We start from the raw sequence: 72,089 nt of genomic DNA, 5'->3' as shown, positions 1-72,089 counted from the left end.
CACACACACACACACACACACACACACACACACATAGTTCCCCTTCCCGCAAAATACAACTAGGTAAAATATACACACACACATGTGTATATATATATATATATATTATATATATATACATATATATATACATACATATATATATATATATATATATATATATGTATATATATATTTGTACAACACTGAATGGGTCCCAGTGATTAGAGATACATTTTTATCAACCACAATGCACTTTAATTCTAAGCCATATAGGCGCATGCAGAAATTGTAACATGGTACGCCCGAGTACTCGAACCTATGCGGCGAGAACGTTACCAGTGCCGAGTGACTTAGACCGGGGGTCGGCAACCCGCGGCTCTTTAGCGCTGCCCTAGTGGCTCCCTGGAGCTTTTTCAAAAATGTTTGAAAATGGAAAAAGATGGGGGAGGGAAATATATTTTTTGTTTTAATATGGTTTCTGTAGGAGGACAAACATGACACAAACATTCTTAACGTTTTCCAATGCTGTAAAAATGTGTAGAATAAATATTAAATTTCAACAATTCTGTCAACGAAGATTTGCGTCATAGCCTTATATAAGGCTTATATAAGGCTTTTAATTTTTTGCGGCTGCAGACATATTTGTTTTTTTGTTGTTTTTTGTCCAATATGGCTCTTTCAACATTTTGGGTTGCCGATCCCTGACTTAGACCAATACACCATCAAGAGAGATATAAGTTCAGCGCAAGCTTTCTCATATATCTGTATGCTCGAGTTCATACACATACACGAAAGTTTGCGTTCAACCCACCTCCACTATGACAGTACATTGTTAAGTATACGAACGCGGGAGAGTATTTGTACAACACTGAATGGGACCCATTGACTAGAATTCACCCCAACTCAAATATATATATATATATATATATATATATATATATATATATATGTATGTATATATATATATGTATATAATGTATGTATATATTTATATATGTATATATATATATATATAATATGTGTGTGTGTGTGTGTGTGTGTGTATGTGTGTACATATATATATATACATATATATATATATATATATATATATATGTGTGTGTGTGTGTGTGTGTGTATGTATGTATATATAGGCCTCCTTCATAGCATTCCAGGATTTGCACGACCGCGCCAACCTCTGCCACATCACTTCTGCCAACTTCTCAGTCTCATCTCTCAACCTATCTGGTCTCCCTTTTTCACGCTTGCCATCTCGTGGCGTACACTCAGTAACACACTTGCTCCATCGCTCAGCAGTCGTTCGTACTATCTTATTTGCCCAATCCCACTTCCTCTCTTTTACCGCCTCCACAATATCTTTCACTCTAGTCTGCTCTCTCACCCAACCTGCTTTTTCGGTTTCTCAGCGTTATTCCCACCATTGATCTCTGCATTCTCCATTGTGTAGTCCTTAGTTTTGTTTCCATCGCCTTTGTCAGTTTCCAAGTCTCACTGCAGTAGATTATTGCTGGCAGAGTGCATTGATTGTAAACTTTACGTTTCAAACATAAAGGTAGAGAACCTCTCAGGATTTTATTATACTTACCAAACACTTTCCAACCAATTGTAATTGTGTCTTTATTTCATTATCATGATTTTTTGTCACTTTCACCATCTGGCCTAAATAATTATACTCTTAAACTTCTTCAAGACTGTATTGATTGTAATCTCTTTATTTTCAACTGACGTGTTGAACATTACTTTGGTTGTACTCTTATTCATTTTTAAACCTACTTTGAGACTTGCCCTGTTCAGATCACTCAGAATATCTTGAAGTCTTCTGCTCTTTCTGAAATAAGAATAATGTCATCCGCAAATCTTAGGTGGTTCAAATATTCGCCATTATTTTTTCAAACATTTTTCTTCCCTACTCAACTTTCTGAAAATCTCTTCCAAACAAGCTGTAAATAGTTTGGGTGAAATGCTATCGCCTTTCCGTACTCATTTCTCGATCTTGATCTTTTCTGTATCTTTATGTAGTCGAACTATAGCAGTACCTTTCGAATAAATCTTCTCTAAAACCCGTATGATCTGTTCGTTTGTACCCTGCTTGCGTAGCGAGTTTAGTATTGCTATTTGTTCTACCGAGTCAAATGCCTTCTCATAATCTACAAAAGCTAAACACAGAGGTATATTATATTCTGTCATTTTCTCGATTAGTTGGTTCATCGCCTGCAGATGGTCTAGAGAAGAATATCCGCTCCTAAAAACTTCCTGTTCTCTCGGTTGGTTTCCATCTAAAACTTGACTTAGTCTATTTGTAAGGATCTTGGAGAATATTTTATATACATTTGATAGCAAGCTAATCGGTTGATAGTCTAAGGTCCTTCTGGTCTCCTTTCTTATGAAGCAAAGTCACTATAGCATTGCACCACGATTCAGGAACGCTTTCCTGATGTAAGCACTGGGTGTACAACTGAAATAACTTAATTTGAACTTTTTTCCCTGCGTCTTTCAACAGATCTATCGATATACTATCTTCCCCAGGTGCTTTTCCTAGTTTCATATTTTTAGAACAAATTCTACTTCTTCCTTTGTAATCTCTGCTACACTACTAACGTCTACACATGGATTTACTGACTCAACTACAATCTTCTGCTCTTTTTACCATTCTGTCTCTACATTTAATGTTTTCTCCATTTCTATCTTTCAAACATATCATTTGCTGTCTTCCTAAAGCATGTCTCCGCTCGATTTCTTTGATATTTTTACTGTTCCGAATAGTTTCCTCTTTTTCATCTATGTTTCTCTTTCTTTTCTCTGATCTCTGCCTTTTATTGATAAGCTTGTTTAGTTCTACTCTTTCTACTTCGTCTCTCCTTCTTTTAATCTGCATGGTCCTTCTTTTAATTAGGTCATTTGTAGCTTCGAAATATTTTTCTCTAATGTTTTTTGTACATCCTACTTTCTCTGCCGATTTCCTAATGATATTCACTAAATTGAAATTCCTATCTTCGACGTTGTCCTCGTTAGTTCTTAGAGCTTCGAATCTATTTTTAATTTCTAAATGAAATTCCTTCTTATTATCCTTAACTTTTGCAAGGGTTGTCTTTTATCTAACTAGTTTATTTCTCTCGACTCTGAAATTGAATTTAGCTGTACAACCTACCATTCTATGGTCACTACCCTACCTATGTTGACTTTATCTATGACCGTAACATTGCTAACGCTCTTGCTCTCATCTCCTAATATGAATTCTACTTCGTTCTTTGTTGTCCCATTTGGACTTCTCCAGGTCCATTTAAGGCCTACACGTTTTTGGAAGAAAGTGTTCATTATCCTCATATTGTAGTTCTCTGCAAAATTGACTAACACCTCGACTCTGCCATTTCTTTCACCTACTCCAAAGTTCCCAGTGCACGATTCATCTCCCATCTTCTTCCCAACTTAAGCATTAAAGTCGCCTATTACCAATATGTGCTTGTTTTTTTTTCTTTATCCATTACCTGACTTAAAAATCATAGAAGGACTCAATTTTATCGTCTGAACTCTGTGAAGTTGGTGCATAAACCTGAACTATTTTTAGAGTGTACCTTTCACATAATCACAATCCAAGTTACCCTGTCTGATAAACTATTGAACTTGACTACATTACCAGCAACCTCTCGGTTTATCAAGAATCCTACTCCACTCGATCTTTCTTTGTCCTTACCTCTATAGTAGAACAGGTGGTGACCATCTTGTAGTTGTATCAACTTTTCTTCCGCTCTTCAGACTTCGTTTAGTCTTACGATGTCCCACTTGATGTTGTCTAGTTCTTCCATTAAACTCTCCAGCCTGTGGTGTTCTGAGAGAGTTCTTACGTTGTATGATTTTCATTTTCTTTATGCTGTTTAATGCTTGGACAGTGCTTACGCACATTCGCTGGTACACTGCCCGTAAGCACACAAGGCAATGCGATTGGACCTTTATGAGACAATGATCCAACAGGAACGCCCGGTTTTGTTTTGGATGTACTATTCATGTTTGTTATGAAGAGGTTTTTGGCAGTAATCTCACCACCCTGCCAACAGGTTTCTGGTGAGATATTTCTCTGGTGTCACATTCATTATTTTCGGTGATGCCCTATATATTTATAGGGTTCCCAATGGTCCATGCCGTCATTATGACGGTACCCCATATATCTATGAAGAATTTCCCTGTTTGCCATCAGGGACGTGTCAGTTAGCAGTGGGTCCTGCGACTGCGTGAGCTGCTCTTTCTCTGATCTTTCTTACAGAACCTGTTCGATATGGGTGACCCTGCAGAAATTTCCTCTCTATCGACATAGTTTTTGTAATCAAATATTCTCAAGCCTATCCACCACGTCAAGGTGTCAACTCTCGGATAGGATATATATGTATATATATATATATATATATATATATATGTATACATATATATATATATGTATATATATATATACATATATATGTATGTATGTATGTATGTATTTATGTATATACATATGTATAAATATATATATGCATATATATGTATGTATATACATATATATTATATATATATATATATGTATATATATATATATATATGTGTGTGTGTGTGTGTGTGTGTGTGTGTGTGTGTGTGTGTGTGTGTGTGTGTAAGTGTTTACTTAGTTGTATTTACCTAGTTGTATTTTACGGGAAGGGGATCTATGCTCGTGGTGTCCCGTCTTCATATCTCATTTTATCTAAACTATTTTTCAATTCATGAATTGTTTTTGCACACACCCCTTTTTCGTCCAACTTGTTCCAGATGTCTATTACTCTGTGGGGAAAGCTGTTCTTTTTCAGGTCCCTTCTACAACTGTCTTGATTTTCTTTCCGTGTCCTCTTGTATTTCCACTATCCCATTTTTATTAGATCCTCTCTATCAATAGTTTCTATGCCTTTCATGATTCTATAAATAGTTATCTAATCTCCTCTCTCTCTTCTTTGTTCTAATATCTGTAATTCAAGTTTTGTTAGTCTCTCTTCATATGATAGTTCTGAGAGTGTTGGTGCCAATTTCGTAATTGCTCTTTGTATTCTTTCAAGTTTTGTTATACATTTTTTTTTGTACTTGGTGACCACATCGTTGCTACATATTGCAATCTTAGTCTTATCAAAGTGATTAGTATTTGCTTCACCATTTCTTCATCCAGGTATGTAAATGCCACTTTGATTGTTCTTATTAAATTATAAGTTTCTCCAAAAATTTTGTTTATATGCTTCTCAGGGGACATATTATTCATAATAATGACTCCCAGGTCCTTCTCATTTTCTATATATATATTTTTTTTAATTCTTCTTCTCCCAATTTATATGATCCCACTATTATTTTTTTGCTTCTTCCAAATTCTATTATACTACACTTCTTGATATTGAATTCCATCTCCCACTTCCTACTCCATTCCCATACTTTATTGAGGTCACTCTGTAGCGACTCACAATCTTCTTCAGTGTTCACTCTTTTCAACAATTTTGCATCATCCGCAAAGAAGCTCATATAATTTTCAATTCCTTCATCCATATCACTAATATATATAGCAAACATTATTGGGGCCAAAACTGTTCCTTGGGGAACACCACTTATCACTCCATCCCAATTAGAGTGTTTGTCTCTTATCACAACTCTCATTTTTCTTTCATGCAAGAAGTCTTCCATCCACTTCAGTAGTTTGTCCTGTATTCCTCCTGCAGTTTCAAATTTCTTAAGCAACTTCTTATGCGACACCTTATCAAAAGCTTTTTTCAAGTCTAGAAATGCACAATCAGCCCATCCATCTCTTTCTTGTATTACATCTATTAGCCTTGAATAGAAACACATTAAGTTTGTGACGCTTGATCGTCCTTGTCTAAATCCAAATTGTCTTGGATTTAGTACGTGTGTGTGTGTGTGTGTGTGTGTGTGTGTGTGTGTGTGTGTGTATGTATGTGTGTGTGTGTGTGTGTGTGTGTGTGTGTGTGTGTGTGTGTGTGTGTGTGTGTGTATGTTCGTGTGTGTGTGTGTGTGTGTGTGTGTGTGTGTGTGTGTGTGTGTGTGTGTGTGTGTGTGTGTGTGTGTGTGTGTGTGTGTGTGTGTGTGTGTGTGTGTGTGTGTGTGTGTGTGTGTGTGCGTGCGTGTATGTTCGTGTATGTTCGTGTATGTGTGTGTGTGTGTGTGTGTGTGTGTGTGTGTGTGTGTGTGTGTGTGTGTGTGTGTGTGTGTGTGTGTGTGTGTGTGTGTGTGTGTGTGTGTGTGTGTGTGTGTGTGTGTGTTTATGAGTCGAACTTGTTCTTGTTATAATATGAAGTTATACTGTCGGCATCTTATATCAGTGTAATATTGTCTCATGTAGGATTGTTTTCACTTAGAGGGGATTTTTCTATCCAAACATATGTTCAAATTCCCTTCCTTGGAGAATTTCAGACCCCACTGAATGATTAAGATTTACACTGGGATGTGACTCCACAGAGGTACGGATGGGTGAATGTTGGTGTAGGCGGATATGGAAGGTTGGGGAGAAGTACGGCGCGAGGGTTAGGGAATGATGGATGGGTGGCCGCGAGGTCAGTAACCTTAGCACAAGAAATTTTAACCTTGTGAAGGGTACGAGGTAGACACAAAGACATCTGTTCACTCGTGCTTTTCAAAAGATTGTTTTGAGGGGAAACAGCAAACTGCTAGAGGTGTTTCTTCCTTCATAATGAAAGTGAAGTGGACAAAAATTGTCTGTAGACGTGACCTTCCACTGTTACATGCATGTGATTTTAATTCACAGCAGTGCTATTGTTCATCCATTATAACTTTTTAGCAAATATAATAAGTTAATTGTGCGTGTATTACGTATGCAAATCTCCTTCAAAACTACCAAAATTGAAGTAGCAAAAACTTCAAGAAATATCGTACGCTTTTGACCATTAATATGTTTTTAGAGATTTCCCTTAGTTTTTCGTTTTGTTTGCAGCTTCGACTGTAGAGCCAAAAGTTGTTGTGAAGTAAATATCTACGTATTTTTCATTTCATAATGCGGCTTGAATCTAAAAATTCGCTTGTTGCTATTAGTATATTCAAGAATAAGAAAGATTCATTATACTGATATCACTGTTGCTCCGATAGGCGACCGATGCTTTAAGAAAAATTTCGTTTACCCTTTATTGTTGCGAAGAGCGTTGTTGCAGAGGTGCCTCGTGCAAGATCACGTCTTTATAGTATGGCAACCATATGAGGAGGGCAACTTACCTGCTCATTTCCAAGATTTTAGATGTGGTTAAAACTTACAAAACGACTCGCTCTTCCTCTCTGCGTGTATCTCCCCAGGCTGTGCACGGAACTAGTAACTTGGCCTGTTGCGGAGATCTCTTGATGTTAATAGAAAACAAAGGCGAATGTAGAAATAATGTAGCACACCCATATGTATTAACTGTAGATATCCCGACAAAAGTAAGTGTAAAATGACCTAGTATTATCAACTTATCAGAGGCTAATTCAAATGAATTGGCTTGCATGGAATGGGTGCTGCCTGTGTTTTCTTTCTCAAGGTCTTGCTGTTGAGGTTCCGCCTAGCATGTATTTGTGTAAGTTGCTTTGCTGGGAGCACGGAAGATATGAATGAAAAACGCAGGAAGTAGTTACGTTATGTAAAAGTAAGTGCGTACGCATGTGTATGTTTCAGTGAACGGGTGGTGGAGAGTTGCTTTTAAATCTAAAACATTAGACAAAAGTATGTCTTCACAAGACTGGTGTGCACTGTGAACACATTCATCCCTCCTGACCTCTCGTAGGGAGCCGACTGATCTGCTACGTGTTTGGTTGTTTATTGCGTGTCGTCATAGACTCCGCAAAGGCACGGGCAAGTGTATGAAGCTAGTAAGAGTGACCAAAAGCAGTACTGAACAAGTTTATCAAAGTGAGACCCTTGTTTCAAATATGCAGACGCTAACCACCCCATAAATAATCTCCCCATGTAGTGCTGGAGGGTGTATTTCTATCCAGATTTTATAGTCTTGCTCCTTCACTACGTACTTATAATATGAAATTAATCATTACTAGGATAAATACTACCACGGACAGGCTATTCTATTCAGTTTTAAGTCTAAATCGTCCAGTCGTTCCCCAGCTTTCTCATAGTATTTCATAGTATATCGCATTATATTTCTGTTGTGGAAAAGTATTATAAACGAAACGTAAAATATATTCCGGCAACTTTACAAAGTAGATAAATAGATAAACAATTGGCAAAATCCTAGCATTAATCCCTTCCATAGTGTGTAACACTTTCCCTTTTGATTGCAGTCGCCATGCTATTTCGTTCATTTCTGTGGTGTCTACCCATCCCCCCCCCCCCGCCCAGTTTTACAGGTTTGCGTGTTTGGATCAAGATCCAGGAGTGAAAGAAGACCCCCTAAGGCCATGCAAATTCTCACACTGCGCACTCCTTTTTTTCAATACTTTCGCTTCGTTTAACGAGTTACCTATTTATATAACCTGCCGTCAGGCGACTTTCTTTGGTTGGGGGAAATACCTTCCACCACCTCCGCAACGACAGGGACAACCTCATGCCTTTCGCTAAGTTTTGCGACTTTGTTATTAAGTCTACCTGCCGTCAAGCGATCCCGTTCTTCACAACGAAAGGGGAATGTGTCACTAAATTTGTTTTAAGGGGCCCATACACGTTCAAAAAAAGCGTCAAAATTTTGCATAAAAACTTTAATATCAAATTTTTGATGCAAAATTTGAGTGTGTGTATGACGTTTTGATGTCAAACAAAGATTTGAAGCAAAATTTTGATTGATCAAATCCGTTTGATATTTTTTGACGAGTCGTCAAATTTTTGATGCGTGTGTGGGCTCCTGTCAAAATTTTGATCAAACTGTTTAGTTCGCAGGTGACTGACGAGGAGACAGGATCGCCATGTCTGCGAAGGAGGCCGAAAATAATTGTTTTTATTGAAGTTTTAGGAGTGTATCGGACCTTGCCAGCCTTGCGGAGAATTAAGTCGGATGATTATAGCAATCGTGCTAAGAAAGCCGAGGCCTATGATATTCTACTGCAGAAATATCGTGAGCATTTTACTTCCGCCACATTAGAAGATCTGAAGAAAAAAAAAAAAATCGAACAAATTTTCGCAAAGAACTTCGAAAAATGGACAAAAGTGCCAAATCAGGTGCCGGAACTGAAGACCTGTACGAGTCACGGGCGTGGTTCATGTTACGGAAGTCCTCTGGTTCGTTAGCACGTAATTCTTGGAAGAGGTTGACGTGTCCGTAGGTTTCCCGTTTTAAAAACCAGTCTTTTGACCATTTCCGACGTTTACCAGGAGGTTTATCAGAGTCCAGTGCGAACACTAGTGCCGTGGCCACTGATGCATCGATGTCGAAGATTTTGACTATACTGAATTTTGATGGGAAAAACGCCTAAACGTGTGTGGGTAATTATGCATCAAAATTTTGTATCAAAGTTACACGTCAAAATTTTGATGCAAAATTTTGACGCTTTTTTTGAACGTGTATGGGCCCCTTTACCTCTTGTCCCCCTTTCCCACGACAAACACACCGTTGGTCTCACTGCGACACCCATGTCTCCGCACCCGCCCCACACACACTTTGGCTCCTATCGTCACTCCATCGATCGGGTTATATTGTGGCGTCACGAATCGGCCTTCCTTTGTCAGAACAACCGTTACGTCGTTAACCGTAACAGAAAACGCTGTGCCCAACACCAGATGGAGGATAGGTGGTTAACACCCGCCTCCACCCTCAACTGCTATTGACGATCTACAAATTTGTCCTGGCTGCCTCCAGGAGATTTTATTAAAGCGAAGGATACCGTTTGTGCAGCCAAAGGGTTATCTCAATGAACCCTTTCACTGATACTCACGACTTACACGCTTGTTCAGGCTGTCGCCAGGTGATTTCATTCGGCCGAGGGAAGGCCTTCTCTGTCCCCCTTAGGCGTATAAGAAGGGTTAAGCTTTCTCGACGCGTTGCGAGTTTCAGAGAAAGACAGAAACGCATGGAAGTACACAAATAAAGCGTCAGCCATAGCACAATAGCATGGGCCTCGCCAAATAGGTCATGGGCCAAAATCTGTGTAATCAAACTATAAGAAATTCCATTGCAATTTTCGCGAGGCAACTTTAAATTCTTGTGTGTGTGTGGGGGGGCAATTATTCTGGGTCATAGGGATGCTAAAACGTCAATATTCCCACAGTTTCAATAGCACTTTAATACACTGGTCAACAAAATTGATTAAAATAACTGTCCCACAAGCAAAAGAAGGTGAACTTGATGGAATTTTTTTTTTCTGTTGATTTCAAATATGTTTTCAGAATTTTCTATCAGGCATATTTTTTCTGTGATAGCATATTAAATTTTAAACAATCATAACTAATAAATGAGGCATATATTTCAACGAAACTTTCCTTTAAAATGTAGAAATGCATGATTTTTTAGTTATTTTGCTTCTGGGGATCCCTTTTTAGTGTCCAACAGTAATCAGCCAGCACTGAAGGGCTCCACTTCCCTTGATACCGGGATTCCATGTTCAGAATGTCCTGGGGAAACTTCTCACCGTGTTCGTCACTGATGGCGCCAATATTCGCAGGGAAAAAGTCCAAGTGAGAGTCTAGGAAGTGGAGTTTTAGGCTCATATTGCATCCCAAGGCCCTGTAGGATGCCATTAGCTCTTTTACGATTTCAGAATAGTTATTCATTTTGTCATTCCCCAAACTGTGCAAACTTTTTTAAATGAATGACAGCCATGCATCTTTTTCAATATCATTTAGCTCTTCATCAAAATTCTGGTCTCTCATGAGCTCCCTAATCTGTGGTCCAACAAAAATACCTTCTTTGACTTTAGCGTCACTTACTCTAGGAAACTTATTTTTCAAATATGTGAACCCCTTGCCAGTTCTATCCATACCTTTAAAAATTTTCTTCATCAAGCCTAGCTTAATATGCAAAGGAGGCAGATCATTTTTCTCTGAAGCAACAAGAGGAGAATTGACAACATTCTTCTCTCCTGGGAGGGTCAGAGATCGTTTCGACCACACATTCTTTTTATCATGATTTTTCTTATCACGACTGTCCCACTCACAGAAAAAGCAGCAAAACTTTGTGTAAGCCACCTGCATTCCAAGTAAAAGTGCCACAACCTTTAGGTCACCACAAATATTCCATTTATTTTCTTCCTACTTAACTTTTTGCATTAGAAACTTCATACTCTCATATTGCAGAAAAGGTTGGAGACCTTTTCCACTCATTTATACTCTCATATGTTTCCTTCATGTTGGCTGCATGGGCCATAGAAACAGAAGGACACTTATTTCCATTGTGGAGTAAAACAGCTTTCAGGATCTCTTTTGGACAGTCAATAGGCAAGCGTCACTCATTCCTGTCATATTTATGGTTAAGTTCCTCCATAACATAATATACCTCATTGCAAAACACCACAACATCCTCAAGTGAGAAAAAATGTTCAAAATCACAATCTCGCTTACGATAACAACTAACTTTGGATTCTTTCTGGAGAAGATTCCAGCCCTTTAACCTGGACGCAAGAAGTTCAAATTGCTTTTTTGACAAGCTTAAATCCCGCACAAAATCATTCAAATCTCCCTGACTCAATAAATGCGGTTCACCTGAAGAACAGATTGGCTGAAATTGCATGTCTTCTGTTTCTTTTTCCATAACCTCCTCACATGACTCATCATCGCTTAGTTCCATTTGTTTTGGAGGGTCAGGTACAGGAATGTTTTCATTGCGAGGTACTGGTCTCATAGCAGATGATAAATTAGGATATTTTACAATATGCTTGGATGTTGATGTTATACCTTTTATATTTGGTTTACTCCAAACCATGGGGATGGCAAAAGGCATATGGCGTTAACTTTTCGCCCATGCAGTGAGAAGTCTGACACAGGTTACACAACACACATGAGGGGCCCAGCTTGTATCCTGGTCCCCAACTTTGCAGCCAAAATAGTGTTCATATTTTTTTTAATCAATGGCGTGAAATACCGTCGTTATGACTTGAATGTCAATACACCGCAAATAAAGCAAAAATTGTCTGGGTGGTTTATACAGTTTCTTGGCATTGTGAAGGTGAATGGCGGGTACGCTACTGTACAATATCACAAACTTATTGCCACACAAATGCGCACTACACAACCTCACACCAACACTTCAAACACAGTACTGCCAAACGTATATCAATCTCACGCAGTGTTGCCAGATTCAGTGTTGCCTACTGATTGATTGAAATTTATCCCACGTAACACACGTAACGTAACATACCGTGGAACACAAAAACTGTGGGTGATGGAAAAAAAATTGGACATTGTTTTTGAATTTTGAATGCAAAAATACATAAAATACAGCTATTGTTTTCCTTGGGACAAATTCTTTGTTGGCCAGTGTTAGCTACAATTAATCGTATTTACGAGTGGATGTATTAGTTCTTACAGTAGCCACTAGGTGGCTACGACTCGCGTATCTTTAGTTTTTCTTAAATAATAAAACACATCTGTCTACTCCGAGCGTGTTTCACGCCTACAAGATGAGACAATGTATCAACTCTGGTTAAATTTGAAAGTCTATACTCATCTATTACCAATATTTACAAGAATTCACCCCCAAATCAAATACACTCGTTAGTTTTCATCTCTGCCACAAGGGGCTCAATTTTCCTAGTTAGTCCAGTCAGAGAAACCAAGGAAATGAGGAAATATTATTTAAAGAATTAATTAAATTGTATGATTCTAAAAAATTATCTACTCCGTGCATAGAAATTCTGCATACAAATCTTACACGAAGGATGAATCACAGAATGTGTACAGAAACTCAATCAGCATCTCTTTGTTCTTTCTACTTGACATTTTTTTTCTTCTAAATTGTCTGGACACCTTTTGATCAGGGCTTGTGACTTGATATACCTGAACTCCTTTTGAGGCTCTTCTGTACTACTCAACGTGGGAATGAAAATATATACAACAGTGAGTTTGACGATATTGCAAATTCTGATGATGAATTCTGGACTAGCCTGAAAATGTTTTTGATTTATGTTTATACATTTTATTTACTAATGACTTACAAAAGTAAATATATATCTGCTTGGTTAATGTGTGTAATTATGTGAATGATCAGTTGAATCCCTGTACCTTTCAATCAGATATTATCATATCAGTATATTTTTAAGGACTGATTAAATTCATGTAAACAATTTAAATGTATATATGTAAATAATATGATTGTAGATACAATTAATGGAGATAATACAGTATAGTTTAGGTAAAAATTTTAGTTTAAATTTCCTGATTTTGACTTATTTAATTCTTTTAATTGACCTAGGAAATATTGTATAAGATTTGTATGCAGACTTCCTATGCGCGAGGTAAAATTTTTTGAATGGAATTATACAATTTAATTACTTCTTTAAATAAGATTTCCTCATTTCCTTTATTTCTCTGATTGGACTAACTAGGAAAATTGAGCCCCTGGTGGCAGAGATTAAAACTAACGAGTGTATTTGAGTTGGGATGAATTCTAGTCAATTTTGGTAGTAGATGAGGATAGACTGTCAAGTTTAACCAAGGTATTGATACATTGCCTCACCTTGTAGGCGTGAAACACACTCGGAGTGGACAGATCTGTTCTATTTTTTGAGGAAAAGGTGGAGATACGCGAGTCGTAGCCACCTAGTGGCTACTATATGAACTAACACCTCCACTCGTAAATCTAATTAGTTGTAGCTAATTAACGTGCCATTGGAACTGTGGAGACAATGACGTTTTAGTATCACTATGACCCAAAATAAGTGCCCATTAGCATTTAAAGTTGCCTCGCGAAAGTTGCTGCGGAAAGTTGTCGCACAGATTTTGGCCCTAGGTCTAAAAGAAGTCCTCCAAAGAAGATGGCCATCTGAGGCAGAGACACTAGAAGGTTTCCAACAGATCGCTCATGACGGAAGGCACACTGGCGATAAGAGAGAAATAAACGAGCAGAACGATGCTCTATGTTCTTCTCAAGAAGTGATTCGAAACCTTTAGATAAGCGGGAAATCAAAGCTACTGGAAGATCATTGACTAGAGGCTTGAGAATGGCCATCTTTGTTTAGGAGAGGTTGAATGTAGGTGGGAGGACACCGACAGACAATCAGAAGAGGCTGCTTCGACAGGGAATCGACACAGAAGCAGAGTAGTTTTAAAAAATGACAGATGGGCTAAATACACCATTGAGACAGCAGAGACAGCAAATTTTTTTAGTGTCGAGACCAGACAGGGCAGGAAAAAACATCCTTGGATGTGTGGAAAACGTGGTAGGGAAACGCCACACATCAATATAGTCTAGCGCTTCATTAGTCGAACTGAGTATGTTCCTATGGTTCCCGATACAGCATAATTGTTAGGGGGTTTCAAATGTGCGGTGGCATTTTAGAGCCCTGTCCCAGTGATGGATAACATGGAACAAACGTGGTTAAACTTGACTTTTATAGATGTAGGATTAGAAAATGTGTGAGGAATGTATGCCTCCGTATCCAAAGGAGTCACTTGCGGGGTATACTCTATAATCACAGGTACGGAAGAAAGCAGCCATTCCACGTAACATCGCAGAAACACTACTTTACTCATCCCCTTCTATGTACCCCTCATTTCCTCATATATACTTGTACCTCAACTTCATGTAAGCATTCTGCTGAAGAGGACTACAGATAGTAGTCGAAATATACAGTTTCCCTGTATTTTCCGTTATTATTTCTCCGATAGTGGGTTTATAGTGAACTACTTGATAAGTTCTTAGCAGCACCAAAATGACAAAGGCGCCGGGGCAAAGAGAGGTGAGTGAGAGAAGAGCCCTTGGGGGCAATGGTGAAGCGAAAGAAGCGACATTAATGAGGTTATGATTGGAAATACCCAATGGAAAAAACAAAATAATAATAATGATGTTAAGCAACTACGAGAGCTAGAATGTTGGGTCTGTCTCCAAGACGGCTAGGAACATGAAGAGGGAAGTTGCTGAACCAGCTGGTCATTCAGTATAGAGAAGTGGAAGCCTCCCAACATAAATATTCTAGAATGTGCCCACCAAGAAAGTTAAATAATATTTTGGGAGAAATATAAAGCGTATGAGTATTTAGAGGAAGAGAGAACATTTACGAGAAGTTCGAGTTATACGTTCAAAAAATTTGATGAGGGGGTTAACTGAAAACGTAACTCTTTCGCTGCCTCTGCTTGGGGCGGGGGGGGGGTTCAGGGTTCCCAAAATGGGGGAAATTTGAAGCTACCAGGGGGGAAATAATTATACTACCTACGAACTAAAAAAAATCTCAGATGAATTTTATCATGTCTGAGAGAGAGAGAGAGAGAGAGAGAGAGAGAATGCCTGTTTATCAGTATATATGTACATTTGAAAAATAAATTAGTAAATAGTCACAGTGTGTTTTATCTACTCTTTCCCCCATACACATGAAGGGGGAAATCTGGATAGTTGAACTGGGTGCAGGGGGGAAATGACAGAAAAAAGTTTGGGAACCACTGCTTTAGCTAAATAAAATAGTAGAACGAGTGTTGGGGTAGCAGTGGAAGGGCTTAGTAAGGGCCTAGGAGGAAGGGCTGTTGCTGTTGATGCTGTGATGCCATCCGGCCGACTTGTGGGAAGAGAGCCCTCGACTGGACCAACAAGTCATCGAATATTTTTTTTTCTTTCTTAAGCCCTCACCAGACCTGTATCCAGATAAAATCGAATAGAGGCGGGGCAATGTACTGCGTGTCTGCCTGAGAGCTCGTCAGGCATAGCACCGCCTGACTAGAGACGAAAGGTGAATACTTAGGTTGAAGTATTTGTTTTCCATTTTATATAACCATTCCCAGTAATGTGCACAGACATTGCAAGGGACAGGTGCTTTGGGCTGGAAATTGGGCACTTCACTCTTTTGTATTATTCGTGTGTGTGTGTGTGTGTGTGTGTGTGTGTGTGTGTGTGTGTGTGTGTGTGTGTGTGTGTGTGTGTGTGTGTGTGTGTGTGTGTGTGTGTGTGTGTGTGTGTGTGTGTGTGTGTGTGTGTGTGTGTGTGTGTGTGTGTGTGTGTGTGTGTGTGTAAACTCTGTGCAACACCATTTTCCACATTATAATTTCTGAATGGTAAGAGAATGGAAAAAGCCTGTGAGAAATAATTTTTCATTTATTTTCATATATTTTTGTGAAGGGCACTTTCGGGGCACAGGGCAGAGGGGCAGGTGCTCGGACACCCCCCCCCCCCCCGCCCTGCACGGGCCTGACCATTCCTGATGAGTTTGGTGGTACAAGTAGATTCTAGGGACGATTGTTGGCCTACTAATATGTCCAATTATTTTTGGACACATAAAACTGATAAACAAATTCAGTCAGATTACCAGAAATAGTCACAACGCTACAGACGAACCACTTCGCTGACGAGCCGAGCCAAGCCTCGACTTAAGGAAATGCCGTTAAGAGCTAAGAGCAGTAAAGATGAACAGGCGAAGAAGAACCATAAGTACAGAAGACCTTTGTCCCTTTCGCTGCACATAGGGAGAGGGTTCCTATCGGTTAGATAAAATCAACTGGCACAGATGGGAGAGATTCTATGGGGGCGGTGGCAGCAGAAAGGAGGTTTAGCTGATATTACAGTGACTTCGAATGGAGTCTCCAATTATAAAAGATTGCTGATTGGCTCTGATCCGTAGGGGTGTCACCAAAGTCCCTAGAATGCTGACAAAATGAAGCTTTGCAGTCAGTATCCCAGCTAAGGAATATGGACCAGTTAAAGAGTTAATTGGTTGAACAAAGGAAGCCCGGAACAAGGGTCCGAGGGCAGGAAAGGCTAACATGAGACCAAGTGTGGTTGAAGCTTTTACTCACATCGTAGGGGGTATATTTCCAAGATGTCAGGGGGTTGCAGCTCTAGCCCACTCCTTTCCTCTCCCTACCCTTCTCGTTGCAGGAAAAAAAAATCTCCGAGTTAATTCTGACAGCCTTCAGGGGGGCTTTAATCAGCTTGTGGAAATGTGAATAGACATCAAAGGGTTAAAGTGAGGTAATGTTACTCATGTTGACTTAATGTTGGCACAAGAAATGAGACATTTGAGAAATATCGCTCTTGAAAACTGATTTTGTCTTGAGGGTGTTTGTGCAGAGAGCGATCCTTGGTTTCTTCCTGAGATGGAATCATCGACGTTTCCAGTCTTTCTGTATGATGGTAACTCTCCTTAAACCCTCGGAAACCATTTGATGATCAGTTGGTCTTACTCAGTTTCATTGTCTTTTTTCTTTCTTTTCTTTAAGGAGCTCTACTACCTTAACAAGATCTAAGCCATTGCCCACCGCTTATGAATTTTTTACCATACAGCCGCAAATAAACAGTTAGTCAGTAAACAGCTGGGGTAGGATGGTGGTGGCACACAGACAGAAAAACTCGCGTGGAGAGAGTTAATAGACAAATGAGTGTGCGTTATGTCATGGATAAGGTGCTGTAGAATCCAAATAATATGCAGCCATCAGCTGCAGTAGTTTTGTGGTCACTATCCAGAATTTTTTAAGAAACGCAATAATACTTGCATGTAAACTGGTGGTATGACTTCATGAAATATTAATCACAGTCAATGTCTATTGAATTCAAGATAAAACAACCATTGCCAGTAGAGTACAACAATATCGTATTACAATACGACTGCTAGAAAACTGACGTAAAAGTTTCTGCGGGCTAATCGCAGCTGGTCCTAATGTTCCATAAAAAGTTACGTGCGATGTATGCTATTAAAGGCAATATAGATATTATAGACACATTGAGAACATAAATTATTATATATTATTGAAACAGTTGTAATAATAAAACCATGGTCTTACAAAAAAAATAAAGATTTGATGTTATTTAGATAACATACATCGAAAAAAACATTTTCTAAACATAAGGCTCACGAGTTCCAAGCAGAAGGCTCCTTGGCTTTAACAACAAACGGCAGTGTTGTGTTTAGGAGCAATGGGGAAGGGTGTGCTTATTCGTGGGCGACAATGCTACCACCCATATTTTGCATTCCGTGTTTCCGTACCTTCATTGCCTAAGAAAGTGGCCCTTAGTATTTGGATTCTTTTGCTATCATGCATTGTGTTGACAAGTGCTATTATCCAGGATGAGGCAATGTGTCATGGGGCTGAGGGAATATGTCATTATAATGTTTCAGGATTGTGCGATGAAGTTTCCAAAGATGACATAAGCTGTGATCATCAGGTGAGAGATTATGTTATAGTAACCAACCTGTTCGTTTACAGGAACCCATTCATTTATATTAACATGGGCTGTGATCATGAGGTTAGACATTGTTTTCGTACTCAGCCTGGTCGTTTACAGCAACTTATTCATTTACATTGACATAGGGGCGAAATGGGTAGAAACGGATTATCAGATCATGATAAGTTGACCATGTTAGAAATTGATTTCCCTATATATTGCACAGGGAGGTGAGATCACTTGGACATCAGTCTATATGCATGTGGCAAAGACATTGAGATCTTTGAAATCTTCACATACTTTGGTATTGTAGTGCATAACGGGGGGTCATGTCAGGAAGTATTTCAAAGGATTGGCATTACTCATAGTGTTATTCAAGCAGAGTATATGGTATTGTCAATATTTATGTAGGGGGACTAAGATCATAATCTTCAAGTCACTCATGCTCCCTGTCTGGCTATATAATTTTTTATATGGGTCTGAGAAATGGACATAGAATGCTGACTTGAAGACGTATCTTGATGTCTATGATACAAAATGCCTTTGAAGAATCATGGAGTATTACTGGAATGACTTTGTATCAAACCAGAGGAGACTGTACTGTGAGAATTAGTCTAGGTCAGTTACCAGCTTAATTCATGAACATCAACTATAGTGATATGGGCATGTGGCACATTTCTCTAATATTGATCATACTCACAGGGTTATCTTCACAAGAGACAACCCTTGATGGAGGAGGCAAAGGGGACATTCTTAGAATTCATAGCTGGAGCAAGTTGATCACGTCTGTTGAGAGTTGTTTAGAGTGGGAAGGGTGACTACATGGGACCTTGCTCAGAGGGGCCTTGGGGCTGGTGTTGGTATGTGACAGAAGTACCATGCTCCCTGATATACACTTCCAATTGATGATAATGCATTGCATGAGGGACTGTCCTTGGTATTCAAGGTTACACTGTGTTGACAGTGTCTTCATTACTGTAATGATATATATGTATTTACATATATACATATATATATATATATATATATATATATATATATATATATGTGTGTGTGTGTATTTTACCTAGTTGCATTTTACGGGAAGTGGAGCTATGCTCGTGGTGTCCTGTCTTCATATCTCATTTTATCTAAACTGTTTTTAAATTCATGTATTGTTTTTGCACACACCACTTTCTCATCTAACTTGTTCCAAATGTCTATAACCCTGTGGGGAGAGCTGTTCTTTTTCAGATCTCTTCTATAACTGTCTTTCTTGATTTTCTTTCTGTGTCCTCTTGTATTTCTATCATCCCATTTTATTAGATCCTCTCTATCAATAGTTTCTATGCCTTTCATGATTCTATAAATAGTTATCAAATCTCCTCTCTCTCTTCTTTGCTCTAATGTCTGTAGTTCAACTTTTGCTAGTCTCTCTTCATATGATAGTTTTGAGTGTTGGTGCCAATTTTGTAATTGCTCTTTGTAGTATTTCAAGTTTTGTTATACATTTTTTTTGTACTTGGTGACCACATTGTTGCTCTTCCAAATTCCATTATACTACACTTCTTAGTATTGAACTCCATCTCCCAGTTTCTACTCCATTCCCATACTTTATTGAGATCACTCTGTAGTGACTCACAATCTTCTTCAGTGTTCACTTATTTCAACAGTTTTGCATCATCCGCAAGGAAGCTCATATAACTTTCAATTCCTTCATCCATATAATTAATATATATAGCAAACATTATTGGGGCCAGAACTGTTCCTTGTGGAACACCACTTATCACTTCATCCCAATTAGAGTGTTTGACTCTTATCACCACTCTCATTTTTCTTTCTTGCAAAAAGTCTTCCATCCATTTCAGCAGTTTGCCCTGTATTCCTTCTGTAGTTTCTAATTTCTTAAGCATTTCTTATGTGGCACCTTGTCAAAAGCTTTTTTCAAGTCTAGAAATGCACAATCAGCCCATCCATCTCTTGTATTATATCTATTAGCCTTGAATAGAAACATATTAAGTTTGTGACGCATGATCGTCCTTGTCTGAATCCATATTGCCTTGGATTTAGTACGTTTTTTTTTTTTTCTAAATGCCTTACCCATCTACTTTTGATAATTCTTTCACAAATTTTTGCTATCGTGCTTGTTAGAGAGACTGGTCTATAGTTTGTAGGGTCTTCTTTGTTTCCCCCTTTATATATAGGTACTATATTTGCTCTTTTCCAATCTTTTGGAACTTTTCCTTTTTTCAATGAACTGTTTGTATTTTGTCTGCCAGTTCATTCCTGCATTCTCTCAAAATCCAGTTTGCTATTTCATCTGGTCCATGTGATTTTCTGACGTCAAGATTACTCAAGTGTTTCATTATTTCATTCCTTGTTACTTCTATTTCTTTCATAGGGGGGACTTTCTCCTCCCATTTGATATCACTAGGTTGTATGTTCTCCCTTGTAAACACTGTTTTAAAATGCTCGTTCATAATTTCTGCCATTTCTATTTCCTCTGTGTATTCAACTCCTTGTCGTAGTTTCTCTAAATCTTGTTTGTTTTTCAGTTTGTTGTTTACAAATCTGTAAAATAGTTTTGGTTGGTCTTTACATTTTTCTATGACATCTTTTTCGTATTTTCTTTTTTCTTCTCTGCACACTTGTACATATTCATTTCTATAACTAGTATATATTTTCCATTTTTCAGGTCTTTTGTATTTTTTCCATTTTGTCCAAGCTTTATCTCTTTTGTCTTTTAACTCCCTACAACTTTTGTTGTACCAGCACTTTACATATTCTTTTTCTTGCTTTTGTCTTGGGACATACTTTTCCACTCCTTTATAAATTCTTGTCAAAATATTCCATTTCTCTTCCACTGTTGTTTCCTCTCTGTATATTCTTTCCCAGTCTTCTTTTAGAAAGAATTCTCTTATTTTATCAAAATTTGTTTTTTTCATACATCAATCTTCCTTTTCTATATTGTTAATTTCCTTTTATGTATTTTTCCTCATTTAGTTCCATTTCAATCAATATGTGGTCACTTTTACTTATTGGTGTCTTATATTCAATCTTTTCCACTATTTCAGGTTCTGATGTGATTATTTGGTCCAGTCTCGATGGTTCTTCTTCATTTCTATACCTAGTGTTCTCTTGAATCCATTGCGTCATTGTATGGTCAATAATCATATCAAATAGTACATTTCCCCATGAGTCGTTTCCACCCTTTACTGTCATCTCTTCCCAGTAGACTTCTTTACAATTAAAGTCACCCATTATAACTATTTCTCCATCTTCCATTATCTTATTTAATGTTATTCTTGTGTCTTCTAACATACATTTATGTTCTCTCTCTTCCCACGAGGCTGTTTTAGGAGGTACATAATTTATTACAAACTTTCTGCTCTTCCTATCTCTGTCTTCCACTTCCATCATAATCATCTCTACTCTATTTTTTCCATATGTGACATTCCTCACATTTATATCCTTCTTAGTCAGGAACATAACTCCACCCCCTTGTTTTACCTCTCTGTTTCTAATCCAACAATTATATGCACCATGTCCTACACTGTTGGGTGGTAGTGGACCTTTAAATTTTGTCTCCACAATTCCTATTATGTCCGGTTCTTTTTCTTTCAGGTAATCATTCAGTTCGTTCAAGCCTGTTATTAAGCCATCTATATTTGTGTAAGACATTTTCAATTTTCTGCTACTTCCATTGTGTTTTCTGTTCCCCTTCTGTTTTTCTCTGCTATGTACCATTTTCTCACTTTCATATTCACTACTCTCCAATAGAATTTCTCTTTTTCTGTCTCTGTTCTTTTCTCGTCTTTTTCCTTAGCTTCTTGTCTTTTTGCTTTCTCATCCTCTCCTCTTTATTCATTTCTCTTTTTATCCATATCTGTTTAAATTGTTCACTGTTTGCTAGTTTCCCTGTTTTTGCTAAGATATTCTCTGCTGTTGTTTGTGACCTGAATTTGATCTTAATTGGTCTGGTCTTATCTGTATTGTATTTCCCTAGTCTATATATTTCTTCTATTTCTTTCCCTGTTTCTGTTCCATCTTCTAGAACTACCTCCAATATCTTATTTACTTTCTCCTTTTCCTTTATTCTTGTAATCCAATTTGTATTATACTTCTCTTCCATCCCCAATATAATTATACATTTCTTTTTATCCACTAAGTCTCTCACTATATTCTCTTCCTCCCTCATCACTTTAATGATTGTGTCTTTAGTTTGATCTTTCATCTGTTGTGCCACTATATCCTTAAATACAATTTTGTTATTCTCTTGGACTTTTTTCCAACCCTGTACTTCTTTTGCTATGGATTCTTTATTCTCTTTATTATTCCTCTTTAATTCTTCATTCTCATCATTTACTTCTTTTAACTGTCTTTTTAATTCTTCTATTTCTTTAGTTACGATTTGGTTCTCCTTCTTTAACTCTTCCAATTTATCAACTCTCTGCACTATCCGTGTAAGTTGACCGAACCTACTCTCCCAATGTTCGGTCATTTTCTCTAGTTTTTCTTCTAGACTTGCTAATCGGGGGAGGTTGGCATCCCCCCCCCCTCATTAAATCCATGGAAATTATTATTTTCACTTTCCATTGTGTTGTTCTTATCTATATTTCTAACCTTAATGCTTTTACTGATATTTTCGATTTCCCCTGTGTCGTCAGCAGACCTCTTGTTTATATTTTTTCTGCTGTCAGGGAGAGCCCATTCGTCTCCCTCATTTCCTTCCATTTCCCACAGTAATCCCTCCCCTTTCATCACCGTCCCACTACACCACGAGCTTTCCCCTTCCCTACTAATACAAAAAAGTATTCCCTAGTAGTTGAAATCCACGAAAATTGCGTTTTTTCCGGAGTTCCAATCTTTGACGTCAATCTGACGAGTGTGTTTTTACCTAGTTGTATTTTACGGGAAGGTGAGCTATGCTCGTGGTGTACCGTCTTCATATCATATTTTATCTAAACTGTTTTTAAATTCATGTATTGTTTTTGCACACATCACGTTCTCATCCAACTTATTCCGAATGTCTATTACTCTGTGGGGAAAGCTGTTCTTTTTCAGATCTCTTCTATAACTGTCTTTCTTGATTTTCTTTCCGTGTCCTCTTGTATTTCTATTATCCCATTTTATTAGATCCTCTCTATCAATAGTTTCTATGCCTTTCATGATTCTATAAATAGTTATCAAATCTCCTCTCTCTCTTCTTTGCTCTAATGTCTGTAGTTCAAGAATGTGTGTGTGTATTTACCTAGTTGTATTTTACGGGAAGGGGAGCTATGCTCGTGGTGTCCCATCTTCATATCTCATTTTATCTAGCCTGTTTTTAAATTTATGTATCATTTTTGCACACACCACATTTTCATGTAACTTGTTCCAAATGTCTATTATCCTGTGGGGAAAGCTGTTCTTTTTCAGGTCTCTTATATAATTGTCTTTCTTGATTTTCTTTCCATGTCTTCTTGTATCTCTACCATCCCATTTTATTAGATCCTCTCTATCAAAAATTTCCATGCCTTTCATGATTCTATAAATAGTTATCAAGTCTCCTCTCTCTCTTCTTTGCTCCAATGGCCGTAGTTCAAGTTTTGCCAGCCTCTCCTCATATGATAGTTCTGAGAGCATTGGTGCCAATTTTGTAATTGCTCTTTGTATTCTTTCAAGTTTTGTTATACATTTTTTTGTACTCGGTGACCACGTCATTGCTACATCCACTAATTTTGGTCTTATCAAAGTGACTAGTATTTTCTTCACCATTTCTTCATCCAGGTATGTAAATGCCACTTTGATTGTTCTTATTAGATTAAAAGTTTCTCCAAAAAATTTGTTTATATGTTTCACAGGGGACATATTATTCATAATAATGACTCCTAGGTCCCTCTCTTTTTTCACTTTTTTAATTTCTTCCTCTCCCAATGTATATGATCCCACTATTCTTTTTTTTGCTTCTTCCAAATTCCATTATACCACACTTCTTAATGTTGAATTCCATCTCCCACTATCTACTCCATTCCCATACTTTATTGAGATTACTGCAGTGACTCACAATCTTCTTTGGTGCTCACTTTTTTCAACATTTTTGCATTGTCTGTGAAGAAGCTCATATAACTTTCAATTCCTTCATCCATATCATTGATATATATAGCAAACATTATTGGGGCCAAAAATGTTCCTTGTGGAACTCCACTAATCACCTCATTCCAATTGGAATGTTTGTCTCTTATCACCACTCTCATTTTCCTTCCATGCAAGAAGTCTTCTATCCACTAAAATAATTTGCCCTGTATTCCTCCTACAGTTTCTAATTTCTTATGTGGCACCTTATCAAAAGCCTTTTTCAGGTCTAGAAAGGCACAATCAGCCCATCCACCTCTTTCCTGTATTAAATCTATTAATCTTGAATAGAAACACCAAGTTTGTGACACCTGATCTTCCATGTCTAAATCCAAACTGCCTCAGATTTAGTACATTGTTTATTTCCAAATGCTTTACCCATCTAATTTTGATCATTCTTTTACAATTTTTTTTTTTCAATTTTCTGGAACTTTTCCTTCCTTCAATGAACTGCTTATTAGACTTTGTATTTTGTCTGTTAGTTCGTTCCTGCATTCTCTCAAAATCCAGTTTGCCATTTCATCTGGACCATGCGATTTTCTAACATCGAGATTACTCAAGTGATTCATTATTTCATTCTTTGTTACTTCTATCTCTTTCATAGGGGGGCTTTCCCCTCCCACTCGACATCTCTAAGTTGTATGTTCTCTCTCGTAAACACCGATTTAAAATGCTTGTTCATAATTTCTGCCATTTCTATGTCCTGTGTATTCTATTTGCATTTTTGTGCATTGAATGTCGATTGATTTTATTATTCCACCATGGATAACGATAAATTGATCACCCTTGTGTACGAGAACAGGGGCCGTATACACAAAACTTGTTAACACTAACAAATAGCTGTTAAGGGTAACAAATTCCTGTTAAGGCTAACATTTAGCTGTTAAGCACTAACGGTGGATACAGAAAACTTGTAAGGGCCTTAAAAGTACTGTTAAGGTAAAAGTGCTGTGGAGGACTATTAAGCTCTTAACAAATTCCTGTTAGTAGAGAAGATGGCGGAGCAACAACAACTACAAAGACGACAGCGAGTTTATCGACAGCGACGGGACATATTTAACGAGTACAATGACGACGAACTCATCAAACGCTTCAGAATGAACCGTGCCGGTATAATAACAATGGCTGATTTAGTGAGGGACAAACTTCAATCCCGAACAGAACGGAATCGACCACTGAGTCCTGAGACGAAGGTGGCAATTACCCTATGATATTTAGCCACAGGTAAAATGCAGCAGTGACGACTTTGGGACCTCGCAAGCAACAATCAGCCGTGTCATTACTCAAACAATTGATGCACTATCAGAACCAGATATTGTAACTCAATTTGTAAAATTCCCATTGACTCGCCAAGAAGTGCAAGTAAAATAAGCAGAGTTCATGGAAGACTGTAGGTTTCCCGGTGTTGTGGGTACCATAGATGGCACAAACATTAGAATTGTGGCTCCAAGTGTCGATGAACATTTATATGTAAACGGAAAACGATACCACAGCATCAACGTGCTTTGCCATGCCTCCCTCTTGTCCTTGTGGTTTAAACTTGCTTGAATCGCACATTTATAAAAAAAATTCTCCATAATCACGTTGACCAAGAGGAGTGTTTCCTCTTGTGACCAGTTTGGCTTCCTTTTCTTTTTCTGTGTTTCTTCTGCCATGTCTATATCCTCTGAAATAATTGTTGAGTCTTGTGTCGGAAGATTTGTCTGTGGCACGACCGCCTTTACAATGCGCCTTCGTCCAAAAATATGTCGTTGGTTAATAAGTACTCCTAAAAATCCATACATACGATATCTATGTGCTATCATGATACTCTATTAATAAATTCTGAACAGCTGCATTAATAACACTGTTTTATGTGTGCAATTTTTAATAATACGTCCATTTACATGTTCATAAGCTGCTAACTTCAGCACTGTTTAGCGGTACTTGACAAACAACTGTTTACTAGCTACCAGTTGTTAGCATTGGTGTATAACTTTTAGTGGTTTTCTGTTAGCTAGCAGAGATTGTTAAGGCTAACAAAAAAGTTTTGTGTATACGGCCCCAGGTGTTTGTGGGATATGAGACATAAAAATTACCATAACAGATATATTTCTCGGCAAAAGTGGAAGTGGAAGTAAATAATTTAATTATGTTTTGCAAGTGCCATTCGTTTAATTTTGCTCAATTGTATTTCACCAGTTTGCATTTTCATATTTGAATATGTGTATCAGATCTCATGGAAGTAAATAATTTCATTTTTGAATATGTATATCAAATTTCATGGAAGTAATTAGTAAATAATTTAATTCAGTATAATTTTTCTCTTACCTTAAAGTTACAGCCAGTCTTTGTTTTGCCGAAATACATTCGCGAAAATTTGATAACTTTTTGATGCTTTCTTCTATCCCCTTCAGTATGTATTCAAATGTTGCTGGTCTCATCCTGAAATAGTCGAAAAACTTTTCCGGTTGATCCCACAATTCTTGAAATAACATTTGGAACTCTCCTTTGTCGCCTCTATTAGAAAATAACTGGTTGACATGTTCAGTTTTTCCACCATTTAACAACATTAACTTTATAAGCGGACTTTCAAGAAAAAAATATTGACCAAGTTCGTCCATCTTTGCTGGGCGGCAGAAACGTAATGACTATCAGAATATCAGAAAATGCGTACAGTGTAACCACCTTGTTCTGACGAGGATTTCTGACGTATTCGTCAGAACACATTTTCGTCAGAATTCGCATCCATAGTAACCGTAGCCTTACATAAACAACGGTTGCGTTTCTAAAACTGTAATCGTAAACAATTACACTTGAGTACAAAACGTTATAGTCAACTTGACCCAAAAAACCACAACAAGGCAATTATTTCTAAGGTGTACAGCCCAATCAAAGATTTTTTTTTTCTCAAGAATTTGGTATGGAGATACTGGAATCCTTGCTGCTCTCTTGGATTTCGGCATTTCTTTCTGTTTTCTCCATCCCCTCACTACCTTCTCTGAAACCACAAATTCACTTTCTGCATATCTGTTTCCATGTTCTCCTGCGTAATCCACCACTTTCAGCTTAAGACCTACTTCGTAGCTCTTTCTCTTACTCTTACCGGTTTGCAGCTGTTAGGCCTAAAACTCCGTGCTATCTACCGTAGATCTAATAGTACGGTAGTCCTAATGGAATTTTATGAAAATATATATTTATATTATTATTATTATTATTTTTTTTTTTTTTACGAAAATCTTAAGTTTATTCAAGTTACGTTACGGGATGTTACGTTACGCTACGAAAACATAATTTGCGCACATATAGAAACGCAGTCACGAGTGAAACAGGTTATGTACGGTAACAAAGGGTGAAGGTCGCATTGCTTATAGACACTAAAACATGGGAAAGAGTTGGAAAAGAGAATATTTTACGAAATTATTGTAATTGATATATGATTTTCTAGCAGCAATAGTTCAGTTTCAAGCAGCGAGTCGGTAGGAACCTTTGATATATATATATATTTTATGCATACAAAAGGCTTGAAAAGCTTTCCGATGTATATTGTGCGAACACTACTGAAATTCCGTGTCATTGTCACATTGAAATCGCCAATTGTTGCGACTTCGGTGACAGTCCCGTCCCTCGTTAATGTCGACTGGATAGGTCGCACCCCTGATTTTGGTGAAATATTTAGTTAAAAAAAAAGTGCGAACCTATACGCGAGCATATGCGGTATATGTCACTACGGCACTTGTCTTGAGGATGCTGGGTTCGAGTCCTTGGCAGTACCGCATTTCAATTTCTGCATGTCGGCCTTTGATGGCTTAGAATTGAAGTGCATTGTGGTTGTTAAAATGAATATATATATATATATATATATATATATATATATATATATATATATATATGTATATATACTGTATATATATATAAATATATACATATATACATATATATTATGTATACATATAATATATATATATACATATATATATATATATACATATATATATATATATATATACATATATATATTATATATACATATATATATATAATGTGTGTGTGTGTGTGTGTGTGCGTGCGCGCGCTACTATAGCATGAGGTCTACCGCCATTTGTCGCCTACCCAGGTGCAAGCTGAGGTCTACCGCGTTCGCTCAGGAAATAAATGTTTCCATTATACGGACATGAACAACAAATTGTTCTGCAACCTGAGCCAGTGTGAAATATTAGAATTAATATTTCTTTTTGTATTGGATATACCAATGTCCACAGTAACGACTCTCACAGGAAAATTTGCCAATACTGTAACTGATTGGTTCAACATGTGCCGATAGGTGTGTGCAGCCGTAGTTTCTCATCAACTACGAGGAAAGATGGTCGGAACAACAGATAACCCTATTCAAATTAATGAGGCAAGATTTGCTGTTCAACGGAAGTAGTACAATCGAGGAAGAATGCTGAATGGAGACAACGCTCCTCTCTCCGAGGACAGTGACGCAGAAGAAGAAAACAACAGAAACCATGGGCGTAGAATTGACTGGCCTTGGGTTTTTTGTCTTAAACAAGGCTCAGACTGTCGGTACTTATGGGTGGAACGTCGTGACCGCAACACTGTAATCCCTATTATTGAAAGGGAATGTGATTCGTTCAGATAAGTTGGTTGTCAGCTGTTCCAGTCTCATCTTGATCATTTCTGCTGGAAGGTGATGAGAAATAATTCCAATGATCTATTTGTGTCATTCTTAAAAGATGTACGAAGTATGTATCGCTAGAATAAACGTATGGAAATAGATGATAACCTTTCTTCCTTTAATATGAATGTAATTAGAAATCCAATCATCTAAGTCATTCCTAGGATATGTGCAAATTATGTAAGGAAATGTGCGATATCCATGAGGGACGGACAATGGAGCGATAGACCTCACGCTATAGTACTAACGGGAGGTAGATCTCACGCTATAGTGTGGTAGACCTCACGCTATAGTAGGACACACAAATGTATACATATATATGCGTATGTATAACTTAAACCCACTCTCGGAGAAAGATAAGCTGAGATACAGAGTAAACCGTATATTTCGACCACTAACTGTGGTCCTCTTCAGCAGTTACAATTATAGGGTACATAGACAAGGGGTTATATACAGAGGAGGAAGTAACATTGGGGAACTCAGTAAGCCTCAGGGCAAGTGACCTGAGGCTTACTGAGTTCCCCAATGTTACTTCCTCCTCTGTATATAACCCCTTGTCTATGTACCCTATAATTGTAACTGCTGAAGAGGACCACAGTTAGTGGTCGAAATATACGGTTTACTCTGTATCTCAGCTTATCTTTCTCCGAGAGTGGGTTTAAGTTTTATTTTATTCGTGTGTTACGACACCTACGTTACTTGATGTGTATATATATATATATACATATATGTTGTATATAATAGCATGATGACATCTCACAATTTTCTTGTTAAATTGTTCAATACTGCGAACAAGGCGACGTATTTCAAGAGGCAATCTATGTAGATCAGCAAAGGACATTTCAACACTGAGGCAGGATAGTCAAACTAGTAGATATTTCGGTAGCAACGTTTTGAAGTTACACAACTTCATTCTCAAGGCAGAATAATACATAAAATAGTTAATGCGTAAATATACAGAAATAGTGTTACATAAATGAGCTAAGTAGCTTGGGCCATGATCCCCAGGAACTCGTCCTCAACCCAGAGTCCATCCGAAAGGCAAGAGCCAAGTACCGGGCGTCGCTGGCGGGAGAAATCAAGGAGGCATTCAGTCCGCAGACTCCCCTCACCGTCCACTGGGACGGTAAAATCGTCTCTCAAGACGACGGATCTCGGGCCGACCGGCTCGCCATCATTGTCACCGGTAAAGGTGTGGAGAAACTCTTGGGTGTTCCAAAGCTGCGTGCTGGGACGGGCGAGGCTGCCGCCACAGCTGTCTTTGAGTGTCTGGAAGACTGGGGAATCAGTGATCGCGTCATAGGGATGTGCTTCGACACCACCAGTGCAAACACTGGCGATGTCAACGGAGCCTGCACCTTACTGCAGGAAAAGATGGAGCGGCCCCTATTCTCGTTCGCCTGCCGTCACCACGTGCACGAACTTCTAGTTGAAAAGGCTTTTGCCTCGTGCTTGGGACCCTCTTCTGGCCCTGAGATCAACCTCTTTTCGCGATTCAAGGAGTACTGGCAGTTCATCGATCGTTCGGCAATCCAGCCTCTTTCCGACCTCCCCGAGACCTTGGCTGCCAAGAGGGAAGCCATCATCGAATCCCTGAATGCCATCATGATCCAGAAGCAGCCCCGAGACGACTACAGGGAACTGGCAGAGTTCACCATCGCCTTCCTTGGAGGTGCTCTTCCCAAGATGACGATCCAGCGCCCTGGTGCCATCCACCGAGCGCGGTGGATGGCACGCATAATCTACTCCCTGAAGATGTTGCTGTTCAGAGAGCAGATCACCAGCTTGGTCACGCCGGGGGAGATCGCAGGCCTCAAGCGCTTCTCCTTCTCCATCTCTGAAGTCTACGTCATCCGCTGGTTCGAGTCCAAGCTCCCCACCTACGCCCCAGCCAGTGATCTCCAACTCGGAAAGGACCCCTTGGAATACCATGATTCTCCTCTTGGAAAGGGATGCTTCAAGGTACTGAACCGTCATTTGTGGTATCTGAGTGAACACCTGATCGGCCTGTCCCTCTTCAACCCGCGGCTCTCTCCCTCTACCAAACAAGCCGTTGCCCAAGCCACCCTGAACCGAGAAGGAGCAGAGAAAGCCCCCAAATGAATCAACATTCCAGAAAAGAGTGTAACAACGGCAACGTTGTCTTCGTTTGCCTCTTAGAGGCCTCGACGCCTCCTGGATATTCTCGGTATCTTGCCGGACTTCCTTTCCACAAATCCGCGGAAGTGGGAAGAGGAGAAGACGTTCGGTGACGCCTGCCGCCTCATACAAGGAATGCGTGTGGCCAACGACACGGCGGAGCGAGGGATGGCGCTGATGCAAGCGTTCAATCTTCGCCTGACGAAAGACGAGGATCAGCGCCAGTTTCTCCTCCAGGTCATTGAAGACCACCACTGCCGCCAGCCCAGCACCTCCTCCAAGGAGACCCTCCCCCGGCCAGCATGGCGACAATGAGTGGGGTAGTCTCCCATGATACCCCCCCCCCCACACACACACACCGAGGGGTTAATACTGTGTGTGCGCAGCACAAGGTGACCAGCGGGCTGCTGGGGGAAGGCAAATTTTGCCGAAAAAGAGCAGAATACTGCCATGAAACACTCGAAAAGACGACTTCCCTTACAAAATCATCATCCGCCACCCCTAAATATCTCCCGACCGTGCTGAAAATTTGCATGCGGTAGTTCCTCAGTATAATGCAGAATTCCAATAAAGTATGATAAAAAATTCCATCTTTTGATTTTCATTGGCACATTAATATATATATATATATATATAATATATATATGTGTGTGTGTGTGTGTAATATATACAGACATGCTTTAGGAAGACTGCAAATGATATGTTTGAAATATAGAAATGGATAAATCATTAAATGCAGAGACAGAATGGTAAAAAGAGTAGAAGAATTTTACCAAGAGCTTTACTCGTCGAAGACCGTAGTTGAGTCAGTAAATTCATCTGTAGATGTTGGTAGTGTACCAGTGATAACTAAGGAAGAAGTAGAATTTGCTCTAAAACATATGAAATGAGGAAAAGCACCTGGGCAAGATGATATATCAATAGACCTTTTGAAGGACTCAGGGAAAGAAATCCATATTAAGTTAGCTCAGTTGCACACCCTATGCTTACATCAAGAAAGCGTTCCTGAATCCTGGTGTAATGCTATGGTGATTTTGCTTCATGAAAAAGGAGACCAGTAACTACTGACTGATTAGCTTGCTATCAAATGTATATAAAGAATTCTCCAAGATTATTACAAATAGACTAAGTCAAGTTTTAGATGGAGACCAAGCGAGAGAACAGGTAGGCTTTAGAAACAGATATTCGACCCTAGATAATTTGCAGGCGATGAACCAACTAATCAAGAAAACGACAGAATACAATATACCTCTTTGTTTAGCTTTTGTACATTACAAGGCCTTTGACTCGGTAGAACAAATAGCAATACTAAACTTGCTACACAAGCGGGGTACAGATTGTAAGGGTTTTAGAAAAAAAAATTATGCAAAAGGTACCGCTATAATTCGACTACATAAAGATACAGAAAAGATTGAGATTGAGAAAGGAGTATGGCAAGGCGATATGATTTCATCCAAATTATTTACAGCTTGCTTGGAAGATATTTTCAGAAGGTTGAGTTGGGAAAAGAAAGGTTTGAAGATTAATGTCGAATACTTGAACCATCTGAGTGATCTGAACAAAGAAAGTCCCAAAGTAGGTTTAAAAATGAATAAGAGTAAAACTAAAGCCATGTTCGACACGAAAGTTCAAAGTGAAGAGATTATAATTGATGGTGAGAGTCTTCAAGAAGTTGAAGGGTATAATTATTTAGGCCAGATGGTGAAAGTGACCAAAGATCATGATGATGAAATAAAAAGACGTATTACAATTGGTTGGAAATTGGTAAGTAAATAAAAATTCTGAGAGGTTTTCTACCTCTGAAACGTGAAGGGTGTGAGACTTGGAAACTGACGAAGGCAATGGAAACAAAGCTAAGGACTGCACAAAGGGAAATAGAAAGATCAATGATGGGAATGATGCTGAGAGACTGAAAGAGAGCAAGTTGGGTGAGCGAGCAGACTAGAGTAAAATATATTGTGGAGGCGGTGAAATGGAGGAAGTGGAATTGGGCAGGTAAGTTAGTGCGAATGACTGATGAGCAATGGAGCAAGTGTGTTACTGAGTGGACGCCGCGAGATAGGAAGCGTGGAAGAGGGAGACCAGACAGAAGGTGGAAAGACGAGGTAGAGAAGTTTGCAGAAGTGACGTGGAAGAGGCTGGTGCAGTCGTGTGAATCATGGAATGCTATGAAGGAGGCCTTTGTTCAGCAGTAGACTCAGGATGGCTGATTTGATTTTATATATATGTGTGTGTGTGTGTATTTACCTAGTTGTATTTTACGGGACAAGAGCTGTGCTCGTAGGGACCCGTTTTCGTATCTCTCCGCATCCAGTTTATTCTTAAAATTTTGGCATTCACTGTTTCTCTGTTCAATTTGTTCCAGACATCAATCACTCTATGTGGGAAGCTATTCTTTTTCAGGTCTCTTCTATAAGTGTCCTTCTTTAGTCTCTTTTCATGTCCTCATGTTTCTCTTATGTACCACTTTAATAAGTCAAATCTATCGAAGATTTCCATCCCTTTCATAATTCTGTAAATGGTCAATAAATCACCTCTTTCTCTTCTCTGTTCCAGTGTTGACAGATGTAGTTTCTCCAGTCTTTGTTCATATGTCAGATTTGCCAGTGTAGGTGCCATTTTTGTCGCTGCTGTTTGGATTCTTTCTAATTTTCTTATGTTCTTCTTTGTGCTGGGTGCCCACAATGTTGCGGCATATTCTAGTTTAGGTCTTATCAGTGTAACCACTATTTTTAACCATCTCCTCGTCTATGTAGTCGAAGGCCACTTTCATTGATCTTAGTAAGTTAAAAGTCTCTCCAAATGATTTGTTGACGTGTTTGTCGTCTCAAGTCGCTTGAGATGATTACTCCCAGGTCCCTTTCAGAATTGACCTTTTTGACTTCTTTTTTTTCCAATTTTGTATTGACCCGATACTCTATTTTTGCTTTTTCTAGATGTTACATTTCTTAATGTTGAAGCTCATCTCACATTTCTGACTCCATTCCCATATTTTGTCTGGATCTTCTTGTAGCGATCTACAATCTTCTTCCGTTTTTACTCTCTTGAATAATTTGGCATCGTCAGCAAAGAAGTTCATGTAACAATTTACTCCTTCATCCATATCATTTATATATATGGCAAACATTAAAGGAGCCAATACAGAGCCTTGTGTGTGTGTATGTTTATGTTTGTATATAATGTATATATGTATATATATATACACATATATATATACATATACACATACATCTGCATGGAGAAAGCAGCCATCAACAATCAACTCATGCCCATAACCACACTCCCAAGCTACCGTCGAAATGAAACACACCAATAAACACTCATACTGTGATTTATAAACATTTGCTACTTTCGAGTACGCAGAATTGAGGATCATAACGCATACCAGGCGACCTCTCCCAGTGCATAAACCCTTGTACCCACCATCTATTGTAATTGGCGTCAGTGGAAATAGTCCCCTTTTATATACAACAATTATTTCATTTTACTACAGACTTCTTTCCCTCCCACAAAAACTGATCCCGCGTTAGCGGGTGGTCTTTTCTAGGTAGTCCATTATCCACTGGCGTCAGCATGGAATGCAAGGTCTATATTGCTTTAACACCATGCCCAGAGTTAATAGTTTTATGAATTGTTGCAGTGACCTCACTCCCGACGAGACTTGATCTTTAAATTAGATGAAGATAATCGTCTTATCTCCCCCATCGTGTTGGGGGATGTAAAAGGGATCATTTCCGCATTAAGATTAAAATCCCCTGCCCCTTCAGGCATTGATGCACACCTACTCAAACGCATGCCAAACAACACAATAGCACACGTGACATTGTACAATATCTTACTTGCTTCTGGGTACTTCCCACACCTTTTCAAGGTCTCCCATGCCATCCTCATTCCCAAAGCTTTGAAATGTACCTCCACCCCCTTTCCTACAGGCCCATCTTCCTTCTAGAGTACTTTGGTAAGATGATCGAGCATGTCCTGTGCCGTCGTCTTACAGGGTTGAAGAATGTGTTGAGAGACTGCCAATTCGGCTTTCGGCTGGAGTGCGGTACAAACAACATTATTTCCATGATCACTCAATGGGTTCAAAGACCGCCAGAAGGTCGCCCTGTTAAGGGCAATTTGGTTTGTAAGGATGTGGAGAAGGCATTCGATAGTCTGGGATGAAGGCCTGAAGTACAAATGGCACCGCAATTTCGACTTTGCCCTGCCGTTCACACGTTTGCTCTGCAACTACCTGGACGACAGAACAATAATAATAAAGTGGTGGGAATGTCTGTCCCTACCTTTTGTGCCGAAGGCTGGAGTGCCGCAGGGGTCAGTCCTGGTCCCACCTCTATACAATTTATTTACTAATGATCTACCAGACTCGGCTTACCCACGTAACCAGGCTCTTACTCTTTCATACGCGGATGACACTTACCGCATTAGCAGACACAAAACGCTGCTAGTAGCATTACACGTAATGCAGAACCTACTAGACGGGGCACACGCATGGGAGCAACAATGGCGCATTAAGACCAGCGCTTCGAATTGCAAGGCTGTATACTTCCAGTGCAGAAAAAAACAACAGATTAATCACGAAAACACATCTTAAGATAAGTAACATAAACATCCCAGTGAAAGATTATGCCTGTGTGCTGGGTAGCACACTGGACAGTGACCTCACCAAGACCCCACGCTCCCGCAGACAGGGAGTAAGAGACTGCTGGGAAGGCTTAAGCGCTTCAAAACCCCGACACTTTCCACTCAACCAACTCAAACACAAACTACACATCAGAGACCTAGAAAGAATGCACGTCAAACACAAACACCTGATCCGACCATATGAATGTCGCCCATCATATTCACTGAGGATCTTGTTCTTTTCCCGCCTTTTCCCCTTTCCTGCTGTCTGTCGTGCACGGTGGGAAGAAGGCAGGGCACAGTGGGAAGTGAATTCGACTCGTTTCTCATAGGAAACATACACACACTTTCCACGAACAAAATCACGCCCACATGCACAAACATTTACACATGCTTTTTCTTCGACTAAAATTCATATTCTAACTTTCATACTACGTCTTCTCATTTCAGTTTACTTATCACTATTTTTTCCCGTGTTTCTACCTTTCTCTACAACTATGTCTCTGACCATTTCCCCCGCTTTTTGGTTGATATTGATGCAAGTCTCTAATTCCAAGTCTCCTGCTCATGCCTCCTGAGCCATGACACAAACCATAATAGATATCCCTAAAAGACGTTCAGTGGCATTAGCCCCCTTTTATGCACAACTGTATTTCCATTTTCCTACAGACTTCTCTTCCCCTTTCACAAAAAACGATCCCGCGAAAGCAGATGGTCTGTTCTAGATAGTCCATAGTCCACTATCTCTCGGAGAATGACCGAGACAGGTCGAAAGAAGTCTAAGGGAGTAAAAGACATAAATAGTTGAAAATGTTTTTTGGACTTCTGCTCAACAACCTTACACCTGCCCAAAAGCTCGTCTTTCTAGAAAAAAAAAAAATCAGTACAAACTCAGGAATATCATTCTCGCTGTTGACTATCTGAAATCATGCACATGTCCTCCTACAGAAATATATATATATATATATATATATATATATATATTCACAACAAAGTAATGTAGCACATAAGTAAAATAATACTAATGACCCACTTTCAGAGAAGAATAGGCGAAAGTAAAAAGATCCGTATATTTCCATCACTAACTGTGATCCTCTTCAGCAGATGTGATTACAGAGTGGAGAAAAAATGTATTTATACAAAAGTAGTAAGGTAAGCAGGTAGGGACGGGGACTCAGGTCACATGTCCGGCGCTACGTGGACATTGGTGGATTTTGTCCACTGTAAATGAAAAGGGTGGCAGTCTATTTATAGCTAAGGAAGTTATACAGTCTGGTGACTATTGGCCATAAGAAATATTATAATTAGGAAAATTATTAATTAAAGGAGATTCTATTATTTTTCTTCTAAAACTAAATGTAGTTTTAGAAGAAAAATAATAGAGTCCTCTTTAATTAATAATTTTCCTAATTATAATATTTCCTATGGCCAATGGTCACCAGATTGTATAACTTCCTTACCTATAAATAGACTGCTACCCTCTTCAGTTGCAGAGGACAAAATCCACCAATGTCCACGTAGCGCCGGACTCGTGATCAGGGTTGCCAGATTGGCGTTTTTAATGCCAAATTTTGCATTTTTTGGCATTTTTTTTTACTGTGTTTGGCAGGAAAATTTGTTGGGCGGCATTTTTTGGAATTTGGCATTTTTTCTGGCGTTTTTAAATACCCGGTCGTGATAAGAGATCATTCTTTTACTTGCATCAAGTTGCAAGTGTATTTCTTTCATCAATGCAACCATACTGCAGTTCGAAAGGCGCCTTCCTCCCACTCAAAATACATTCAAGAAGTTGTCAGCATTGAGCCCAGTAAAGATTCTTAATCAATCAGAGAGGGCAAAGTTTCAAGATCTCCCCTTCCCACATTTCATTGAAAGTAACTTTGGTAAAATTGAAGAACAGTACAGGAAATTTTTGTATGTAAACTGGGTGAGGAACCTGTGTTCAATGGCAAAATACCAGAAGACAGTAAAGCTTTTTGGGTTGGTGTAGGTTCCAAAAAGGTAATAGGCTCCCACCCTTTAGTAGAAATCTCCGAATATGTACTTTCATGCCTAGTGCCCCCGTCAGTAATGCTGTGGTTGAAAGGGTGTTCTCACATGTGATTTATGTGAAGAACAAGTTAAGAAACAGGATGGGAGTGAAAATGTTAGATACAGTTATCCGCATCCGCACTCATCTACGTTTCAGAGGGAAATGTTGCAAAGATTTTGTGCCTAGCCAAAGGATGTTTCAGCTCTTCTCCAGTGAAAATATATATGAACGGAGTGGTTCATCAAACATTTCTGAATCTGATGATGCTTTTGATTATATTTAGACTCAATAAAAAAGTCACAAATGTATTTTTTATTTATGTATGTCAGAGTCTCTAGGAGGCTGTTTTATAAATTGGTTTAATTTATTGTAGAGGATACCAAAATTTTTCCTTAGGAACTTAAACGTTATGTATTTTATTCTAGTTGTTAATATTTTTTCTTTCTCACATAATATGGAGTATAATATATTTTATTTTGGAAGTTCATATCTTTCTTTCCTTTTCACACACAGTCTTGTAAGTAGATTTATTTCGGAGGATGGTGGTTCATTACAGTACCTCTAGAATTAAATGATGATGTACATGAATGATATGAATTGATCTTGGTTATATCATGTGGTATTGTTTTATATTGGCTAGTCAACAGTAAAGAATATTTTTCATATTGTAATTGTAGTTATACACATTATTTTTAACTACACATAAAAAAAAATAGAAAATGTAATGGTTGGCATTTTTGGCATATTTTAAAAACAATTTGGCAGTTTTTGGCAGCATTTTGTCAGAAGTTGGCATTTTTCCTGGTAGAAAACCTGGCAACCCTGCTCGTGACCTGAGCCCCCGTCCCTTCCCTACCTGCTTACCTTACTACTTTTGTATAAACACATGCTTTTCTCCACTCTGTAATCACATCTGCTGAAGAGGATCACAGTTAGTGATGGAAATATACGGATATTTTTACTTTCGCCTATTCTTCTCCGAAAGTGGGTCATTAGTATATATATATATATATATATATATATATATATATATATATATATATATATATATATATATATATATGATTATTCATCGTGACAAATTTGAAGACAAAAAGGAAACGGAAACATGAACTCTTCTCATGTTTTCGTTTCCTGTCTTCAAACACATGCACACACATACACACACACACACACACACACACACACACACATATATATATATATATATATATATATATAGAGAGAGAGAGAGAGAGAGAGAGAGATAAACTATAGACAGCGTCATCATAGTCAAGGAGTTGACAGAGATAGAGTGATAGTCAGCCTTGATTTCGGACTTCAATTTCGATTGTGTAACGTTCCCTGTGGAGTTGAAGTGGAAGTGGCGCTGTTGACCTCAAAAGATGGCGACCAGCGCCCCGCGTAACAATTGATTTTAGGGAAAAGTTCATGCGGCTGCTTGGCCAGGACTAGCTGGACGGACAGTCCACGGATGCGGTTAGCGGATGAGAGCGGAAATCCGCTGCTGGCCTCCGGTTTGGCCATCTTCTTAGAGTACTGTAACCGCGGATAAATAAAAAAAAATAATAAATAAATAACAAATAAAATCGATGTCATCGCCCAGTCTGTTTTTGCTGCTTCTGTCGCCAAACTGTTTTTATTCATCGCCGTGAAAACTTGTTAGTCGCAGGGTTGACATATCATTCTTTGTTTAATTTATTTGTGTGTGTGTTGGTAATGCCTCCCATTCCTATCCCTCCCCACCCTCGCTGCCGTTGCTGTGGCCAAAGCGCGCATTTAAAAGTCCTTTAGTGTACCCGGGCAAGAACGCCTTGCTCCTTCATCTTCTCACTAAGATTTTTTATTTTTATTTATTCATTTATTCATTTTTAATGTGAAAGGACGGATGTTGTTGAGCCTCTTCCATACCGGATGGTCACGAGGTGTGTCAGGAAAGTTCCAGGACTGGTGTCACAAAAAGATTTATTTGAAACCCAAACTACAAAGTACGAGTTTTCCCTTTCAAAGTAATCCCCCATTGGAGTATATAGCTGTGATCTCAGCTCTGCAGCCATTGACCTTTTTCGACATGCATATCCTTTGTTTCAGGTGGTCAAGCAATGAGCACAGAGCAACGGACAAACTTGAATTTTCTGGTCCGTTTGGGGAAAACTGTCAGAAACACTGGGATTGCAGCAGCAAGTGTACGGAGATGAGACAATGTCATACGTGATTTTGAGTGGTGCAAGAGGTTTAAAGAGGGACGCGAGTACGTGGAAGACGACCCCGAGGAGCGGAAGGCCTTCAACGAACAGGACTGAGGCCAACGTTGAGCGCGTCAGGCAGATGGTGCATCGTCGGCTGACTATTCGACTGATCACAAATGAGCTAGTCATGAATCGGGACCATGTCAAGAAGATTTGGACATGCGGAAAGTCTGCGCAAAGATGGTGCCGAAACTGCTGAACGATGACCAGAAGGAACGACGCATGCAAGTGTGTCAGGACATCCTCGAGCGTCTTGAAACCGAACCAGACTTGCTAGGGAGAGTCATCACCGGTGATGAGTCATGGATCTTCGAGTACGACCCGGAGACCAAACGCCAGAGCCTTCAGTGGAAGAGTCCGACGTCGCCAAGGCCGAAGAAAGCAAGACAGTCGAAGTCCAAAGTCAAAGTCATGTTGATCGCATTCTTCGATGTGAGGAGCATCGTCCACTGCGAGTTCTTGCCACAGGGCCAGACGATCAACCAGCATGTCTACAAAGAGATACTGCGGCGTTTGCTTCGTTCAGTGCGCGAGAAGAGGCGAGAGTTGTGGCAGGATAACTTGTGGCTGCTTCACCATGACAACGCGCCTGCTCACAATGCCCTGAGAATCCGACAGTTCCTGGCCGAGAAGAACATCGCCGTGCTGGAGCAACCTCCCTTCTCACCCGACCTGGCTCGTTTTTTTTTATTTTTATTTTTTTATTATTATTATTATTATTATTATTATTATTATTATTATTATTATTATTATTATTATTTTTATTATTATTCCTCTCCAAGCTCAAGGGGACCCGTTTTGAAGACGTGGGCATCAAAACGGCCGTGACGACGGAGCAGCGGAGGATCCTAGAAGAATCCTTCCAGGAGTGCATGCAAGTGTGACAGAGAAGGATGGGGGAAGTGCGTTATATTCCAGGGGGATTACTTTGAAAGGGAAAACTTGTAGTTTGGATTTGAAATAAATCTTTTGTAACACCAGTCCTGGAACTTTTCTGACATATTCTGTTCGCAGTAGCCGTTGGGTTATTTTAGCCATTTCCGTTGCACCCTTCCCCCTCGGGAGTTAGTGAAGGGGTCGAAGTCAATCTTGATTATTGAACCCCCCTTCCGTGCTTACTGTCCCTTTCCTCTATGACTCCCTCTTTTATTCATTTCAGCCACAGCCAGGCAATTTTAGTCGTTCCCGAGGGAAACACTCCTCGGGGAGCAGAGGGGGTCGGGATGGGGGAGCCGTTCAGCAGCGTCCTCCCTCGATGACACCCTTCCGCATCGGGTGTCACTACTCCTGATTTGCCCATGCCTGTTTTCGTGTGTATGCTATGGGGGCGGGGTGGGGTTAGCAGAGAGAAAGCCTGGTGCTTTGCAGTGCCACCAAGACTCGCGTTCTCGCCGCCTCTCTTCCTCTCGACACAACCCACCACCACCATGCACTGTGTTGTCCCCACGTCTAGAGCGGCACTCGACTCCCCCCCCCCCCCATCTGACCCTTCAGACATTCTCGGTCCTGCCTTGGCTAACTATAAAATAAGCAGGAAATTTGATGTCTCAACTTGGCTTGGAACAGCTTCAATGAAACGAACTATTCTGCACCGGCTTCAAAATGCCCTGCGGCCTCCTCCCCTGCTCAGTAGGTAACCTCATATAGGTGTGTGTGTGTGGGGGGGGGGGGGTATTCGCTCATTGTAGGATGGAGTGCACGTCGTCTGAAGTGACTAGCTTCCCTCGGTGCTACCTGTAGGCGCAAGCACTCCAAAGCTTCTTGCTGATAACACGGGTCAACAGGTTTTTAAAAGCTGTCTGCTTCTGAGATAAGGTGTGTTCTTTATTATCATGAGGATATCTGATCTGGTGCAATTCAAACGCAACAGTAAAAATTGAATATGGATTGCTGTTTGCATTTTCTTTCTGTTTCACGTACAGTATATAATTTGTACCTAACATAATTTTAACCATGGATTGTAAAGATAGGTCTTTTTATGTATTTAGAGTTGTTTGACGTGATATCATAACTTCACTTTTATAGACTTCAGAACCGAAAGTTTTGTAGACTGAGGCTTGTTGGGCGAATAACCTAAAAGTATTTGGATAACTGCACAATGTACCTCTTCTTTGGCAAACTTTCTCTATCTCGGGGGGAGCTTGGAATATGCTGTTTCCGTATGGTCACCGAATCTCATTAAAGACATTGACAGACTGGAAAAAGTACAACGGCGAGCCACAAAACTGATTCCAAATATAAAAAATAAATCATACGAAAATCGACTAAAACACATGAATCTGTTTTCCCTAAAAAAGCGTAGACTCAGAGGTGACTTGATACAGGTCTTTAAGATTTTAAAGGGAATTGACAACATCAAAAGTGACCAAATTTTCACATTGAATGAGAATCAGACAAGAAACAATGGTCTCAAACTGTCCGGAAATAGATTCAATTTGGAAGTAGGTAGAAACAACTTTGCCAACCGTGTAGTTAATGAATGGAATAAACTTCCTGCACAGGTAGTGCAATGTAGTTCAGTTCGAAGCTGTAAGAATCATTTAGATAAATACCTAAGTAAGATGCTGTAATGATTATAATCTATCTTATACTATTTGTTTTTGTTTTGTTATCATTTGTCTGTCTGATTTTCATTTATCATTAGTTATATGTCAATTTATTATTTACTATTTACCTGTTTGTTTATTATTCTAACTATACCTATGCATTTATTTATGTATTTTATTTGTTATTTACATTATTATAGTTTTTATTTATTATTTTATTATTAATATATATATATATATATATATATGTGTATATATATATATATATATATATATATATATATATATTTTTTTTCATCTGACCTAGATATGGATCAAAAGGTCTCCTGTCGGCATGCTCCGCCTTTGTAATCCTTTGTAAAGTTGTAATTGCTGTTATGATCAGTTTGCGGGTTTGTCGAGGTCTCCGGCACTTCAAAGGCATAAGTCTCCTTTTCCTTTTGTTCAACCGAAAGCAGTTTGTGGCTCAAATATTGGTGCGTATATGAGAAACCCCCTTCTTGTCTTGATCACCTGTTCTGAAACCTAAAATATAGTACTGGATTTCGTGACCATTATTATTATTATTGTTATTATTATTATTATCATCACCATCTTCATCATCATCATCATCATCATTACCATCATCATCATTATTATTATTATTATTATTATTATTATTATTATTATTATTATTATTATTATTATTATTATTACTGCCACTTGACTTTAACAAAGCGTTCGACAAGGTGCCCCACCAGAGACTACTAAATAAAATCAAAGCCCATGACATGGGAGGAAAAGTGTTAGAATGGATTAGAGCTTGGGTCAGTGACAGAAAACAGCGGGTCACTATAAATGGTGCAAAGTCCAAATGGGGGAGTGTTTCTAGTGGAGTTCCCCAGGGCTCGGTTATGGGTCCCTTATTCATTATGTACATAAACGACTTGGACAATGGGATTAATAGTGATGTTAAGTTTGCGGATGACACTAAAATAGGACCCCTAATTAGGTCAGGTGACGACGCTGAGATTCTGCTGGATGATCTTAACAAATTGTACATATGGTGAAATGGCAAATGGACTTTAATATCTCAAAGTGCAGCATGTTAAACGTAGGGCTACACAACCCCGAAAATAGACATATCTTAGATAACAAGTTTTTAGAGAAAACTGAGTGCAAGAGAGACTTGGGAGTTCTAGTGAGTCCTGACCTTAAGTCCAGGAAACAGTGCACTAGCGCCAGGAATAAAGTTAACAGAGCACTAGGTTTCATTGCTAGGATGGTTACTAATAGAAGTACAGAGGTAATTATCAAACTAGCGTTGGTTAGACCTATCCTTGACTATGCGATACATTTTTTATCTCCTTCTTGTAGAATGGGCATCAATTCACTAGAATAAGTACAAAGGAGAATGACCAAAATGATACATGGGCTCAGAAATTAACCTTACGAAGAGAGACTTAGGCGCCTTACACTCTCTGGAGAGACGCAGAGTGCGGGGTGATTTAGTAGAGGTGTTCAAGTGGATCAAAGGCTTTAACAAGGGTGATGCATACAAGGTCATCATATTAGGACAACAGGGCAAGACTCGCAGTAATGGATTTCAATTGGACTATTTCATATTTAAGAAGGAAATAAGAAAGAATTGGTTTACTAATAGGGTGGTCAACGAATGGAATAGACTTAATAACCATGTAGTGAGCGCTAACGCTATCGGTTGTTTTAAGAAACGGTTAGACAACTTTATGGATGGGGATAACAGGTGGTAATAGACATGGAACTGTCTAGTGTAGGCATTATGGTCTCTTGCAGTCTCCTTCATTCTTATGATCTTATGAAACGGCCTTACTGTGGATGTACTGTGTCTTACTGCATTACGTTTGACCCAGGGTAGTTGGCGGAGTCAGGGATGACCCGTCATCCACGAGGAGCTGAGATGGGAGGGGGTGGAGGGGAGTGAAATGGGTGGGAATAGGTACGTGCCTCTGTTTTAACTATCTCCCTTATAAGGGGGGAAAAACTCTTGGTATATTGGTAGATAGATTATTATTATTATTATTATCATTATTACTAATTATCATTATTATCATCATCATCATCATCATCATCATTATTATACTGTGGTTTTGTGATGTAAAAAATATTTCATCACAGAAAAAATAGCAGGACTTGTTTGCGCTTTTCATATCTGCACTTTGGTTAGAGTAAAACAAATGAGAGAGTGTGACATTGATTTCAAGAGCTGGTATCATGCAGTTTTGTTCGGGAAGGCATGCTGTAAGCTGTCTGGTTGCAGCCACAGTCATCATCATCAAAATCTGTCATTTCTGGGAATGCTATGGTACAGTTCGTATCACCTCTAGGCTGCAACAATTATTATTTTGTCCAAACCCAGGCATTGATGTTCCCATATATCTCATGAAAGGTGCCCATATAATCTAGATAAGATCCAAGTGCCCCTTTGAACTCGTTCATAAAAGCTATTCCCACACGCGTGTGCATATGTGCACGAAGGGACTGACCCCGCACCTTGTCTCGAAAAACCAAAGCCACGCAACCATTTTGATCGACATTCCCGTTACTATTCTCAGTGGTCTGTATTTTTCCCGAAAATATTTGGGCTTTAGACCAACCTTAGCCTCTCTCTGTGCGCTGCAGTTTTGAACCTCTATGACTTTCTGTTGCTATTTTCATTAACACTGTTATTGGGTATCTAGTAAATGAGTGATCCTCCTCCTTAGAACCCACGGAAGACAAAGTTTTTTGAACGCCACACGCCTTGTCTTTGTAATCCAAAATACATTTTGCAAGAAGTCAGTACGTTCTTTCCTTCCTTCCGCCCTTTCTTCCTCTGGAAGGTTTGGGAATTCTCGTTCCCGTGATACTTATCCACTTGTTTTGTTATGACTTGGAGTTGGGGATTTTGAGACACCTCCCTTACAATGTCACTTTTAAGAGTGTCCGTCGTTTTGTGCTTTCTGGAGTGGTCTACAGACACTCCCAACCCATTGTGTATTTATTTATTTAAATATGTAGATAAAAAAAGGAATATGCTTGACTCAACCAAAGGCCATTGTAGTAATTTCTTTGGAAACTTTGTGTAGCTTCGCAAAGTGGGCCCTCGGCAAAGCGATGGATCCACTCCGTTCCCGGGAAGCCTTGAGGCGTCCTCACCGAACGTCGTCCCTACCCCCTCTCCCCACTTCCTCCTCCTCCCTTCCCCTCCTTCGCCCTCCCCTCCTCATTTTCCTCCTCTTCCTCCCCCCCCAAAAAAAAAGAAAAGAAAAGAAGAAGAACATTTTGGCTGAATGTCAACTCTGGTGATTCTTGGGAAAAGGCTTCGAGAATTCTTGAACGCTGCATTGAGAGAAATTGTGTGGTCGAACTGCCGGTGGTCATCGACGTGACTGTCTGGTGGATTCGATATATTTTCAATTATGTTGGACTTAGGAATGGAGAGGAACTGAACAAAAAATCGTTCATGTGTGATTGGGTGCACGTCCAAGACGTGTGATTGCGTCATTTCGCGCACCTGAGAAGTAGAGGTTGGGGAGAGGGGGGAGGGCAGTGCACGCACGCATTGTCACGTACAGATGCAGGTGCAATGACACAAATAGCACGGTGCATGAAGCAAACGTAGGTTATTTGACTATACGTCGTATGCTATACTTAGTTTTTTTATGATGGGGTAACAACATATTCGTGGAAAGGAATGGCTTAGGGACTACTTCAGGGCCTAATGACTGTCTTCCGAGGGAAGCGCTGTTGGGGGAGACGAGTGGTACCTTTGTTTCACACAGATGTACAATGTGAATGAATTTTGACCCGATAGTAGTGAAGACTCGCAGAGAAAGACTCAACGTACGGCTTTACAGAAGACACCATCCTGCAAGTAAATACTCGCAAGTGAAGCCAGTTGTACACATTGCGATTTAAACGGAACTAAAACCCAATGAATTGAATCACTGCAGTGGATGGATGTGGAAGATGATGACGACCTGCCGCAGACACTCTTCTTCCTGAACGAGGCTGGATAAATGAACAAGGAAATGGGCAAGTCTGCCGACAGAAAGACTAAGGTGCATCACAACATATTGCTGCTTCGCAGGCGTTGACCCAACGTTATCCATCTCGACCTCTTTGCCACAAAAGGAAAGCAGGGAGGCGCGTGTATGTGATTAGCCTAGCAGGAGCCACAATTCTCGTTTAGAGAAAATTGCCACTCGTCGCGGAAGGGGCTAAATTGCGACTGCCTGTCGCCCACGCTGCCGGTGGGTAGCTGGCTTATTAAAATTCCCTGGCATCAGGGAAATACTAGTTTCATTCGGTACGGTAATCAGACTTCGTTCTACACAATGAGATACAAAGGCGGGATCCCACGAGCGTAGCTCCCCTTCCCGCAAAATACAACTAGGTAAATATAATGGCGATCGCTTCCGCGAGTTGACTGCAGTCGTCAACAATGCTGTTGACGAAGTTGGTTTTTCTTCCTACTCTTGCTGAATGGCATTGTAGCTTGAAAGGCGTTATATCTCACCAAGTATGCATACGATGGAAAATTGTGATCAAATACGTCTCCGACCTTCGTCAAAATCTTTAGGACGTACAAGTCTCCCCTAAGCCCTCTTTTAGAAAACGGGTGAATATATTTAGCTCGTTTCCATGTTTACTTTCCGAGATTTTGTATTGGTTTAAAAGTGACTCATCCTCGCTACTTTAGTCTCCCATTGCCTCTAACCTTTTCATTGTTGTTGAGAGCTTTTACCTCTATCCTACCTGCTCGCTAGGGGATTTTATTTACTCTAGGGGAGTATTCCCCTCACTACCAATTCCCCCTTCTACCCAGCGAGGGTTGATGAACTGTTACTGTGACGATTGACGATGCGCAAACGATTACGACAGCGCTCCTAAACTGGAATGGACTAATGATCCAAATGATTGTTGACTACAGTTAGTTGGATATGTGTGAAGATATATTTACTTCCTCTTGAGGCAGAAGTGCAGTGCATGTTTTTTTTTTTTTTTTTATAATTGATAATCGCAAGGGCAAGGTCGTCAAGTGTGTCGTTTCACCGAGAAAACTACTGCAGATTCCAACCGGAAATCGGATAGATTCATAACTTAATGATGAATACCTTCAGAGCGACACGTTTCGCTGGTGTACTTTACGTCCTTGAAGGGTCAGTCGAGCAAGAAAGGACACTGGAGCTGTTTGACGTTGTAGAGCTTCCGTATGACGCATCAGATGCAGAGATGAGTGACGATGATGCTTTGGTGTTTGTGGTGATCAGAGATCAAGTAAACATGAAACTGATCGAATAAAAAAAATCGCGTAAACAAGTAATGATAGCTTGTAGGTAATAATAATGATAAAATAATAGTAATGATAACAATAATAAAAGTAATAATTATTAGAGGTAATACTAATGGTAAAAAATGCAGTTTTAAATTTTGAAATGGATACTAGCCCATTAGAATTCATGTCGGTCTCGCGAGCACGTGGTTGTCAGTTCGAATCCCGGGACCCGCAGCAGGCTTCCTGCGTTGGTTTCTTATAGCCCTGGCCAGGTGGGAAAGCGATTTAAGACTCCGGCCAGGCCCCTATACACTCAGTCATGACTGCACAGTCATCGAGATTGTGCAAACAGTGTTTGGGACACACATTTGTTAGTAAGATTGAGCAATCATATTTTACCTCTTGGAGTTTGTGGAGTGAATATGAGTAAAGCGGCTGCATGCATAGCCATTCTTGGCTACAAAGGAAAGACTGAGCTGTTGGCGCAATCATCGACACTATCACTTATGATGGTGTAACTATGCTCGAGCTTACAAAATCAAACCGTGTTGGAAATTCCTCAATCATCTGCGCAAACACTATCACACCTACTCACACAGGATATGCTTGCGCAATCATGAATATTGTGCAATCATGACTGACAGTGTATAAGGGCCTTAAAACCCAGAGACTTGCCGCAACTGACAGGGCCTACCCCACCAGGGATTTCTCTCTTTCCACTTCGTGGGAGTGGGATGGTGAGCAATAATAATGGTAACAGAATCAACAAAGTAATATATTGCTGCCTCGATTTTCATTGAAATCGTACAGCCCTATAGTGGCTGGCAACGGTCCTTGGAGCCTTCCCAAAGATCTTTCAGGGAAGAAATGCGCATACTAGATGTTGCACTATTAATGCGGGGCTGTTCCTTCTTATGACACCGACTAATATTAGAGGGAAGGTAGTAGTCGTCGAGTGTCACATTTCCTTGTGCGGAATGGTGGAAGAAGCATAAGAAACTGATCTAGGGCCTGGTCCAGAGTGATGGGTTTTGAAGACTGTGGTCGACAGGGAGACGATTTTCTGACGTCCGTCTCGCTGAACGGAAGTCTGTGTCACTTCTGCCAGGTCTGTAGAGGAGTTGTGGGCGACTAAGACTCGAAGAGGACCTAGGATTTGACACAAAGGACTTGAGGGCGAGAAGAAAAAAATAGAAATGAAAAGAAAGAGCCTGGAATGCTCAAAGCACCCCACACTAGGCATTTTTTTTTTTTTTCGAAAGTGCCCTTTGTAGTAATCCTTAATATTTTTCTTATTTTTCGACCTCGTCAAAAAGTAATAGCATTATAAAAAGATACATGGATGAGTGATACAAATCTAGCTGAGAAACTACTGTAGATATATCAAATTACTGAAGCAAAATAATACATACAGATTAATGAAACAGTTGTATTTGCAAGTTTCTTAGTATATATGGCATCATTATCACACTGGTCAGGGGAGTCTTCTCGGACCTCGTCAAAGTTGAAGTGATCGTATCCTCTTGGAAATCCAGGTCCCGGTACAGTATACAGGTACCCCAGTAGTACCCCAGGCTAACATCCACTGCCTTACGTAAATGCCATTGGCCCTGGCAGTTTGAGCATATCGGGCAAAGGGAAAGGCTTCGGTCTCAACTAAACAGCCTCCAATTGTTTACATTAAAAGCATAAAAGAGTTCCAGGAGACGCTGGGCTTCTGTTGCATCGCCCCCCCCCCACCACAACCATTTTTTTTTTTTTTTTTTTTTTTTTTTTTTTTTTTTTTTTAATCACCGCCCTTTAGCTGCCCATGTGATGTTTGGTCAACCAGTGCAAGTGGCATTCACTGGTGAGCGTAAGATGGACGTTCCGCACTTCCGAGGCGATATCGAATTCCAACGGCTTTATATAGTTTGTTCCGTCAGGGACGATATTCCAACTTGAGAGAAACGGACAAATCCAAAGACTTCACTGGGTCAACAAAGGCCATGCAAGATATATTTGAAAAAAATAAATAGAAATTTGAACAAGACTAAAATGAAAGTTAATAAGGCAAAGGAGGGGTTGGGTACGACCTTGATTTCTGTGGAAGCAGCATTACGCGTATGGAACGACGCTCGCCCGAATCTGTGGCACTGTGGAGAGGGCATCTATTTGAAATTCAGTTTACGGTCACGCTTTCGGAGCCTGCGTCGTCGTGCTTAGCGTCGTACTCAAGTAACGAACGAATGCCCGCATCTCTCCTTGCGGTCATCCTCGAGAACCAACCTCCCTTTCTCGACTTGCGCTCGGCACTCGAGAGCCACCGACTGCTGCTGAATGACGTTTGGTTGCATCGTGTGGCGTCACTTGGCGTCGTATCATTGTATGCAGATCAGTATAGGCTTCACCCACTCCTGGGGTTTAAGTAGTTTGGCGACCGCTAAGGTAATTCTTTCTGTTAAAGAGAATTTATAGCGTTGGGTATCGACCCAGTATTTACCTCTGTACTCGAATGCACACGAGCGTTGCAGACGTCGTGTTGTGCAATGCGTGGCTGCCGTAATCACCGAGACGCATGATCCGGCCTTTTTTTTTTTTCATGAAGAGGATGTTCCTCGTACCCACAGTACTTCGCAGTACAATCTTATCCCTATTCCCGCCCCCTCCCCCAACAAATTTTCTCCTTACCTGAGAACTCTTATGGCAAGGAAAGGGCTGAAAGCTAGTGTCTTGGCCTCGGCGAAAACTTACCTTCACTCAAGTATGTCGGATGCGACTTTAAACCAGGTAGCATGTTGCCTTCAACAAGAAAATATTGTTTCATGTACCGTGCGACATTACAATGGTCATGTTGAAATACCACAAAGCCATTTCTATCTATTCAACAAAATTGGCTCCGTTGCCAACACGATGTATACACCAAACGCTGCGGATGCGTTGTTATTTCATACAGAAATTAAGAGAATTCCGTATGTTGGAAATACTTCAGTCTGACGGCAAGAATGCTATCCTGTTAACCCGATAGTAACTAACAACAATGTAAATATGTCATTGTAGAGCCAGATTGACCGTGGGCCGCACGCAGATGCGATTTGAGCAGGTTTTTTTTTTTTTTTTCTACGGTTGCTCATTTACCGTCAACAATGTGAGGAGAGGTTTCGGTTTGATGTCGCGAAACTCCTCCTATTAGGAGGTTAGGAAGGTGCCCTTTTCAGAGGACTTTGTAGCGTGGAATTTAATTAACCATGCCCAATGTCCAACTCGCTGGCGGCAGGGTTCGAAGTTCCGTCACCTCGACCTCCGCCGCAAGCAGCGACGCTCTAACCCGCTTGGGAAGGCAAAATAAAGTTCATAGAGATGTCGGTGCCTCATTGCCTTCGCTAATCGAGTCTGAGGCGGGAAGAAATTGCTGGGAACCAATTTGGTAGCTGCCCTTGTATTCTCCTGAACTTGCTTATGTAGTTCATTCTGTGTGAGGACCATACCACTGACGCATATTCCATTCTTGGATGGATCAAGGTGTCTAAGTTTTATCATCATCCCTTCATCCATAAAGTGGAAAACCACTAGTATTTTGCAGCAGTCCATATATATCCCTCACAATCTTGCTGAGATGTCTACAGGCAACAGGTTGTACTTTATCAACATTACCAAATCCTTCCCTTCTTTTGCTTTTGTAATAGATACACTTCCTAAGGAATAGTTCAAAGATAGTCTTTTAGAGGTATTGCCCATTTCCAATACAATACTTTTTTTTTTATTCCTGGTTCCATGCAAATGTGTCTAAATTTCTTTGGGATAACATACAGCCCTCGTTTTTCTCTCTTCTCATGGTTTTTGCATCATCTGTAAACATATTTATTTTGTTATACCTTCCATCATGTCATGAATATAGATAAGAAACATTATAGTTGCTAATACCAAAGTTTGCTCTCCATCCATATCCTTTACTGTTGTCCTCATGTACCTTCCCTTCAAAAAATCTTTCATCTATATGAGTAATTTACCTCTTCGTCATCCATTATGTTCAAATTTCTACATAAGATGACTGTGAGGTACTTTATTATAAGCCTTCTTCAGATCAAGGTACACATTTCACCCAGTCCTCCCTCTCTTGCTGCACATGAATTACTCTTGAGGAAAAACTTAAAGGTGGCTTCAACACACATGTCCTTCCAGACATAAAGTTGAACTGATTGTCTGTCAAAATGTTCATCTCTTCAATATATTTCACTCATTGGACATGTATGCATGCTTGTATATATTTCCCTGAGATGTGAGGGTCCATTAAATTCAGTTAGATGTGAGTAAAGGTTTTAAGTATATTTCAAGTTTCATAACAATTACACCATACAATCAACAGCATGGATGTACTTCAGTCCTACTATATTATGTCCTACTGTATGAATGATATTAACTTTTAGTCCATGTGTGTGTATATTTGTGCATGTTCATGAGATTGAAGGACCATTAAACTCAATTAAGTGTGAATTGATAAAGGTTTTGGCTACATTTTATGTTGCATAACAATTACAGCAAAAATATACTGCATGGGATTCCCGCCAAGCAGCATGCAAAGTCCATGATTCTTACCTGATCTTAGTGGAGAAATTGGGTAAAGAGAATAATTTCCCTGCAGTGATAGACCACATTAAAGTAAAAATGGCAAACAGAACATGCATAAAAGGAGAGTTAACTATATTACAACCTTATGAAAGGGAAATAATTTATTAGAATATTTTTGAAGAGTGGCAGAAAATATCCTTACAAATAAAGACAAAGGAAGAATACATATACATGAAAGAAGACTAAAATTGAGACACTTGAAGTGGTTTTGGAAAAAATTTCAAGACTACAGGAATTTGTCCTTTAGCTGTGAAAGACATGGGAGTATTGACCATGATATGTATTTTAAGCCTGTGTTGGATTGAAGGTGAGGGTGTGGCAGTCCTGAAGACATCAAGAAATAGTTATATCACAGCTGCTTCGCAATTGTGTAAGACTGAAATGAGAGATTTGGACTGCACACACCAGGTCAATATGTAGTTTTCATTTTATGTTGAAGTTTGTATTTCAAATGACTGTGTTTACCTGTGTCATATAGGAGATAAAAGATGGATTGCACCTTTATATATGTATATCTAAATATATATGTGTTTGTGTGTGTATTTACCTAGTTGTATCTTACGGGAAGGGGAGCTATGCTTGTGGTGTCCCATCCCTATCTCTCAGTATCTAAATTGTTCTTAAATTCATGTATGGTTTCTGCATGCACTGTCATCTTGTCTCATTTGTTCCATACATCCACCACTCTATGGGAAAAACTGTTCTTTTTCAGGTCTCTTCTATAACTGTCCTTTTTGAGTTTCTTTCCATGTCCTCTTGTATTTCTTGTATCCCAATTTAGTCAATCTTCTCTATCAAGGACTTCCATACCTCTCATGATTATAGATGGTCAGCAAGTATCTTCTTTCTTTTCTTTGTTCCAGGGTCGGTAACTCTAGTTTTGACAGTCTCTCTTTGTATTTCAGTTCTGAAAATGTGGGGGCCATCGTCATAGTTGCGCTTTGGATTCTTTCCATTTTCCTTATATTTCTTTTGGCACTGGGTGACCATAGTGTCACTGCATACGTCTTGGTCATATCAGTGTGACTATTTTTTTTACCATTTCTTCGTCCAAGTAAATAAATGCCACTTTTATTGACCTCAACAAGTTGTATGTTTCTCCAACAATTATGTTTATCTGGTTATTAGGGGACATGTCCTTTGTGATGATTACTCCCAAGTCTCTTTTCAAATCCCACTTTCTTTACATTCTTCTCACTGATTTTATATTGTCCTGATATCCTTTTTTTACTTTTCCAAATTCCATTTCTTAATGTTGAAGTCCACTTTCCACTTCTGACTCCATTCCCAAATTTTGTTCAGATCTCTCAGCAGTAACTCGCAGTTTATTTCAGTGCTCACTTTTCTCAACAATTTTGTGTCATCAGCAAAGAACTTCGTGTAACTGTCCACACCCTTGGCTATGTCATTCACATAAATACCAAACATTATTGGAGCCAGTACTAATCCCTTTGGAACTCCACTGATCACCTCTTCCCAAGTAGAACCTTAATCTCTGAGCACTACTCTCATTTTTCTTCCATGCAGGAAATTCTCCATCCATTCCAGTAACTATTTACCTTTTACCCCTCCTATGGTTTTCAGTTTTCCTAATAGTTTTTTATGTGGCACTATATCAAAAATGTTTGTAGATCTGGAAAGCACAATCAGCCCATCTGTCCCTTTCCTGTATTATATCTAATAGTCTTGAGTAAAAGCAGATCAGATTTGAGGCACGTGATCTTCCCTGTCTTAATCCAAACTGTCTTAGGTTTAGTATGTTGATTTCTTCCAGATGCTTTATCCATCTATTTTTGATAACTTTTTCACAAATTTTGGCTACAGTACTTGTAAGGTAATCCGGTCTGTAATTTGTTGGGTCTTCCTTGTTACCTCCTTTATATATTGGTATGATGTTGGCCTTTCTCCAGTCTTCTGGTATTTTTCCTTCCTTAAACAAACAACTTATATATTTTGCCTACCAATTCTTCTTTACACTCCTTTAGTATCCAGTTTCCAATTCCATATGGGTCATGAGATTTCCTGACATCAAGGCTTGTTATTTGATCCATTATTTCAGCTCATGTTGCAATTATTTCTCTCATAGGGGAGGATTTCACTTCTTGCCCTTCATCCCAGTGCCATACTTTTTCTCTAGTGAAAACCAGTTTGAAAAGTTTACTCATGACCTCAGCCATTTCTATATCTTCTGTGTATTCCATGTTCCCCTGGCATAGTTTCTCTATTTCATGCTTGTTTTTCAATTTACCATTCACATATCTATAGAATAGTTTTGGTTGATCCTTACATTTTTCTATTATGTCTTTTTCATAATTTCTTTTTTCTTTCCTGAATATTTTTACATATTCATTCCTTTGATTGATATATATTTGCCACTTTTTAGGATTTTTCTCTTTTTCCATCTTTTCCAAGCTGTATCTTTTATTTATTTATTTATTTTTTTACTTTTTTTTTTTTTTGCCTTGCTGCACTCTCTGCTAAACCAGCATTTATATATATTTTTCTTGTTTCTGTCTTGGTACATATTTATCCACTCCTCCAATATAGATTTCCTTCAGAATCTTCCATTTTTCTTCCACTCGCGTCTTATCATTGTGAAATTTATCCCAACTCACTTCTTCAAAAAAATTCTTAAGTTTCATAAAATCCATTTTACTACATACCGTATTTTCCGGCGTATAGTGCGCGACTTTTTTCCGTTGGAAGGGCCTAAAAATGGAGGGTGCGCGTTATCCGGTGGTGCGCATTATCTACGGCCTACGATAATAACTCTGCGGCTGTGTGTGTACCGGTAATTTTTTTCACAACAACGTGACGATGTTGGCCGTCACAAAGTCGGGACGGCACACTTCTCCGTGACGTTCCGTGAGAACAAGAAGAACAACCATAGTGACATGAAAGAATACGCCAGCATGGGCTATATAGATATTTGGTACAACCACTCCTCGTTTAACGACGACAATTGGGACCAGCGTCGCCGTCGTTAACCGAATTGGTCGTTAAGCGAAAGTGTATACATATATGTACATGTACTGTATGTACAATGTCCAGCAATACATGTATCTTTATTTTCGTGTATTTTCCCTCTTTTATACAGTACATTAAAGCTTTATTTACTGTTTTGATAGTACAGAAAGCCCTCAAATAACGCGGTGGTCAGGTTCCCGAAATTACCATGTATGACCAAATCCGTGTATGCTGACATTCCATATTAAATACCGGGGTATTTTTTTTAATTTCGACCATGGGCACAATTTAGCAATAGAAAACTAATTATTAAATTTTGTAAATTAAAATGTATCGACGTAATATGGAATTTTGTGGGCGGAAATGAAAATAAAAAATACCTTGCTACAAGCAAATATGCTAATAAACGAAGTCGGTAGCATAGGATCAGGACACCATCATGTCGTCTGTCAATTGACGGCCTCGGTACTTCCGACATTACCTTGCCTGGTATATTTTCTTGAAGGAATGCTCTGGAGCGGAGATACAGGCATTCCCTCAAGCTGCAAGAACCCCGTAGGCTGAGAGAGTGGTTGAAAAGCCCGCCAACGTCTCTCACGACAATGAGGACGAGCCGGATGACATTTAATTTGCAGGTAATGATTTATGAAACACAGGTCAGGTTAGTTTAGTATAGGTTAGACGAATTTATCATCCTTTCATTTCTTTGACATCGGCATCTATTACTACAAACATGGCATACCATTCGTCCGACACGACTTCGTTTCTTACGAAATCTGTTTTAGCATTTTTTTTTCCGCCCACAAAATTGCATATTACGTTGATACATTATAATTTACAAAATTAATAATTAATTTTCTATTGCTATATTGCGCCCATGGTCGAAACTAAAAAATTTATCAATACCGGTATATACTGTACCCTAGGTAGTTTTAGCAGCTTGCATGATGGTAATGTAGACCTAAGCTTCAGAACACTTTACCTCACAGCTAATATCCACCGTACAAGTTCATTTATAACATCATACAAATTTGCCTCAGCCAACTTATCGTACACGACGTTGCAACTTCGGGAGATTTACGTTAAACGAATATTGGTCTGTCATAAATCCCGTCGTAACTCCGCGTTGTCGTTAACCGAGTAGGTCGTTAAACGAGGAGTGGTTTATAGGTAAGTATCTATTGAATCTTATTTTTCCTGTTTAAATAGGCCTAAACTCCATGAAACATGAGCAATATTCATGATATTTGCCCATGTTCACAGCATCCTAGTTTGAATTTTTATGTTGGCTTTGTTGCTTCACTTTAGGTATGGTACAAATTCCGTTGCGGCCGTTCACAAACTCGTGTCAAACACCTAACTACAACACCCTCTTTCGGGAGTTATATTAACTAAACGTCACCTCGATGAGAGACAGTCCTATTTCACCACTGTCATTGCAGGTTCAAAGCTAAAACGAAACAGTTTGTAGTTTGTTTCGGTATTAAATGAAAAATGGTAAAGACGAATTATTTCCTCAAGATATAAAATGAACATTTTCTGTAAAGATCCTGAAATTTTTCTGTATATTTTACTTTCAATAAACTTTTTTTTTTTAGATCATATTTCCTACAAACTATTTAAGCTACAAAGTAATAAGGGACCAATGCACAACATGAGTCATATACCAGTACATGTAGTTCCGACTCATGGCGATCGGGCATGCGCATTATACGCCGGTGCGCGCTATCTGTGTACCGAGATAACGAAGTGCATGGGTGCGCATTATAACCCGATGCGCATTTTAAGCCGGAAAATACGGTACTAGTCTCAATTTTCTGTATTTCTCATTTCTTTCCATATTTATTTCTCCTTTAGTTCTAGTTCAAGTAATATGTGGTTACTCTTCCCAATTGGTGTCTTGTATTCAATTTTATCTGCAATTTTCAGGTTCTGATATAAAGAATAAACCCAGTTTTGACTATTCTTCATTATTTCTACATATGGTGTTTTCCTTTACCAATTGTGTCATTGTATATTCCATAGTCATGTCAAGTAATACATTTCCCTGTTGATCCTCTCCACATTTCAATGTCATCACTTCCCAACAGATTTCTTTGCAGTTAAAATCCTCCATAGGTACCATGTAATCTCTTTTCAAGAACCATTTTTTGAGGATACATAGATCACCACATTCTCTTTTTCATGTCTTAATCTTCAACTCTTATCATGATTATTTCCACACTGTTCCCTCCATTTGTAACCTTGGTCACATTTCATTTTTTCTTAGCCAAGAACATGACTCTTCCACCCTCTTTTTTTCTGTTTCTAAGGCAGTGATTAAATAATCAATTTTCAACACTATTAGGTAATAGTGAACCCCTTAATTTTGTCTCTACAGTTGCCATTATGTCTGGTATTGCTTCTGCCAAGTAATCATTAAGCTAATTTAATCCTGAAATTAAACCATTTATATTGTTATAAGCCACTCCTAATTTTCTGCATTCTCCATCTCTTTCTTTGCTCCTTTCGTTTCCTTTTCTTGAAGATACCATGTTCTCAGTCTCATGTTGTATCTTACAGGAAGGGGAGCTACACTCATGGTGTCCCATCTCTGTATCTCGCCACTTCTAATTTGCTCTTCAATTCTTGTATTGTTTTTGCACACACTATTGTTTTATCCAGTACAGGGGTTCCCAAAGTGGTCGATATCGACCCCCATGGGTCGAAAGGGGGTCATTAGATTGCTAGGGGGTCGATGAAACCAGCCAAGGGGTTGAAAGGGTGTCAGTAGATTGCTAGGGGTTCGAAAGGCAGTCTTTAAAATTAAATGGTTAGCATGAAATGATCCTGTTCTCTTCCCGTACTGAAAGAGTGAGAATAATCAACCAACCAATATCTAAACTTAAAGAAAAACCATGTCAATTCACTCTGAGTCGAAAATCCTCCCCATTCTGTGTATGTAGGGAGAATCACACAACCAAGGTAAAACAAATACTATAAGGTACGTTAGCGGGGGGTGGGGAGGTGAGGGAGAGCCAGAAAACCTCTCCACTGCGCAGGTAGATGATGACGTCAACGGAAATATCGAGACCAGGGGTTCCGTGGGTCGAGAGCTGTCAGTCACTCACACACCAGTGTGTGGAGCGAAGCTCCATCTTCTGATTAAAGGGGTAGCTAAGGCAGACAAATAACATATAAAAATGCCAACATTTTGTATATTGCATTAGTGCAATGCCGTTAGACTGAAAGGTGATAAAAATATACATTTCTTTTCACTACCCAAAGATAAAGAACTTAGAAATGGATTGAATTATGTGGCACACACAATACTCGGTCATCTGGATATGTATGCAGCCGTCATTTTGAAAGTAACTATTTATTAGCAACATTTCCTCAAATTTTCATTCAATTGCAAATAAACAGACTAAAGAATCCGGTTAAAACATAACTGAGCTTGGTGGAGATAAAGGTCTACATATAAAATCCACGCTTGACATGTCATCCCATCTAATAACTCGTCATATTAATATAATCCACCTAATGTGAAAGCATGGAAAATATTTTTTATAACTTTTCTGGCGGTCATATCTCAGATACTGATAATTTGAGGATAAGAAAGTGATACTGAGTAATTTCAGTATTGTGAACATCATAGTGTAATTTTAAAGTCTACCATATATACAGATGGTTTTCTTTAAAGTTTACATTTTCTTTCACCTCTCACTCTCCCCCTCTGGATTTCCTATGACGTCACGGTGGAGGTGCGCGGAGGGGGGGGGGGTGCTCAACGTACCTTATAGTATTCGTTTTACCTTGGTGAGAGACGTTGGCGGGCTTTTCAACCACTCTCAGCTTGCGGGGTATACAAAGTTCTTGCAGTTTGAAGGAATGCATGTATCTCCGCTCCATAACATTGCATCAAGAAAATGTACCTGGCGAGGTACTGTCGGACAAAATACCCTGGACTTAATTTTAACAAATAATGAACACCAAATTAGCAGCGTAATAATGGGAGATAGTCTAGGCTCTAGTGATCATCAAGAAATAAGATTTAATGTTATTTGGGAAAAATTAAAAAGTACGAATGACATTCAAGTACCAGACTTCAGGAAAGCAAACTTTGACAATATAAAAACCTATTTGAAATTGAATACGAAATGCCATGCGGACATTTTGAACATTGTCGGGTCTCGGCGCGGGGCTGGGAGTCAGGTCAGGACTAAGAGCCGGGTCACGGAGGGTAATATGCATACCTTAGGTCAGGTCATTTGGGGGCGAGGCCCCTACAGTCAGGTCAGCGATTGGAAGAAATGTATAGCAATCTAACTTACCTAATTATTAATGCACAAAACACATTTATCCCACTAAAGTCAATACGGAAAAATAGTAATACTCCCAAATGGATGAGAGACAGATTGAAACATGAGATCGGAATGAAAAGAGGACTTTACGTAAAAATAAAAAACGGGGAATCACACCTTAGATCAAGATATAACGAAATGGCAAAGCTGGTTAAAAGGAATACACGTACGGCGAAACGTTATTATGAAATCAAGCAAAATCCAAACCAAAGGGTTTCTTCACCTCTATAGAACAAAAAATAAAGAATAGGACCAATTAAAAACGATGAAAATGTCATGATAGAATCGGAGGAAAAAAATGAGTGAGGAGTTTAACAATTATTTTCTATCGGTGTTTACTAATGAGAGGTTAGATAAAGTACCTGACTGCGATCCGATTTACAGAGGGGATGAAGAAAGTAGTCTATCTAATATCAGCATTAGTAAAGAAGAAGTAGTCAAGCAGATTGAATGACTACAAAATCTCCGGGTCCAGACGAAATTTTTCCAAGAATGCTTAAGGAGTGTAAATTTGAAATCTGCGACCAGTTAACTGAAATATTCAATAAATCGGTAGACACTGGTTTTGTGCCAACTGCTTGGAGGCAGGCAAACGTTGTTCCTGTTTTTAAGAAGGGAGATAGATCATCCATATGCAACTACAGGCCAATCAGTTTGACATCGGTTATAGGAAAAATGCTTGAATCAATAATAGTAAATAGACTCAGAGAACACATCGAAGGGCATAATTTAATTCGTGATTCACAGCATGGTTTCTCCAAGGGTAAGTCATGTGTGACTAATCTTCTATCCTTTTACACTAAAGTATATAAGGCGTCAGATAACAATGAAAATTACGATATTATTTATCTTGACTTTAGCAAAGCGTTCGACAAGGTGCCACACCAGAGACTACTAAGTAAAATCAAAGCCCATGGCATAGGAGGAAAAGTGTTAGAGCTTGGATTAGTAACAGAAAACAGCGGGTCACCATGAATGGAATAAAATCTAGGTGGGGCAATGTTACTAGCGGGGTCCCCCAGGGCTCGGTTTTGGGTCCCTTGTTGCTCATTATGTACATAAACAACTTAGACGATGGGATAAATAGTGATGTTAGTAAGTTTGCGGACGACATTAAAATAGGACGCCTAATTGGGTCAGGAGACGACGCAGAGATTCTGCAGGATGATCTTAGTAAATTGTTAACATGGTCGGTGAAATGGCAAATGAACTTCAATATCTCTAAGTGTAGCGTGTTAAATGTAGGGCTACACAACCCCGAAAATAGATACAGCTTAGATAACACTTTCAGTACGGGAAGAGAACAGGATCATTTTATGCTAACCATTTAATTTTAAAGACTGCCTTTCGACCCCCCTAGCAATCTACTGACCCCCTATAAATAGCAAACATTATTAGAGCCAATACTGATCCTTGTGGAACTCCACTAATCACCTCTTCCCAAGTAGAACTCTTATCTCTGAGCAGTACTTTCATTTTGCAAGAAGTCCTCCATCCATTTCAGTAGTTTACATTGTATCCCTCCTATGGTTTCCAGTTTTCTTGATAGTTTTTTGTGTGGTACTTTGTTAAAAGCTTTTTATAGGTCTATGAAAGCACAATCGGCCCATCCATTCTTTTTCTGTATTATATCTAATAGTCTTGAGTAAAAGCACATCAAATTTGTGACTCATAATCTTCTCTGTCTAAATCTGAATTGTCTTGGATTTAGTATATTGTTCTTCTCCAGATGTTTTATCCATCTACTTTTTATAACTTTTTTTCACAAATTTTGGCTACCATGCTTGTAAAGGAAACTGGTCTGTAATTTATTGGGTCTTTCTTGTTTTCTTTTTTATGTATTGGTACAATATTGGCATTTTTCCAGTCTTCCAGTATTTTCTCTTCTTTGAGTGAGCAACTCATTATGTTATAAATTTTGTCTATTAGTTCTTTACATTCTTTTAGTATCCAGTTTGCTATTCCATTTAGGCCATGTGATTTCCTGACATCAAGGTTCATTATTTGGTCCATTATTTTCTTTTGTGTTATCATTATTTCCCTCACAGGGGAGAGGGGGTCATTTCTTGCCCTTCATCCTGATGTACGTAAAAACTGACTTGGAGTGTTTGCTCATGACTTCAGCCAGTTCTGTTTCTTCTGCATATTCCATATTCCCTTGGCATAGTTTCACTATTTCCTGTTTGTTTTTAACTTACCATTTTATCTGTAGAATAGTTTTGGCTGGTCCTTACATTTTTCTATTATGTCATTTTCATGTAGTCTTTTATCCTCCCTGTGTATTTTTACATATTCATTCCTTTGAATGATATATATTTGCAACTTTCTAGGCACCTGGGTTGGATGGATGCCATGCAGAATGTCTGAAAAAAAGGAAGTACAGTTATGGTGGACTGGCTGGTGAGGTTATTTAATGTTTGTTTAAGAGAGGGTAGAGTGCCGGAGGACTGGAGGGCCTCTATAGTTCCACTTTACAAGGGAAAGGAGGACAATTGTGAATGTAGTAGTTTCAGAGGGATCAGCTTGTTAAGTGTAGTTGGGAAGGCTTATGGGAGGATCTTGATTGAGAGGATTAGGAGAGGAACAGAGGGAGTAATTGGTGAGGAACAGTGTGGGTTTAGGACTGATATGGGTTGTGTAGATCAGATTTTTGTGGTAAGACAGATACAGTCGTACCTCGGTACTCGACCGCCTCTATACTCGACCAAATCGGTGCTCGACCAAAAAATTCGAGTAGAAAATGCATCGGACCTCGAACAGATTTTCGGTACTCGACTAGCTCGAACAGCGGGTAAGCGTCAGTTCGACTCAGACCGCCAGCGGAGTAAGACGTACGCAGTTTGTTCGAGTATTTCTTCCCAGATTTAAACTTTTTCGTGTTGCTCTAGCCCTTAATAATGGGTCCAAAGAAAGACAGTGATAAGGGGAAAATTGGTTTCGGTGTTCGAACAAATCGGTGCTCGACCACCACCTCAGAACGGATTATGGTCGAGTACCGAGGTACGACTGTATGTGTGAATGCTATAGGAAAAGGTAAGGATATTTTTTGGGCTTTTATGGATCAGGAAAAGGCTTATGACATGGTAGATAGGAAGGCACTGTCGGGGTTGTGCAGATATATGGGATAGGAGGAAAGCTGTTAAAAGCAATGAAGAGTTTTTATGAGAGTAGTAGAGCTTGTGTTAGGATTAGAAATGGAGAGAGTGAGTGGTTTGAGGTAAAGGTGGGACTTCGTCAAGGATGTGTTATGTTGCCCTGGCTGTTCAATTTATACATGGATGGGGTGGTGCGAGAGGTGAATGCAAAGGTAGTGGGTCAGGGACTGGAGATGGTTAAAGAAAAGGGAGAAAAGTGGGAGATAAGCCAGTTGTTATTTGGTGATGACACTGCGCTTGTAGCATGATCAGAGGATGGATTAAGGAAGTTAGTGACAGAGTTTGGAAAGGGGTGCAAGAAAAGGAATTTGAGGATAAATGTGGGTAAAAGTAAGGTGATGAGGTGTAAAAGGCGAGAGAGTAGTAACAGACTGGAAGTGAGTATTAAGGGAGAGAGACTGGAGGAAGTGGATAGTTTTAGATATTTGGGTGCGAACGTGGCAGGAAAGGGAGTGGAGGTGGAGGTAGAATGTAGATTAAGAGAAGCGAGTAAATGCCTTGGTGGATTAAAAAGTGTAATGAGAAATAGACATTTGGGAATGGATGCTAAAGGGAGATTGTATGAAGGAGTGATTGTGCCAACAGCACTGTATGGGGCAGAAACATGAAACATAAGAGAGGAAGAGAGAAGGAGTTTGAATGTGTTTGAGATGAAGTACTTGAAAAGAATGATAGGGGCTACTAGGCTGGATAGAATGAGAAATGAGGAGGTGAGGAGAACAAGGGTGGAAAGTGAGTTGGGAGATAGGGTTGATGAAAGAGTATTGGGATGAAGATAGGTAAAAAGAGGTTTGGAAGGCAGAGGTGGAAGGAGTGAACATGAAGGGGCGGCCTTGGGTGAGATAGATGGATGGGGTAAAAGGGGTATTGGGAAAGAGGGGAATGTTTGTTGAGGAAGTACGGGAGACGACAGAAAATAAGGGTGAATGGAGAAGGGTTGTGTTTGGATGATGCTGATGAGGGGGAGTGGATGGGGGATGGGGGGTGAGGGAGTATGTATGAGAAATAAATTGTCGCAGCCCGAAAAGATTTCTCCCCGTCTTCTCCTTTTATGCATGAGGGGACGGAGGGGGGGGAGGGTTCACTGAATTAATGAAGCAGCCTTGCTGTGGATGTGCTGTGTCGTGCGACACTGCCTTCTGACCCAGGGCAGTGGTCAAGATGCAGGGATGACCCGTCATCCACGAGGTGCCAAGATAAGAGGGAGGGTAGAGGGGAGTGGAGTATGTAGGGGATGGAATGGGTGGGAGTGGTTTCTATGCCTTTGTCTTTTGGCTACTTCCTGTGTAAGGGGGAAAAATCCTTTGGTATATTTATGTATTTCCCATCTTTTCTAAGCTTTATCTCTTCTATCGTTTACTTTGCTGCACCTTCTGTTAAACCAACACTTAATATACAACTTTTCCTGTTTTTACTTTGGGACATATTTATCCACTCCCTCATTATAGATTTCCATCAGAATCATCCATTTTTCTTCCACATGTGATATTTCATTGTAGAATTTTTCCCAACTCAGTTTTTAAAAAAAAAATCTAAGTTTCTCAAAGTCTGTTTTACTATACTTCAGTCTTCCTTTTCTGTATTTCTCATTTCTCTCACTATATATTTCCTTCTTTAGTTCTAACTCAATATGTGATCACTCTTCCCAATTGTTGCCTTGTATTCAATTTCATCCACAATTTCAGATTCTGATGTAAATACTAAATTTAGTCTCAACAGTTCTTAATTATTTCTAAATCCAGTGTTTTCTTTTACCCATTCTGTCATTGTATGTTCTGTAGTCATGTCAACAATACATTTCCCCATACATCCTCTCCATCTTTCACTGTCATCTCCTCCGAACAGATTTCTGTGCAGTTAAAATCGCCTATAAGTACCACGTTTCCTCTATCCCTCAGCATCTCTTTTGATGAAAGCCTTGTATCGTCTAACATTTTAGAATCATTTCTCTTCAAGACCCCATTTTTGGGGGCACATAAATCTCCACAAACTTTCTACTTTTCATGCCAATATCTTCAATTGTTATTGTGATCACCTCCACCCTGTTCTCTCCATTTGTAACTTTCATCACATTTAAAAGTTTTTCTTAACCAAGAACATGACTCCACCCTGATTCTCCTCTCTATTTCTAAGCCAGTGATTTTGTAATCCATGTCCAATACTGGTTAGAGGTGGTCCCCTTAATTTTGTCTCTACAATTTCCATTATGTCTGTTTTTTCTTCTGGCAGGAAATCGTTTAGTTCATTTAATCCTGAGATTAATCCGTCCATGTAAATGTAAGCCACTTTTAATTTTCTGGTCTCTCCATCTCGTTCTCTGTTCTTTTCGTTTCTTTTTCTTAAATGTACCATCTTCTCAGTCTCATATCTAACATTCTCCAATAGAGCTTTGGTTTCTTGGTTTCCATTTTTTTCTTGTTATTTTCTCTAGCTTCGCTTCTTAATGCCTTTTCTCTTTCTCTTTCCTCATCATTCACGCCTCTTTTTATCAACATACTTTATAGTGTTCGTTCCTTACTAACTTTCCTGTTTTTGTTAGTATTTCTTCTGCTGCCATTTGTGACCTTAATTCGATATTCAGGGGTCGATTTCTTCCTGCTGCATATTTTCCCATCCTATGCACTTCCTTTATTTCCTTTTCTACTTCTTGTCCTTCATCTTGTACTACTTTTAGAATTTTTCTTGCCAATTCTTTATCTTTTTTATCTCTCAGGGAGTAATTTAGGTTATGTTTTTCCTTTAGATCATATATTACTATACACTTTTTTTGTCCACTGTATCTCTTACCAAATTTTCTTTTCTTTAATTACTTGGATGATTGTATCTTTGGCATTCTCCTGCATTTGTTGATGTACAATTTCTTTAAAAATTACCTTATAATTTTCTTGGTCTTTCCTCCTTTCATTCCTAAGTAAATCATTCTTTCATCAATCAATCTAAGTAATTCATTCGTTCCTAAGTAGATCATCCTCTCCTATATTTCGTCCAGTTTTCTCGGTTATCGCCTTTATTTGTTTATTTACCTCTTTCTTTATGGTCACACTATTAATGTAATAATTATTTTTCAAACTCTCATTTTCACATTTTATTTCATTGAGTTTTCTTTTTAATTAATGCACTTCCTTATTTATTTCAGTATTTGCTTTCTTTAAGTCACTCGTTTCCTTATTTCATGATTTGCTTCATTAGATTATTAGTCTCTTGCTTCTATGATTCCTTCATAAAATCTCATCTCTTTATGTATATTATTTGATTTACCAAAAAGTCTTTACTCACATGCCCAAGAAATCCCAGAAATAGGTCTTTCTTTGCCTCATCATCTAAAAAAACAAAAAAATAAAAAAAAAAAAAAAAAAACAATTGTACCTAAAGGGGATCTAAAGCTCATGTCTAAAATTTTTGTTTTGCTATTGTGCTGGTAGGTGGCTCTGGGTTCATATTTATGTTTTACTTTGATGTTTTGCCACCAGTGGAACTTCTGTGGCCTCTTTTCATTATCTTCCATTTAATCTTCAATACTTATTATTTTGCATCTGTAATTAAACCATCACTAGGCATCCATCAAGAGTGGACTGAAAGTATCACACAGTCAGGGCCTTTATTGTAGGTTGGGCCAAAGAATATCTTAGGTGAATTATTGAGATCTCATGCTGGAACCCTCCTGTATGGGAATTTTTTTTTTCTCTCACATCTCCCAATGGAGGGTTGGCTATTTATGTGTTATATTATTTTAACATATCTTGTTATTTTAGTATTTTATGGAGTTGTGGGTAACTTGTTATTAGGAAAAGTATCTAATTGGCTGTTACATGTCTGTTTTCGGTGATGGTTCCATGGGCTCAGGAATTTTAAGCACTCATAAGGAATAATAAGACTTAAATTTGTTACATTTCACAATTAGTTTCGAATTTCTCTCCATAAGTAATGTGTTGCATTTATTTTTTGTATTTGTGTTAAATTGGGATCAAAATGATTTTGGTCATCTGCGTCAGTCTTTTCACATTTAATCTGTTGTTATTATAATAATTATTAACCATGCCTTCTTTACTGAACAGATATATATCATACAATTGAATGGAAATGTTTTAGTATTAAAAAGAAGTATAGAAAAATTACTTAGGTACATAGGGGTTAAATCATGATTGTTTTAATCTAATTTCTTTCTGAAGTGGCACCAATAATTTTAATTAGAAAACCATCTAGGAGTAATATGGGTGGGAGTAGGTACTTGCCTTTGGACTTGGCTATTTACCTTATAAGGGGGAAAAAGTCCTTGTTATATAGATAGATAAGAACAACACAATCCTTCTAGTACAGAAGGGAATTAGAAAATTGAAAGTGAAATTAGTTTTTCCTATATTTTTATTGATCCATATATTTTTAATTTATCAGTTCCGCAAAATCTGCTCCAAATTTTGGGAGCTGCAAGCTACATTATATCAATCGAAAGGGTAACTGTATAGATTTTCTTTTTGCATTTATCTACAATCACTGCATGGAAGGATTAGTTTGGCGAAAGCTGTCACTCAAAAATTGCTTTTGTTTGTTTTAATGGATGCATTTTACATTTCAGATTGTTCAGCAACATGAAAATGGAAGTACGCTTTGCAATCCAAGATTATCCCATTTTAGTCTGACAGGTGGTATCGATACAGCTCTTGGATGGAACAACCAGAACATCATTTAATCTTACTTTCCCAAATCCCAGATTGGCTTTGTTATGTTAAAAGAAATTAACTATAATGTACTACGTTGCAAATTTTTCTATTAAAAAGAAAGGAAGAAATCAATGACAGATTTGCACAACTTCATGGGGATATTTGCCAAACTTGAGCTTAGTCTAGCATAATTATATGTGTATGATAAATATATATAAATAGATATATATATATATATATATATATATATATATATATATATATATATTTTATTTATATATATACATAAGTATACACATAGAGTAAAAACAAAAGGGAAACAGAAAACAGGATGGATGTAACAGAAAATTTAAAAGTCGTCTTTCACAAATATAGAATGGGTCTTCAATAAAACAGGCAATGCAATGAACTTGAATGATTACTTGAAGGAAAAAAGAACTGCACATAATGTGGAATTGTGGGGAGACAAAATTTGAAAGGGTCCTTTATCCAATCCAAACAGTGTAGGGACATATGGCTCATATAGATTATTGGATTGAAAACAGAGAAGTAAAACAAGGGAGGTGGAGTTATAGTCCCTGACTAAGAAGGATATAAAATGTGAGGAATGTTACATATGGAAAGAATAGAGTGGAGATGATTATGATGGAAATAGAGGACAACAGGGACAAGAAGAGCAGGAAGTTTGTGGTATAATCATGTGCCTCCTAAAATGGGATTCATGGGAAGAGAGAACACAAAAATATGTTGGAAGAACACAAGGGATAACACTAAATAAGTATAAAGGTAAGATGGAGGAAGAATAGTAAATAATTGAGTGATTTTAGTTGTAAAGGAAATCTGCTGGGAATGAGTATTAACAGTGAAATGGTGGAGACGATTTATGGGGAAATGTACTACTTGATATTCATGGAACATACAATGACCACAAATATATACAAGAGAATACTAGGTAATAGAAACGAGGAAATTGGGAAAAAATTGACAAAAAATTTATAAAGAAGGAGTGGAAAAAGTATGTTCCAAGACAAAAACAAGAAAAAGGATATGTAAAAATGTTGGTTCAAGAAAAGATGTAGGGAGTTAAAAGACAAAAGTGGATAAAGCTTGAGATAAATTTGAAGAAATACAAAAGACCTGAAAAATGGGAAAATATATATTAGTTATTGAAATTAAATATGTTTCAATGTGCACCAGAGAAAGAAAATACAAAATTACAAAAAGGATGGTCGTAGAAAAAAATGTGGGAAGGAATCAATCAAAAAACTATTTTTATACCAACTATTTTTATAGATTTGTAAACCACAAATTTGAAAAACAATACAAAAATTAGTGGAAACTACAACAAAGAGGAGTTGAAATACACAGAGGGAAATAGAAATTGCAAGAAATTATGAACAAGCATTTTAAATCCAATGTTTACTAGGGAGTACATACAAACTTAGAGAGTGTTGAGTTGGGAGGAGAAAAGTCTTCCCCCTATGAAAGAAGATAGAAAGATAACAAGGAATGTAAATAATGAATCACTTGAGTAATTTCAATGTTTAGAAAATCACATGGACCAGATTGAAATAATGGCAAACTGGATATTGAGAGAATGCAGGAATGTAACTAACAGACAAAATACAATGTCTAAATAATGCAATTCATTGAAAGAAGGAAAAGTATTCCAGAAGATTGGAATAGAAGAAATTATAGTACCAATACATAAAGGGGGAAAAAGGGAAGACCCTACTAAACTATAGACCAGTCTTTCTTACAAGTATGATAGCTAAAATTTGTGGAAAGAATGATTCAAAATTAGATGTGGTAAGGCATTTGGAAAAAAAACAATGTACTAAATCCAAGGCAATTTGGATTTTATACTAAGGAAGATCATGTATTTACCTAGTTGTATTTCACGGGAAGGGGAGCTAAATGCTCATGGATGTCCCTGTCTTCATATCTCGTTTTTATCTAGAACAGTGTTTTTAAATTCATGTATCGTTTTTTGGCACACACCACCATGCTCATCTAAACCGTTGTTCCAATACGTCCTATTAACCCTGTGGGGAAAGCTGTTTCTTTTTCAGGTCCTTTTCTATAAAACTGTCTGTCTAGATTTTCTTTCTCTAAGTCCTCTTGTATCTCTATTTATCCCATTTTATTAGATCCTCTAATCAATGGTTTCTTCTATGCCTATTCAAGATTCTGTAAATAGTTATCAAAAAACTCCTCTCTTTTTTGCTCTAAAGTGTCCTTGTAGCTCAAGTTTTGCTAGTCTCCCTCTTCATATGATTAGCTTTGAGTAGTGTTGGTGCCAATTTTTGTAATTGCTCCTTTGTATTCTTTTCAAGTTTTCTTATACACTTTTTTTGTACTTGGCGACCACCATTGTTGCTGCATATTCCAATCTAGGTCCATATCAAAGTGATTTAGTATTTTTCTTCACCATTTCTTCATCCAAGTTATGTAAATGCCACTTTGTTCTTAATTGAATTTTAAAGTTTCTCCAAAAATCTTATTCCATAATGTTTCCTCTGGTGACATATTATGGCATTAATAATGACTCCCAGGTCCTTCTCATTTTCAACTTTTTTTATTCCCTACTTCTCCCAATTTATATTGATCCTTGTTATTCCTGTTTTTGCTTTTTCCAAATTCCATTATACTACACTTTTTAGTATTGAGCTCCATCTCCCACTTCCTACTCCATTCCCATACTTTATTGAGATCACTGTAGTGACTCACAATCTTTAATAGTTTTGCATCTGCAAAGAAGCTCATATAACTTTCAATTTCTTCATCCATATTATTAATATATAGCAAACATTATTGGGGTCAAAACTGTTCCTTGTGGAACACCACTTATTACTTCATCCCAATTTGAGTGTTTGTCTCTTATCACTACTCTCATTTTTCTTTCTTGCAAAAAGTCTTCCATCCATTTAAGCAGTTTGCCCTGTATTCCTCCTTTGGTTTCTAATTTCTTAAGCAACTTCTTATGTGGTACTTTGTCAAAAGCTTTTTTTAGGTCTAGAAATGCACAATCAGCCCATCCATCTCTTTTTTGTATTATATCCATTAGCCTTGAATAGAAACTTATAAAATTGGTAACGCATGATTGTCCTTGTCTGAATCCAAATTGCTTTGGATTTAGCACGTTTTTTTTTCTAAATACTGTACCCATCTACTTTTGACAATTCTTTCACAAATTTATGCTATTGTACTTGTTAGAGAGACTGGTCTATAGTTGGTAGGGTCTTCTTTATTTCCCCCTTTATATATAGGTACTATATTTGCTTTTTTCCAATCTTCTGGAACTTTTCCTTCTTTCAAGGAACTGTTTATTATGCTATGTATTTTGTCTGCCAGTTCATTCCTGCATTCTTTCAAGATCTAGTTTGCTATTTCATCTGGTCCATGCGATTTTTTGACATCAAGATTACTCAAGTGTTTCATTATTTCATTCTTTGTTACTTCTATCTCTTTCATAGGGGGGACTTTCTCTTTCCATTCGATCTCTTCAGGTTGTATGTTCTCCCTTGTAAATGCTGATTTAAAATGCTTGTTCATAAATTCTGCCATTTCTATTTCCTCTGTGTATTTAACTCCTCCTTGTCTTAATTTCTCTAAATCTTGTTTGTTTTTCAGTTTGTTGTTTACAAATCTGTAAAACAGTTTTGGTTGATCTTTACATTTTTCTATGACATCTTTTTCTTATTTTCTCTTTTCCTCTCTGCACACTTTTACATATTCATTTCTATAACAAGTATATATTTTCCATTTTTCTGGTCCTTTGTCTTTCTTCGATTTGGTCCAAGCTTTATCTCTTTTGTCTTTTAACTCCCTACAACTTTTGTTGAACCAACATTTTACATATTCTTTTTCTTGTTTTTGTCTTGGAACATACTTTTCCACTCCTTTATAATTTTTTGTCAAATTTTTCCATTTCCTCGTTTCTATACCTAGTATTCTCTTGTATCTATTGTGTCATTGTATGCTCTTTTTCTTGAGACATACTTTTCCACTCCTTTTTTTATAAATTTTTGTCAAAATATTCCATTTCTCTTCCAATGTTGTTTCTTCTTTGTATATTCTTTCCCAGTTTTCTTTTTGAAAGAATTCTCTTATTTTATTTAATAATTTTTTTTTTTTTTCGTACATTCTTCCTTTTCTATATTGTTCATTTCTTTTCATGTATTTTTCCTCATTTAGTTCCAGTTCAATCAATATGTGGTCACTTTTACTTATTGGTGTCTTATATTCAATCTTTTCCACTATTTTAGGTTCAGATGTGATTATTAGGTCTAGTCTCGATGGTTCTTCTTCATTTCTATACCTAGTGTTCTCTTGAATCCATTGTGTCATTATATGGTCAATAATCATCTTGAGTAGAACATTTCCCCATGAGTCGTCTTCACCCTTTACTGTCATCTCTTCCCAGCAGACTTCTTTGCAATTAAAGTCGCCCATCATAACTATTCTTCCTCCATCTTCCATTATCTTATTTAATGTTATCCTTGTGCCTTCTAACATACTTTTATGTT

The 72,089-nt window shown here is 38.6% G+C and overlaps 1 protein-coding gene across 1 annotated transcript; it reads left to right on the top strand.

Moving 5' to 3' along the window:
- The first annotated feature begins 17,912 nt into the window (after nucleotides 1–17,912).
- Nucleotides 17,913–67,589, top strand: LOC143037749 (uncharacterized). The gene is made up of 4 exons (XM_076206300.1): nucleotides 17,913–18,206; nucleotides 62,078–62,147; nucleotides 67,295–67,353; nucleotides 67,476–67,589. The coding sequence occupies exons 1-4, from the start codon at nucleotides 17,958–17,960 to the stop codon at nucleotides 67,587–67,589; spliced, it is 492 nt and encodes a 163-aa protein (XP_076062415.1). The 5' UTR covers nucleotides 17,913–17,957.
- Nucleotides 67,590–72,089: the final 4,500 nt, after the last annotated feature.

This window comes from Oratosquilla oratoria, chromosome 23 (assembly GCF_046742065.1).
Source record: "Oratosquilla oratoria isolate Oo_2021 chromosome 23, ASM4674206v1, whole genome shotgun sequence".
Lineage (NCBI taxonomy): Eukaryota > Metazoa > Arthropoda > Malacostraca > Stomatopoda > Squillidae > Oratosquilla > Oratosquilla oratoria.
Note: the sequence above shows the minus strand (reverse complement) of the source record. Positions and strands in the feature narration are given on the sequence as shown.

Bases quoted from the DNA above. Each gene is read 5' to 3' on its own strand.
- LOC143037749 (XM_076206300.1), top strand. From the start codon at position 17,958: ATGGGGAAGGGTGTGCTTATTCGTGGGCGACAATGCTACCACCCATAT. The intron at 18,207-62,077 runs GTGAGAGATTAT...GCAACTTTCTAG, and splicing joins ACATAAGCTGTGATCATCAG to GCACCTGGGTTGGATGGATG. The intron at 62,148-67,294 runs GTGAGGTTATTT...TTAATTTATCAG, and splicing joins CAGTTATGGTGGACTGGCTG to TTCCGCAAAATCTGCTCCAA.